Source organism: Sorex araneus, chromosome 1 (genome assembly GCF_027595985.1).
Source record: "Sorex araneus isolate mSorAra2 chromosome 1, mSorAra2.pri, whole genome shotgun sequence".
NCBI lineage: Eukaryota > Metazoa > Chordata > Mammalia > Eulipotyphla > Soricidae > Sorex > Sorex araneus.
This window is the reverse complement of record NC_073302.1, coordinates 447,359,490-447,431,578: the sequence shown is the minus strand read 5'-3', so window position 1 is coordinate 447,431,578 and position 72,089 is coordinate 447,359,490. Positions and strand designations below refer to the sequence as shown.

Below are 72,089 nucleotides of genomic sequence, written 5' to 3'. Positions count from 1 at the left end.
ACCGTCTCCCTTATTGTAGAACAGAACGGTCCTACTGGTTTTTTACTGGGACAGAAACTTGCATTCATACAGTAGTGTGTGAAGAGCCGAGCCAGTGTATTAACGCATACTGGCTGCAGATTCCTCAGGTGTTCGGGTCTGACCTTGTCTAGACCAGGTGTTTTACGCATGTTTGCTGATGAAATGACCTGTTGGACTTCAGAAGGGAGGACGTTGGGAATGGCATATCCATCCTACGAAATTTGGTATGTGGGCAGATGGACATGGCTGTCAAAGAGATCTGAGTAGGAGTCGTGAACAATCCTCTCTATTGCCCTTCTGGAAGATGTGATAAATCAATCAGGATGTCAGAGGGCAGTCTTATATTTGGTGAAGGACAGGTGAGCGTTGCGAATACTTTTCCTGGCTCCTGTCACATCGGCCAACAGAAGCTGCCCTTCTCTCTTTGAAGCGTTCCTTTATCACTTCCCTGCACAGCTTTGAGAGCTCGAACATTAGCTTTTGTTGGCCTGATACTCATGCCGAACCATGCTGGCGAATGAGCTCGAGAGTTTCCAAAGACAGTCGTCTATTTGTGGCTTTTTCACTCTCGTTATTCTTCACACAGTCATGGAGGTGCTGAACCAGTTGATCATGTTCATCGTCGATGTTGTCAATGTTGGCATCTTCCCACGTTGCCACAATAGTGCCAAAGAGCTCCCAGTGGGTGGTCATTCTGGGATTTCCTTCTTAAATTTAAACTTTACAGACCATTCTCCCCACTCTATGAAGTAGAATTTTGCACGAAGGAGATGGTGTCTGATCCTGTTTGGAATTTTGGGACAATAGCGACATTGGTCAGGCAAAACCTTCAATTGAATATGATGTAGTCAATTTGGTTGTGGAACTGTCTACCGGGAGATTCCCATGTCCAATGTTTAGATTTGGCCCTCTGGAACTGTGAGTTACCATAGTTGTGTTGCGTGAATTTTCATGCAATCAGAGGCACTGAGACAATGAACACGGAAAAAATGTATGTCATGGAAGGTCTAGGTTCTCTCTGACTCTTAGACAGAGGTAGAGAGCCCTATAGTCTCCTTTTATTTATCATGGTACCTCAAAGGGTGCGATACAGTGATATCATCAAAGATATGAAATGAAATTACAGAAAGAACATTGAGACAGCAAAACATATTGTTTCCTTGTACCTGCAGGCTTGTAGTCTCAGGGAGAAAAGATACAAAGCCAAACCTGAAACCTTTCTTGGGCTATAGGCACTTGGATTTACATCCCAAAGACAAGGATGGGCTGCCACCTAAAATCTACATTCCAAATACAAAATGGGCCACACCTGAAATATACATCCCAAAGACTAGGCTGGGACAGAGCCAGCAATATACAGTGTCAAAGATCAGGCCTGAGTAACACCTGAGGTCTGCATGTCAAAGACTATCCAGGCTTCTGTGAGAAAAGGAAAACTGCCCCTTTCTATAGACTAAAATTATTTTCTGAAGGCATCTTGAAGGGGGAAAATGTTCCTGTCTGTTGTAAGGTACAGTCTACATGGACTCGCCCTGATAACTCAGTCCATCCCCAACATGGGAGGTCTTGGTTGATACGATGAACTCAGACAGTCTCTCACCCTATTTGTTCCATTCCAGGCCATTGGTCCCAATGTGGATTTCTTTGAGTGACCTTCTCGGTCCTATCTTGGCATTAAAATCACCGACAATTATTTTGTTGAAGGTGTGAACTTCTTTATTGAACTTCTCCAGCTCCATGTAGAACTTCTCAATTTCTTCTTCATCATAGTTGGATGTTGGTGCATAGATGAAAATAGAAACTGCTGTCAGTGAGCCACATCTATTCAAGCAGAAACGTCTGATTCGGGTTGTTAGGCATTCGAATAAATCAATGCTCATGGCCAAGTTCATGTTGACTAGAACACTGACGCCACCAATGCCTCTGTTGTCACATATCCCGGGGAACAGTTCTTCTACAGTGTCGAAAATGGCGTGATGTGATCAATGCCTTTTTGTTTCGGTAAGACCAATGATGTCGTGTGTAAACACAAAAAAGGGACACAGCAAGGGCAGCATCTCAGTGGGCTCTATCTCTCTCCTGTGCCCGTGTTTGGCAATCTGGAGCTGCTTCCCCCATCCTGGGGAGGCTGATAATGATGGGCAGGCGAAGGAAGAAGTAGGAGCCAGGCTAGTTGGTCTCAGTTGCCATTTATTCCATTCCCATCTCCTTTCTCCTCTGATTCTCCTCCTGTTTCTTTCTCCCCCATGCTACTTCATTCTCCTTCTCGCTCTGGATATGGATCTGAATCTGGCTTCTCCATATCTGTCTTATTCAGCTCACATTTACAGCTTAGTTAAATCCCCCAGCATAAGAGGTTGAGGCTTACACAAAGGTGTGGGCACAAAAAATAGGGTAAAGTTCTTTCCTTAGGGCATGCTGCTTCTATGACAGATTCTAATTCTGCAGCATGACCCACCCAAGGACGGAATCCCATGGGTGTGTTTCTCCACTCCTTGTCCAACTAATGTATAAGCATCCATAATATTATCATTTTGTGTGGACACAGTAAAAGATACATTAAGTTTATAGAATTGCTCTCCTGGTGCCATCTGATATCAGACTACAGTGCTAAGACAAAATTAGTCTTTCCTATCCCTAGCAAGGTCCTAATCTTCTCGTTGCTTTTGAATCATGACAGCATTTGTTCATGATCAAACTCACAATTTATAGTTAAGAATCGTGGCCTTTTGACCTGGTCCATATCGATGCCAGGGTAGTTCACAGCTTGCCTTGGGTCCATTCAGTCCCTCGCTGGGACCCTGCTTTTGGGGTGCAAGGAACTAAGGGCAACTGAGGCTTAAGCTGAGAAAGCAGATGCCCGGGAGTGAATAATATTCGAAACCAATTAAATCCCAAGTTACAAAGGCATATTAACAGCTGTCTTCCTTTATCCATACAAAAAGGATATTGCTTTAAAGTAAACTATTCAAAAGATGGAAGGAGAGTAGAAAGGATCTGACCTTACAAATTAACAGAATCTGATTAGGGGGGAAAGCTGATTAACTGGTTGGGGAAGAAAGCATAGAGAAGTGGTTACAGATAAACAAAGGAATGGGAGTGACTTGGGAGCACTGTGATGGGTGTAACCCAATAAATCTAAGCTCTTTGTGGCAAGGGGGAAAGGACAACCCAATGATATCCTACAATGTCGTACTTGATCTTCTGCACTTGCACCATCAGGTTTTCGATGGATGATTCTGATGCAAGCGTATGTGCATTGAAAATACTGGAATTACGTGTCTTCCTATTGATCTTCAATTTGCTTGAGCGGGCGTTAGTAATGTCTTCATATGTCCCTGTCACATGCTAGTGTAGCCCAATGATATCTGCTCACTCCAGGGACAGGAAGTGCCTCAAATTGTGCATTCAGGGTTTTTACAAAGAAGACTGACCATTTTCTTTGTGGGTGACCATACGGTCTTTTGACGTCCTGTAGAATCCAATTGGTAACAACTCTAGTCCAGTGGTCATCTCTAAACAGCATTACATGTCCGACCCATCTGATTTTTTATGCCTTTGCAAATGAGACAGCATCCGTGATTCTTGAACATCTATGGAGGCCAGAACACCGAACTCCTTCTCTCACTTGAGTGATACATGATACTCCTAGCATATCTCTTTCTATTCCTCTTTGGGATACCCTAATAGAGTTCTCGTTCTGTTTTCGTAGGGCTCAGGTATCTGAGTCGTATGTTAGTGCAGGAAGAATGGTGGAATCGAAAAGATGTGCCCGGAGCTGGAGGTTCTTCGTCCTCTTAACCACTTCTTGATGGTCTTAAAGGCTTTCCACGCTGCTCTCTTCATCCTGCGCAGTTCTGATGATAAGTCATTCCTCATGTTGAGTTCTCGACACAGGAACACATAGCTGCTGCATTCAGAGATTTTGTTCCATTGAGATATAATGAAGCATCAGGGACTAGTTCGTTTTTCATGAGCATCGTCTTGTTGAGGTTCAGCTGCAGTCCGACCATTCCACACTCGAGGTCGATGTCAGCCAGCATTTGTGCAACTTGGCTAATGTTTGGTGTTATGAGAACAATATCATCAGCAAAGGAAAGGTAGTGTAGTTGCCGACCATCTATCTTCTCTCCCATTCTTTCCCATTCAAGTGATCACATGATATTGTCGAGAGTGGCACTGAAGAGTTTTGGTGAAAGGGTATAGCCCTGCTGAACCCCTCTCTTTACATCATTGTTCACTTCCTTGTAGAATGGTGAAATCCTGGTGGTGAATCCACAATAGAGCTCATGGAGTATCTTGATGTACTGAGTTTGAATGCCCTGTTTGGCTAGGGCTTCGATGACTGCTTCAGTCTCAACAGAATCAAAGGTCTTTAAGTTGATTAATGTTAGACAGAGCGGCATCTTGAACTCTCATAGAACTTCAGTGAGTTTTGTCACTGTGTGGATATGGTCGACTGTGCTGAATTCTTTTCGAAACTCAGCTTGCTCGCATGGTTGTTCTTGATCTAGTTTTCTGCCAGTCTTATTCAGGATGACACGAGTGACCAGTGATCAACTTGTAGAGGACAAACAGCAGGCATATTGGGTGATAGTTGCCAATGTCATGATTGTCTTCCTTTTTGTAGAACAGAATGGTCCTGCTGGTTTTCCACTGGGACGGAACCTTGCATTCAGACAGGTAGCGTGTGAAGAGTCGGGCCAGTGTGTTGATGAGTAAGGGCAGCAGATTTTTCAGGTGTTGGGGTCTGATCTTGTCTGGACCGGGTGTTGTATGCATCTTTACCATGAAATGATGTTTTAGATTTTGGAAGAGAGGACATTAGGAATGATATATCCATCCTGTGGAATTTGGTATGTGGGCAGGTGAACGTGGCTGTCAAGGAGATCAGAGTGGAAGTCGTGAATAATCCTCCCCATTGCCCTTCTGGAAGATATGATAGATGCATTAGGATGTCGGAGGGCAGTCATCTTGGTCTTGTAGTTGGCGAAGTTTAGGCGACCATTGTGGATACTTTTCCCAGCTTCTGCCTCATTGGCCAACACTGCTGCTCTTCTCTCTTTGAAGTCTTCCTTTATAGCTTCTCTGCACATCTTTGCAAGCTCGGAGGTTAGCTTGTGTTTCCTGAGCCTCGCACCAAACCATGTTGATGAATGTGCTTGAGAGTTTCCAAAGACAGGCGTCTGGTTGTGACTTTCTCATTCTCTGTAGTCTTCACACAGTCATTGAGGTGCTGAACCAGTTGATCATATTCTTCGTCGATGTTGTCAACGATGGCATCTTCCCACATTGCCGTAATAGTGCTAAAGAGCTCCTAGTTGGTAGTCATTCTTGGAGTTCTCATCTGTGAAATAGAATTTTGTATGATGGAGGTGGTGGTCTGATCCCGTTTGGAATTTTGAGAGAACAGCAACATTGGTCAGGCAAAACCTTTAATTGAATATGATGTCGTCAATTTCTTTGTGGAACTGTCTTCTAGGAGATTCCCATGTCCAGAGTTTAGATTCGGCCTTCTGGAACTGTGAGTCACCATGGATGGTTTTGGTCGACATGATGAACTCAGCCAGTCACTCACCCTGTTTTTTCCATTCTAGACCATGGGTCTCAATGTGGAGTTTTTCCAGAGACTTTCTCTGTCCTATCTTAGCATTAAAATCACCTGCAGTGATCTTATAGAAGGTGTGTTCTTCTTTATAGAACTTTTACAGCTCCATGTACAACTTCTCAATTTCTTCTTCATCGTAGTTGAATGTTGCTGTGTAGACGACAAAGATAGAAACTGCTAGCAGTCAGCCACATCTATTCAAGTTTATTCATCCGATTTGGGTGTTAAGCATTTTAATTAATCAATGCTCATTGTGAGTGCGTGTTGACAATGGCACCGATGCCACCGATGCCTCTGTTGTTGCATGTTCAGAGGAGCAGTTCTTCTCCATTGTCGAAAATGATGTGATGTGATCGATGCATTCTCGAGGATATTTTCTTAAGTAAAACAATTTATATGGATTACAAATAGATGATTGTCACACTTAGTTGTAGTAAATAGAGAAACAAAACTAGAGAATAAACAACATAAAGTGATAAAAAAACTCAGGGTATTTGACTGAAAAAGTGTGAAAAAGTGATATTACTAAGATGTTGGGAAGGATGAACTTAAGGGGAGGGTAGAGATGGACTCTACGTGACACAAGGCAATGATGGATGCTTTTGAGCACTTTCTGGAATGAAAGTCCTGGAGATATATATATAAAAACCATAAAAAATAATACTCTTGTAAGCTTGCCACCTAAATTATAATTTAAAATGTTGAACTTTCAGACAAATTATCAGCTGAACTTTAACTCAAATATTCTCTACAAATTAGTAGGGAACCTAATTCAACAGTATAAGAAAAGAAATATACACCATGATCAAGTGGAATTATTCTTATGGATACAATGATGCTCCAGTATACACTGATAAATTATTGTAATATTACATACAAACAAAATGGAAAGAAAAAATTACATAACATCATTGTATAATAATATCAACCTATACAGAGAATTCCTTAGATAATATTCCGTCTCCATTAGTGATAAAAATAAAACAGTGATAGGACTATTTTTCAACATAGCATTGGCAATCTGCAATAAACCCAAAGCCAACATTATATTTGAAGGTGCAAAAACGTAGAAACATTCCCTCTGGCATAAGGCAAGCATTGACTACATTTTCCACTATTATCCCAATGCAATCTTGGAAATTATAACGATAGCATAAAGGCAAGAGATTATTTAAATGAAGAGTATCCAAAAAGGAATAAAAGGAATATTCAAAAAGGAAGAGCAGTAAGATGACCCATGGCATAATTGCATACATAGAGTATTAAATGACTCACTAGAATTACTCTTACAAACAAGAAACTAATAAAAGCTACACATTGTACAAAAATGTGTTACATTTCTATATGCAAGTAATGAGATAGACGAGAATGAATAAAATAGCACCATTTTAGATAATACCTCAAAATATTCTGCTTAGTAATCATCACAACAAAGAACACAAAAGACTGATACATAGAAAACTATATCATTATTGAAATGAATAGAAAAGAACACCAGAAAATGCAAAGATCTTCAATAATCATGAAGTGGAACAATCAATGTTTTCAAATAACCAAAAGTCCTAGCACATTGAATATTCAGTGAAATCCCCATTAAAACGTTGATGAAATTTTTCAAATAATTAGACAAATATATGGCAACTTTTTCTTGAATAGTAAAGCTTCTTTAAAAGTCAGAAAAAATATGGTAAAAGGAAAATGAGATGTAGTATTTTCCTGACTTCAAATTATATGATAAATGTATCACTCGTATTACTCATCATCCCGTTGATCTTTGATTTCCTCGAGCGGGTGCCAGTAACGTTGCCATTTGTCCCTGTCTCATGCTAGTGCAGCCCAGTGATATCTGCTTGCTCCAGGAACAGAAAAAGCCTCAAATTCTTCATTCAGGGATTTGACGAAGAAATCTGACCATCTGGTTGGTGGGCAGCCATGCAGTCTTCTGATGTCCCATGGAATCCAGTTGGTAACAGCTCTAGTCCAGCAGTCATCTCTGAACCGCATTACATGACCGGCCCATCTGATTTTTGATGCCTTGGCAAACGACACAGCATCCGTGATTCTTGAGCATTGACGAAGCTCAGAACTCCGAATTCCTTCTCTCACTTGAGTGAGAGGTTATACTCCTAGCATAGCTCTTTCAATTCCTCTTTGGGATACCTGAATAGCATTCTCATCTTATTTGTGTAGGGCCCAGATCTCTGAGGCATATGTTAGTGCAGGAAGAATGGAGGAATCAAAAAGGTGTGCCCGATCAGGGTGAGAGACTGTATGAATTCATCATGTCGACCAAGACCATCCATGGTAACTCACAGTTGCAGGAGGCAAAATCTAAATGCTGGACATGGGAGTCTCCCGATTGACAGTTCCACAATGAAATTGACCATATCATATTCAATTGAAGGTTATGTCTGACCGATGTCGCTGTTGTCTCAAAATTCCAAATGGGATCGGACCACCATCTTCTTCATGCAAAATTCTGCTTCACAGAGTAGGGAGAAAGGTCTTCAAAATTTAAGTCTAAGAAGGCAACTCCCAGAATGATCACCAACTGGGAGCCCCTTGGCACTATTGCAGCAACGTGGGAAGATGCTGTCCTTTACAACATCGATGAGGAACACGATCAACTGGTTGAGTACCTCCATGAGTGTGCGAAGAAGGCTGAGAGTGAGAAAGTCACAAACAGATGCCTGTCTTCAGAAACTCTTGAGCTCATTTGTCAACGTGGGTTGGAGCTGGCCTCAGGCAACTACAAGCTAATGTCTGAGCTTGCAAAGCTGTGCAGAGATGTACTAAAAGAAGACCTCAAAGAGAGAAGAGCAGCAGTGTCGCCTGATGCAGCAGAAGCTGGAAAAAGTATCCGCAACACTCCCCTATCCTTCGCCAACTACAGGACCAAGATGATTGCCCTCTGACGTCCTGATGGATCTACCACATCTTCCAGAAAGGCAATGGAGAGAATTATTCATGACTTCTACTTGGATCTCTTTGACAACCATGTCCACCTTCCCTCATACCAAATTCCGCAGGATGGATATGTTCCAGTTCCCTTCCGAAATCCAACATGCCATTTTGTTGGTAAAGACGCGTATAGCACCTGGTTCGGTGAAGTTCAAACCCGAACCCCTGAAGAATCTGCCACCAGTACTCATCAATACACTGGCCCAACTCTTCACACGCTATCTGTCTGAATGCAAAGTTCCATCTCAGTGGAAAACCAGTAGGACAGTTCTTTTGTACAAGAAGGGAGACATCCACGATATCGGCAACTATCGCCCAATCTGCCTGCTGTCTATCGTCTACAAGTTACTCACTCGTGTCATCCTGAATAGAATAGGCAGAACACTAGATAAAGGACAACCATGCGAGCAAGCCGGGTTCCTCAGGGCATTCAGCACGATCAACCATATCCACACAGTGACCAAACTCATTGAAGTTTCATAAGAGTTCAAGATGCCGCTCTGTCTAACGTTCATTGACTTAAAGAAGGCCTTCAATTCTGTTGAGATTTAAGCAGCCATCAATTTCCTAGTCAAACAGGGTGTTCAAACTCAGTATATCAAGATCCTCCACAAGCTGTATTCTGTATTCACCACCAGGATCTCACCAGTCTACAAGGAATTGATCATTGATGTAAAGAGAGGGGTTCGGCAGGGTGATACCATTTCACCAAAATTCTTCAGTGCCACCCTCGAGAACATTAAGCGACGACTGGAATGGGAAGGAATGGGAGTGAAGATAGACGGTTGGCAACTACACCACCTCTGCTTTGCAGATGACATTGTTCTCATAACGCCAAATATTAGCCAAGCGGCACAAATACTAGCTGACTTCGACCACGCGTGTGGAAAGGTGGGATTGCAGTTGAACCTCAACAAGATGATGCTCATAAAAAATGAACTAGTCTTGATGCTCAATTTTCTCTCAATGGAACAAATATCTCCGAATGCAGCAGCTATGTGTACCTGGGTCAAGAAATCAATATGAGGAGCGACTTGTTGCCAGAACTGTGCAGGAGGAACAGAGCAGCTTGGAATGCCTTCAAGAGCATCGAAAAAGTGGTTAAGAGGACGAAAAACCTCCAATAAGTCTATAGTGATAAGCATATTGTGGTTCTGGAATAAAGCCAACCTAGCAGACAATGGGAAGTAAATTCAGAGTTCAGACACAAACTCTAAGCTATATTGACAGTTAATATATGGCAAAGAAATTTTCAACAACTGGTCCTGAGAAAACTATATTGTCACGTGTTAAAAAATGAAACTTAGACCAAAGAGTTAGCACAGAAGATAAAGCTGTTTCCTTGCATGTGGTCAACCTATGGTCTCTCACAGCATTTTATAGGATCTCCCAAGTCCCACCTAGAAAAATCTTTGTATAGAGTCAGTAATAAGCCTTGGATACTGCTATTGTGCCCCCAAAACCAAATCAAAAGAATCTCAATTATATTCCACCCAATTCACAAAGGTTAAATCAAATTAGATTATAGAACTCAAGACTAGACCCGAATATATAGAATACCTTGAGGAAAACATAAGCAAAACTGCAATATATGGACCTTAAAGATATCTTCAATTATTTGTTTCCATTGGCAAAGAAAACTGGAACTGAAGTAAATACATGGACTACATAAAACTAAAATGTTTTTCCATGGGAAAAAAAAAACTTGGGCTTCAATAAAAAGATACTGCACTGAATGGAAGAAAATAGTTGGATCCAATTATTCAGATAAAGGGCTAATATCCAAAACATATAAAGCACACACAATACTCAAAGTATTAAAAAAAGTCCCTTCAGAAAATGAGATAAAATGAAAAGTTACCTACCCAAAAAGACATATGGATTGCCAGTGAGCATAAGGAAAAATTTCCACTGTCACTTATATTTTATAAATGCACTGCACTGTCAAAATCAAAATAGGAGTAAGATATCTCACACCAGTGAGAATGACCTTTATCAAATTTCTGGGAACAACTGGTGTTGGGAAGAATATGATGAGAGTGAAAACCTCATTCAGTGTTAATGACAATATTGTCTGGTTCAGTATCTATGGAAAGCAGTATGAAGATTTCTTTAAAAATTTAAAATAGGGGGCAGGAGCTAAAATGATAATACCTTGAGTGTGGTGCTTGCTAGCCCGGCTGGCCTAGTTAAATCTCCAGCATTCCCTATGGACCCCCAACCCACCAGAAATAATTCCTGCATGGAGAATTATGGTCATGTCACAGTGCTAGAACAGGCAGAATGAGAATATATGAGGATATAGGGTGCCTTTCCCTCAAGGTTTTCTTTTCCATGCAAAAGGAGGTATTTATTAAGATTGCATATTTGAACTTAGAAAATAATTTGAGAATGAATGTAAAAACTGTTAAAAATAGGAATTGAATAGTTTGGTTCCATGGCATTCCTTATTTTTAGATACATTAGTATTATATTACATTTTACATCACAGGTTTTACTTATAAATATTTTACTCGTAACAAGTCTAGATTCAGGCATACAAGAGATTTTGAACAGTTGCCTTGTCTTTCTTAATTGCTTTGCTTCCACTATTATCCACTTCTTAGCTATACTTCCTTTGGATGCTGAAGTAAGTATGAAAACTCGTCATGGTTCTTTAGCTTAACCCTTGGGGGGCTACGGGGAAATGTTTTTGCGCAACCAGTCTGGAATTCCAGTTTACTATTAAAACATGCAGAATCAATGTTTTCTTCTTTTGTTTCTTAGATGGAAATGAAGAACTCTAAACATGGGTTTTACATACTGACAGATCTGTGCATAGAAAATAGTCTACTGGGTCTGTAAATCTCCTCCTGGCTGTTGCTGTGGCTCTGTAGTCATGATGTAGTCTTCCAAGAAGTTCTAGATACACAGAGGGCAAAGGGCTTGCCTGAATGAAGCTGTTCTGGGAGATATTTCCTGCACACATGAATTCTCAAATGGTATGACTCAAAACCTAACAAAAAAAGTTAAAACAGAATTCTCTCAAGGTCGAGTAATTCCACTTCTTCCATATACTAAACAAATATATATTAATTCTAAAAGATGTATTCATATTTGTATGGTCATTTCAGTTAGTATGATCATCAGGATATGGAAAAAGTCCAAATTTCTGATAGAAGATCAGTGGATAAAGAAGCTATGGAATACTACTAAACTGTAAGAAAGAGGAAACTCTGCTATTTGTTGCAGCATAAATGGATTGGGGTATATCATTTTAAATTAAATAAGTCAAGTGGAGAAGGACACATATCAGACTTGTATCACTCATTTACATAACTGACAAAGTAATTGAATGGAAAGTATGGAACAATTACAAAACCTCAAGTGTAGAATGCAAAACTAATTTCTAAGCAGTGGTTGGTTGGAGGTAACTTGGGGAAAAAATAGTGAAATGAGGATGACAGCAGTTTATAGTCTTGGGAGCTATCGTTGTGGTGGGATACAATAACTTTGTACTAAATACTAGAAACCCTAGCACTGTTGTAACTACCTAAAGTGTAATAAATATACCTCTCAAAAATAGTTAATTCATTACTGAAAATATAAGAATCAGACACTTGCTATTGATGATCATAGTATTTAACAAATTAACATATTATTAACAATTATAAGAAGTAGTAATAATGCATGATTGTATGTATAAATCAAGAAGGTGATATAGGCTCACCCCCTACAGTCACCACCATGTTCACTGGACCATCAGGTCTACTCTAACAATTCCTGAAAAAAAAATCTACCAGGAGATGACTGCAAAGCAGCTTAAATACATGGAAACTAAAACACCTGTACTCACTTGGGAGGTGCACAGGCCAAGTACCCACAAACCAAAATCCCAGTGGCCACACTTACACCCTACCACTTCAGCCATGCCACTGATTCACCTCCATAGCTCATAGATTATTCTCTGCAGGGATGCCAAACTGCAAATAATTTCAGCTACCCAGTGTTTAGGTGGAGAACTTTGGTGTTTTTTAAAGTCGGAGTGGATAGCCGCCCCCCCCAAGTCCCTATATCTCTAGAACCCCCTGTCACCACACCCAAAGTTACTGCCATGTGAACTTATTGGCCCAGACCATAGATCCTGAAATCTCTGGACACTTCTTAATTCCTCAATACTGAAATCCCAATAGGAGCACACAAATTAGATGGGAAAGTAACACAGAATCAGACTAAACTCAGTAAACAAAATAGTAACACAGATCTCTCAAGTAACAACAAGTAGCTGAATACACTATTTGACTCAGACTTAATCCCTTAATCAGATATAACAATTTTCACATGAATTGATTTTTTTTACTTATTGATTTTAATCAATAGCAGAGAGTCTCTTGCCCCCATGTCTGGCTGTCTTTCCTGGGGCCCCTCAGAGGGGATGGGCTCCAGCTTCCCTCCCCACCCTGAGCAGAACCCCCAGCAACAAAAGACCTCCAAAGTCTAGCCACAGCCATACTCAAGGCCCCTCTCCACACATTAGGATGAGCCTCCTAACCAGTAGAAATACCATCAGAGGAACCCAGGTATGTGGGACCCATGGCTGAGACCTCCAAGCCTGCTTGGATTGGGACTGGGCCTCTTCTGCCCAGATTTCCCACTTTCCAGTAGCTAGGCAGTCACACCCGGGACTGCCCCTGGCGTGGTGTAATCCCATCAATGGTCAAAACATCCAGAGACTTAAAAGCAAGCTCCCAGATATCTTATAGCCTCTCCCTCTGGGTGAAACTGGCAATCTAGGAGAGTTTCCTTCCCATATGGGAGAGTCTCACAAACTCCCCGTGGTGTATTTATATGCCAAAACTAGATCTCAAGCTGGATCTCAAGCTGGATCCCAAGCTGGATCTCATTCCTCTGACCCTGAAAGAGCCTCCAATGCAGAATCATTGGAAAGGACGAGTAGAGAGAGGCTTCTAAAATCTCAGGGCTAGGACTAATGGAGATGTTACTGAGACCGCTCGAGAAATTCAATGATCAACGGGATGATGATGATGATGATGATGATGATGATGATGATGATGATGATTGATAGATTTTAATGTTGGAGCTTTGTTTTATAGTCAGTTTTAATTCTAGAATTGTATCAACAGTTGTATATTTTTCTACATTATATAAATTAGATTTTAAAATTTGATATATAATGTAATAAGACTGAGACTTAAATGATGGAAATTTTTACACAAATTATAAGATGATAAATCTTGAAATATGTCAAGAGGAAGAAATTAAAAATGAAAATATCATTTACAAGAGGACACATCTACAAAGCAAATGATCAATTGTAGAAGCAAAAACCCAACACAATAAAATGGCAACAAGTCATTTATATCAATAATATTCCTGAATGTCAATAGACTAATATCTCCCACTAAGAGGCATAGATGGTGGCAAGGATCAAGAAATAAAATTCATCCATTTGCTGCCTATAGGAAACACATAAAATCATAGTATCAACACAAGCTCAGAGTGAAAGAACAGAAAGTGAACGGTAAACACAAAAAGCTGGAACAGACATACTTTATCAGACCAGTCTAATGAATGTAATTAAAGATAGGGATAGACACAGCTTATTGGATAAAGGAAAAACAAATCAAGAATTGATAACTCTAAAACTGTAATCAACATATACACACCAATTGAAGGGGCAGAACAGTTTCTAAGGCATTTTCTCACAAACCAAAGAAACACATGGATGGAAACACAATAGTAGTGGGAAACTTCAGCACTCCACTGTAACTCACTGCTTATATCAACTAAATGGAAAATCAGTAAAGACACAGAGTCTTAAATGAGAAACTAGAAGATCTGAGACAAATTAACACATACAAAACCTTCCATACTCAAAAAGCTGAATACTCAATGTTGTTTCGATTTGCATCTCCCTGATGACCAGCGATGTGGAGCATTTTTTCATGTGCCTTTTGGCCATTTGTATTTATTTTATGAGGGAACATCTGTTCATTTCTTCTGCCCATTTTTTGATGGGGTTGGAGGTTTTTTCTTGTACAATTCGACTAGTGTCTTGTATATCCTGGATATTAATTCCTTATCAGATGGGTATTGGGTAAATATTATTTCCCATTCTGTGATCTCTTTCTGTATTTTGGTCACTGTTTCTTTTGATGTTCAGAAGCTTCTTAGTTTGCTGTAGTCTCATTTGTTTATGTTTGCTTCCACTTGCATGGTCAGTGCTGTTTCATCCTTAAAGAGGCTTTTAGCTTCAATGTCACGGAGATTTCTGCCTACATTTTCTTTCATGTACCGTATAGACTCATTTCTGATATTGAGGTCTTTAATCCACTTTGATCTGACTTTTTTGCCTGGCATTAGACAGAGGTCAGAGTTTATTTTTTTGCAGGTAGCTATCCGGTTTTTCCAGCACCACTTGTTAAAAAAGAATTCCTTGCTCCACTTCACATTTCTTGCTCCTTTTTTTGGCATGCATTCAAATTTCTGGCACACATTCAAAAATTCAGATTTCTGGCCCACATTCCAAAGAACAAAAGCAACAAATGCTGCTGTGGTTGTTGGGGAAAATAGACGCTTTCTCACTGTTGGTGGGAATGCCGACTGGTCCAGCCTTTCTGGGAAACAATATGGACATTCTTTCAAATACTAGAAATTGAGTTTCCATATGACCCCACAATACCATTTCTGGGAATATATCCCAAGGATGAAAAAAATAACGGTAGAAATGGCATCTGTACCTATATGTTCATTGCAGCACTGTTCACAATAGCCAAAATCTGGAAACAACCCAAGTGCCCTAGAGCAGATGACTTCTTTTTTTTTTCTTTTTTTTTATTTATTTATTTTTAATTAGAGAATCACCGTGAGGGTACAGTTACAGATTTATACACTTTTGTGCTTATACTTCCCTCATACAAAGTTTGGGAACCCATCCCTTCACCAGTGCCCATTCTCCACCACCCGTAAACCCAGTGTCCCTCCCACCCTCCCCAATCCCATCTCCCCCCCACCCCACCCTGCCACTGTGGCAAGGCATTCCCTTCTGTTTTCTCTCTCTAATTAGCTGTTGTGGTTTGCAATAAAGGTGTTGAGTGGCCGCTGTGCTCAGTCTCTAGCCCTCATTCAGCCCGCAACTCCCTTCCCCCACATGGCCTTCGACTACAATGTAGTTGGTGATCGCTTCTCTGAGTTGACCTTTCCCCGGAACGTGAGGCCAGCCTCGAAGCCATGGAGTCAACCTCCTGGTACTTATTTCTACAGTTCTTGGGTGTTAGTCTCCCACTCTGTTATTCTATATACCATAGATGAGTGCAATCTTTCTATGTCTGTCTCTCTCTTTCTGACTCATTTCACTCAGCATGAAACTTTTCATGCCCATCCACTTAACTACAAAATTCTTGACCTCCTTTTTTCTAACAGCTGCATAGTATTCCATTGTATAGATGTACCAAAGTTTCCTCAACCAGTCAAGAGCAGATGACTTCTTAAAGAAATTTTGGTTCCTCTACACAATGCAGTACTATGCAGGAGTTAGGAGAGATGACACCATGAAATTTGATTATAAATGGATAGACATGGAGAGTATCATGCTAAGTGAAATGAGTCAGAAAGAGAGGGACAGACATAGAAGGACTGCACTTATTTGTGAAGTATAGAATAACATCACATGAGGCTGACACCCAAGGGCAGTAGATACAAGGGCCAGGATAATTGTTCCATAACTGGAAGCCTGCTATATGAGCTATGGGAGAAGGCAGATGGAATAAAGAAGAGATCACTAAGAAAATGATGGCTGGATGAATTGGTCAAGATGAGAGATATGTGGTGAAATTAGATAATGGAGCAAACATGATGACCTCCAAGTGTCTGTATTGCAAACCATAATGCCCAAAAGGAGAGAGAGAGTATAGGGAATATTGTCTGCCATGGAGGCAGGGGGAGGCTGGGTAAGTGGGGATATACTGGGGAGATTTGTGGTGGGGAACATGCACTGGCAGAGGGATGGGTGTTTGATAATTATGTGTAAACCAAGCATGAAGGCTTGTAACTAACTCACAGTGATTCAATAAAATTAAGAAAAAAACTGCATACACATTCTTTTAAATGGTTACTAAACGTCTTTCAGGATAGACACATATTAGAATATAAGACAAACTTACATAAATTCATGAACATATAAATCAGACCAAGCATCCTATCAGACGACAATGACAAGAGATAGAAAAAAAAATTGTGAAAAAACTGAGACTGAGACAGAAAAACATTCTGCTAAATAACAGCTTATAAAGGAGGAAAAAGGAAAAACTATGAATATTAACTGAGACTAATTATAATAAACTAATTATAATTATAGTTATCATAATCTATGGGACACAGCAAAAACTATAGCTCATAGCACAAAACAGATAAAAAAGATAAAATCAACAACCTAAGTGCACATCTTAAATGTTGGAAGAATCAACCACAGTAATCAAAAGAGTAGCAGCATGAATAAAATGTTGAAAACAAGAAAATAAATTAGCAATATAGAAACCAAGAAAACAGTGTGAAGAATCAGTCAGCAAAACCAGGAGCCAGGAGCTGGTGCTTCAAAAGAATAAACAAGATAGACAAGCTTTAGGCTAGCCATGTCAGAAAAACAGAAAGCACTCAAGTAAATTGGATCATAAACATATACAACAGCGCAACATATCACTAAGAAATAGTACAACATATTTCTCAGAATTCCAATATATCATGAGAGCTTATTATGAACAATTTTAGTCTGTTAAACTGGAAAGCCTAGAAGAAACAGTCAGATTCTTAGAAATATGTGATCTCCTAATAAAGAAGGAGTGAGTTAAAATCCTAGTCAAGATATAAGCACAAGCAAGGAAATTAAAAATGGTAATTTGAAAATGTCCCCAAGAGCAAAAGTCCATGTTCAAATGGGTTTCCTGGTAAGTTCTATCAAATCTTTAAAGAAAACTTGTTGATGAGAGAGTTTTTCTGTCCTGTGGATAGACAAACAAAAGTTAAATTGCTGGGTCAGTTCTATTTTATGTTTTATGAGAACTCTCCATACTGTTTCACATGGGATTAATTTTTTTTAACTTTTTAATTGAATCATCATGTGAAAAGTTACAAAGCGTTCAGGCTTAAGTCTCAGTCATACAATGATCAAACACCCATCCCTTCACCTTTGAACATGTTCCACCACCAAGAACCCCAGTATACCCCCACATCCCACCCCCACCCTACCCCCCCTGTGTGGCTGACGATTTTCACTTTACTTTCTATTTACTTTGATTACATTCAATATTTCAACAGAAAATTCACTATTATTATTTGAAATTTTCCCCCAAGTATTAGACCTGCTGAAAAGGCAGCATTTGATAATTTGTTTTTCATTGCTGATATTGAAGGGCATATGTGGCCACAATAGATGCTGCGTGGTTTTGGATTTCTGTATTTTAGTATTTTAGTAGCTAAGTTGAGAGAAATTTATGTCAGAAATTGCATCATTGCAAACTCGTACCACTGTTTAGTGGGCTTTATAAGATGGCAGTCGCTGAGCCACCACCAGGGAAAGGAAAATCTGAGACAGAAAAACCTTTCCCCTCCTGGGTCAGCATGGGGCTTTAGCTTAGTTCACAGTCTATAGGCATTTCTGCAAGAATCTGCTGGTACCTAAGAGTCCGTTGGCCTCTGGGATCATGAGCGTTCAACAACGGATGGGCTGCACATGTGCAGCTGCTCTGGTCACATTTGGGCAGAGACCGGCCTGTTCCCACATGGGTTTATGAGACAACATTCCTACCAGCAATGAATAAGAGATCCTTTTTCACAAAAGCCACACCAACACAAATTCTTCCTAGTACTTTGAATATGTGTTTGTTGTTTTCACTGAGGCTAGATGGTATCTTATTGTTTTCTTGATTTGGATTTCATAAGTGATTGTGAACATTTTCTCATGTGCCTGTTGGCAATCTGTTGGTCTTCCTCAGATGTGCACTGTTCATTCACTGTTCACTCGTTTGATTGGGTTTCTTGGTTTTTTTGTTTGAGACCTTTGTGAGTACAATATATACCCTAGATATAAACACTTTTTGCTGATGTATTGATTGTAAGTATTTCTCCCATTCAAGTTATCTGTCTTTTATTTTTACCCCATGTTTCTTCTACCATGTAGAAGGTCTTTAATTTTATGTAATCCCATTTGTTTATTTTGTTGCTTTGCCAATAGTGTCAGATTATTGAAGACACCTTTGAGGTCCAAGTAATCAATGTCTTGCTTATATTTTCATCAATGCACTTTAGTTTCTGATTGGCTCTTTGAATTGACTTTTGTGTAAATTTTAAAATATGGATTCAGATTTAATTTCTTAAATGCAGTTATCCAGTTTTCCCAGCACCATTTGTTAAATGGTTATATTTACTCAATTATTTTCTCTCAGGTCCCTTATCAAAAGTTAACTGTCCATATATATGGGGTTTGTCTTTGAATATTTCATTTTGTCAAAAATTAATTGCACATATATATCATATTAAGGCAGAGTCTACTGCCCCTGCACCTGGCTATCTTCACCGGGGCCCCTCAGAGTGGGGCACATTGAGTATCCCTTCCCGCCCCGAGCAGAGCCCTGGACCCTATGGGGTAAAGGCTTACATCTTCTTTGACGTTTTGATAGAACTGAACAGTGAATCCATCTGAACAGAAAATATTGTTTTTGGGGAGAATCTTAATTACTGTTTCAATTTCCTTATTTGTGATTGCCTTGTTTAGGCTTTCTACTATCCTCATTCAGCTTAAAGAGAATACATTACTCTAACAAGAAATATATTTCTTCTAGGTTAACCAGCTTCAAGGAATAAAGTGGTTCATAGTAGCCTGTTATTATATATTGCATTTATGGAGTAACTGTTGTAATTTATTCTCTTTCATCTCTAGTCAAATTTATTTGAACATTATTTCTTTGATCCTCCATGAGCCTAGCAAAAGGTTTATCTATCTCTCTATAGATAAATTCATATATACACATTCATATATAGATAAATTCATATATGTACACATATATGCATATCTATCTATCAATCACTTTGGGGTTACAACTGGGGATGCTCAGGTTTTTTTTCATAACTCTGCACTCAGGAGTTAGTCTTGCGATGCTCAAGGTCCATATGGGATACCAGGGATCAAATCATGGTTAACTCCATGTGAGACGTGAGCCTTAACCACTGTACTATATCTCTGGTGCCTATTTTATTTTTTCAAAGAAGCAGCTTCTGCTTTCATTGATTCTTTGAATTGTTCTTTTGGTTCCTACATTGCCGAATTCTACTCTAGATTTTAATATTTCCATCCTACTATTTTTTAGATTTGTTAATTATTCCCCTTATTTTTGAGATATATGTTTGGTTGTTGATTTGGGATTTTTATCCTTTCTTAATTTAGGCCTACATTGCTATGAATTTTCTCTCTAAGTATAGCCTTTTCTCTGTCCCATAGTTCTTGGTATTTGTGTCTTTATTCTCATTAGTTTCAAGGAACCTGTTTTTCTCTTCCATGATTTCTTCTTTAATCCAGTAGTTATTTTACTCTCTGATTCAGCTTTCAAATCCTGGAAGGTCTCCCCATCTTTTTTCTGTGATTAATTTCTACTTTCCTGGTATTATGGTCTGAGAGGTAGCTTATACAATTTCTGTATTTTTAAATATGTGTATGTTTGAATTATCATAGAATATGTGATCTATCCTGGAGTGTGTAAACACAAAAAAGGAGGGCACAGGGCACAGGACAGCAGCACTCTATCTCTCCCATCACCCGCGTGCAGTAGTCTCAAGCCACCCCAGGGAGGTTGATGGCGATGATGAGGCAGTCAAAGGAAGAAACGAGGGCCAGGCTGGTTGTCTCCGTTACAGTTTATTCCATTCCCATCTCCATTCTCCTCTGATTCTCCTCCTGTTTCTTCCTCCCCCATGCTATATCATTCTCCTTCTCCTCTGGATCTGGATCTCGACCTGGCTTTTCCAGATCTGGCACTGGTGACTGGCCCCCAGCCCACACTTACAGCCTAGTTAAATCCCCCAGCAGGAGGGGTTGGGGTTTACACATAGGTGTGGTCACAATCAATAGAGATAAAGTTCTTTCCCTCTGGGGATGCTGCTTCTAGGACAGATTCTCTTTCAGCAGGACAATCTGCCCAAGAGCAGAAACCCATGGGTGTGTTCTCCTCTCCTTGTCCAAACTAACATATAAGCATTCATAATATTAATCATTTTGTATGGACATAGTGAGAGATACATTAAGCTTATAGAAATTCTCACCAGGTCCATCCATTTATAATAATTTTTTTTTTTTTTGCTTTTTGGGTCACACCCAGCGATGCTCAGGGGTTACTCCTGGCTTTGCACTCAGGAATTGCTCCTGGCAGTGCTTGGGGGACCATATGGGATGCCGGGGATAGAACCCAGGTCGGCCGCGTGCAAGGCAAACGCCCTACCCGCTGTGCTATCGCTCCGGCCCCTATAATAAAATTTAATGACTTAATTTTCCTGGAGACTGCATACTATTCTATCATGCAGATGTACCACAGTTTCTCTAACCATTCATCTGTTATTGGATACACAATTTGTTTTATAGATTCTGTCTATTGTGGATAATGCTGCAATGAACATAGAAGTGCAGATGGCATTTATTCTGTGCATTTTGGCACCCCAGGGTATATTCCCAGTAGTGGTATTGCTGGGTTTTACAGAAGATCAATTTCTAGTTTTGTGAGGAATACCCATACTTCTTTCCAAAAAAGTTGGATCAGTGAGCACACTATTATGACTTTTCATCCTGTTGATCTTCGATTTGCTCGAGCAGGCACCAGTAATGTCTCCATGTGTTCCTGTTGCGTGCTAGGGATCAGTGAGCACACTTACCAAAAATGAATGAGAGTCCCGTTCTCCCTGCATCCATGCCAGCACTAGTTATTCTTTTTTTTTTTTTTTTTTTTTTTTTTTTATGAATCAATCTCTGTGGTGTGATGTTGTGTGAACGTTCGTGCAGTCAGAGGCACTGAGATAAGGAACACTGAAGAAATGTCTCATGGAGGTCCAAGGCTCGCTCTGGCTCTTGGCAAAGGCAGAGGGCCTCATGGATCTCCTTTTATTGATCATGGTACCTCTAAAGGGCGCAATACAGTGATGTCACCAAGGCATCAAAAGATGTTACAGGAAGAACATTGAGGCAGCATTATTTCCTTGTATCTGCAGGCCAGTAATCTAGGCCTCCAGAAAGAAGATACAAAACCAAAACCTAAACCAAAACCTTCCTTGGGCTAAAAGCACTTGGATTTACATCCCAAAGACAAGGCTGGACTGCCACAGGAAATCTACATGTCAATTACAAACTAGGCAGCACCTGAAATCTACATCCCAAAGACTAGACTGGGTCAGAGCCTGGAATCTACAAGGTCAAAAATCAGGCCTGTCTAGCACCTGAGATCTGCATGTCAAAGACCAGCCAGGCTTCTGTGAGAGAAGGAAAATCTGCCTCTTTCAATATACTGAAACTATTTTCTGAAGGCAGCTTGAAGGGGGGAAATTTTCCTGTCTGTAGTACAGTCTACGTGGGCTCGCCCTGGTAGCTCAGTCCATGCCCAACAGTGTGAGATGATATTTCCTTGTTGTTTGGAATTGCATCTCCCTGATGATTAGCAATGTAGAGCATTTTTTCATGTGTCTTTTGTACATTTGGATTTTTCTTGGAAGAAGTTTCTGTTCATTTCTTCTCCCCATTTTTCGATAGGGTTAATGTTTCTTCCTTGTTAAGTTCTACTGGCACCATATATATCTTGGACATTAACCCCTTAGCAGAAGGGTATTGGGAAACTAATTTTTTGTGTTAGGGTCGGCAGATCTCTGCCCGGGGGAGGCTCGGAGAGACAAAAGAACAAAACCAAGACAACTCTTTCTGCAAATGCATGGGGTTTATTTAAGCCAATATAGCTATATTGGGACCTTCAATTGTGCCTCAATAGCGTGGCATAACTGAAGGCCCCGACCTCCAAAAAGCAGGCTGTATTTATACCCTTTTGGGGGAGAAATGAAAATCTCACATATCAAAGGGACTCACATAGGTCACTTAATTTGCATATCTAAACATTTGTTGACAAATGAAAATCTCACATATCAAAGGGAATCACATCTATATATCAAAGGGGATCACACATATTGGGGGAAAATTACATGTATTGAATCAAAGGAGAATCATACATATCAAAGAAAATCACAGGTATTGGATCAATAGGAAAACCATACAAAAGGGAAAACCACACCTATTTCACTTAATATGCTAATTTCAACATTTGTTGACCATTCTGAGCAGATGTTTGTTTACAGTTCCTAGGGGCAGTTTGTTGGCCCATTTGGTGACAGAGTCCTGCCCAGCGGTAGGTCCTGAAAACATCTTTCAAAGCAGTCAAGTAGTTACAAAGGGCAACTTCAGCGGTTAACCCTTAACCTGCCCTTCAGTTCTTGACTCTTAACCTGCCCTCCTCTTCATTTCCATTCCATGGGCATGTGAGTTGGTCACTGTTTCTTTTGAGGCACAGGAGCTTCTTAGTTTAATGTAGTTATATTTGTTTATCTTTGCTTATGCTAGCTTGAACAGTGTGTTTCATCTTTGAAGATGCCTTTAGATTAAATATCATGGAGGGTTCTGCCTATGTTTTCCTCCATGTACCTTAAGGATTCAGGCTTGATATTGAGGACTTTAATTCAATTATATCTGAATTTTGTGTGTGTTGTTAAAGGTCTGAGTTCCTTTTTTTCCCATTGTTTGGCATGTAGTTTTCCAGTTTTCACAGCACTACATGCTGAAAAGGCTTTCTTTGATCCACCTCACATTTCTTCCTACTATGTGAAAGAATAAGTGATTGTAAACTTTAGGGACAGTGTCAGTATATTCAACTCTATTTTATTTGTCTGTGTGTCTGTTCTTACTCCAATACCATGCTTTTCTAATTACAACTACTTTGTAGTACAGCTTGAATTTGGGGAAATTGATATCTCCCATCTTCTGTTTTCTAAGGATTTCTTTAGTTGTTCAGGGAGAGGTTAATAAATTTCAGGAGAGTTTTATCTATTTTTTTGAAAAATGTCATGGGTATCTGTAGGATAACATAGTCACAGGTAGCTTAATTTTTTTTGGTTACTCCCATCACAGTGCTCACATTCCTTTCTTTGTGTTCTGTTGACTTGTAAATATTGTTTTTATCTTCTCCTTAAGTCCTTTGCATAGTTTATTCAGAGGAATGTCCTTTTGTATAGGCACAGGAAGACAGTAATAAATGCTATGCTTTTGTAACCTGGGAGTCATTTGACTCTACATGATATTTTCCTCCTGGGCATCCCTTCTCTCAATCTAAGCCTCAGCTGCCCTTACTTTCTGGCACTCCAAAAGGCAGGGTCCCGCTGAGGGATGGGATGGACCCAGGTCAAGTGATGAGATATGTGCTAGCCTGGCATCGAGATGGGCCTGGTCAAATTGCCTAATGCTTAACTATCAATTAAGAGGTTGGTCGTGGCAAATGCTGTCATGACCTAAAAAGTAATAGCTAGATTCAGACCCTGCTAGTGTTAAGAATGATTAATCTGGCCTGAGCGCTGTAGTCTGAATCTATGTCAAGATGTTCCCAGGAGAGCTGCCCTACAAGACTCAATGTATCTCTTACTGTGTTCATATAAAAATAACTAGTATTAAGATGTTGATGGAATTCTTGGACTGAGGGAAGGAGAAAAAAACACCTTAAGAGGTACTTTGCCTGCAGGCAGACAGGAAGGGCTTTGGAATACCTCTAGCTGGTGTTTCCTTTGAACCTGGAGGGCCCTCAGGAAGGGCTTTCTTATGTTGATTTTGCTGGATATAGCTTGAGCCCAGAGAGACAAATCAGGGTGGAGAGACTAGTGAGAGAAGGAGAATCCAAAGATCTGGGATTGAGGAATGAGGAAGTTGTTGAGAGAAGTGGTCAGAGGCAGAATCCAGAGAGCTGGGATCAAGGAATGAGGGGCAGGGAGAGTCTAGATTGAGGAGCTAAGAGAGGCTGGAACAGGCACATGGAGAGAGTGGAAAGTACAGCTGCTGATCAATCAAACAGCTTGACCCTCATTTCCTCTTCCATCTGCTCCATGGCCTGGGCCGCCCTATCTGGGCGAATGGCCTGGGACCACCCCCCAAATACAGGCGCTCATGGGGAGAGCTGCCAGGGCTCTCCACCAGCTGCCCCTGGCAAAGTTTTGTTACAGGTGTCCTTATAGGGATTGCAATGAATCTTTATAATGTTTTGAGGAGTACTGCCATTTTGACAATGTTAATTCACTGATACATGAGCAAGGTATATAACTCGATTTTATTGTGTCATCTTTAATTTCTTGAACTAGTGATTTGTAGTTTTCTTTGTACAGGTCCTTTACATTTTTAGTTACGCTAATTCGGAGATACTTTCTTTTCTGTAGCACAATCGTGAATGGGATGGTTTTTCAAATGTCACTTTCTCTCTTTTATTATTTACATATAGGAAAGACATGGATGATTGGGTTTGAAATCAGTGCTCCCATCCAGGGACACCAGATGGAAATTTAAGTGTGTGACACTTTGGGTGGCTCAGAAGTGCCTCCCCAGTATTGGAACAAAGAGACGTGGGACTCACAGATAGATGCTCAAAATGCCCTCTTTATTTACAGAGCTGAATACCTATATAGACAATCTTGGGGGGGGGTGAGCTATAGGAATTCACATAGCTGTAATTGATCACTTACAGAAATAAAGCAGTTTTTTTTTCTTTTTTTTTCTTTTTCGGTCACACCCAGCGATGCTCAGGGGTTACTCCTGGATTTACACTCAGGAATTACTCCTGGCAGTGCTTGGGGACCATATGGGATGCCAGGGATTGAACCCAGGTTGGCCATGTGCAAGGCAAATGCCCTACCCGCTGTGCTATTACTCCAACCCCACAGAAGTAAAGCGTTTTGATGGAGACAATTCTCTTGCCTTAAACTGTGAAATTAAATTATTTGTGTTGCCCTGTTGGTATGCAACATCCTATAATCTCAAATATAGCTAGGCTTGGATGTAAACATATTTTTTCTGTTACTGTTACTTTAACGGACTATGCTTTCTGCTATGTAACTGACTTTGATACTGTTTCCGTTGACTAAGTTAATTTGCATATTCTGACTATGTGGCTGAATATCATTGGTTAGAACATCAAGTTAGTTAATAAAAGGGGCTGCCGGAAGTCACGCCCTCAACCCGCCCTCGGCTCCATCTTGTCATAACCAGCAATGAAGAACTGGGGCCCCTCCAGCAGCACCGCAGGCTGGAGATTGCTTTGGACCCCAGACCAGGCCAGCAACACCAGGGTGCCAGATAGAGAAGGTACAGCCAGCATGCCTTCTCCAGATGGAGCGCTGGTGACACTGAGCTTCTATTAACACGGATCTGGTATGCGGGACTGGGACATCTCCAAACCATAATTTCCTGATATGCAAAAAATATGCTTAGGAATGGCTCTGCCACCCCTGAGCGTCCATTATCCCCGAGGCACAAAAACCAATGTCAAAAATGCAGCGGCTGCTGGCAGATATACTCTTGGACTCTGAACTAAGCTATGGCCATGTGCAGCCCCAGGAGGGGAAGGGTCTCTGTCCCTTGGCCTTTTCCCCCCTTGGACAGCATGGTGACCATCACCATTCAGAACCAATTGGACAGAGATAGGAGTTTGCAGTGATGGGACAGGATGCATGGGGAATCTTGTGATGGGGGAGTTTGAACCAGCCCTGCCTTCTACCCAAATAAGACCCTGAATGGTCGCCCATGTACAGCTCCTCTGCTCCTGAACAGCCATGATCCCAGCACCACAGAAACCAATATCGGAATGCAGCGGCTGCTGGAAAAAAATACCTCTGGTCTTAAAACCAGAATTCCAAATCTGGGCGGCCACTTTCTCAACCATGCATAATCATATGATCTTTGTTACCAACAATAGAAAACATACAATCTAATGATGCCATTCCAACAGGTCTGAGTGTTTCAGAAAAACTCCAAATAATGATAGTGAGTTTCCTGTAGAAAAGTGAACGTAATCAAAGTAAGGAAAGAGTAAAGTGAAAATCATCTGCCACACAGGCAGAGGGGGGGTGGGAGGGGGTATGCTGGGGTTATTGGTGATGAAACATGTGCACTGGTGAAGGGATGCATATTTGAGCATAGTATGTCTGAGACTCAATCATAAAAGCCCTATAACTGTTCTCACGGTGACTCGCTTGAAAAACAAATAAATAAATAAATAAAAAATTAAAAAACGGCTGAACAGGCTACTCTCCATCAGGCCACAACACAAAAAACTCCGGAGACAGTTATGTGATCCCCCCAGAAAACGTGTATTTCTTTTGTGTGCATATCGTAAATACCTCAGACTGTCTAACCAAACCTTACTGCAACATTGTTGCAACATTTGATACCCAATGCGAGGCTCGAAGATAAAGGCCCAGTACTGAAGAAATAGAGAAAGGGGAGATAAAAAAAACTGGAATAAATATAGATAGGAAGAAAGATGAAGAAAAAGAGAAAAAAGGGAATAAGGAAATATAGACAGAAAGAGAGGAAGGAAGGTAGAAGAAAAAGAGAAAGAAAGGGGATAAAGAAATAGAGATAAAAAGAAAGGAAGGAAAGAAGAAAAAGAGAAAGGGAATAAAAAATATAGATAGAAAGAAGAAAAACAAAGGGAGAAAGAAAAAATATAGATAGAAAGAAAGGAAGTAAAGAAATAGAAAGAAAGGCAGAAGAAAAAGAAAGGAAATAAAGGAAGAGAGTAAGAAAAAAACAAGGGAAAAGAGAGAATTTAAGGGAATAAAGAAATATAGATATAAGAAAAAGAAAGAAAGGGAAAAAGATGAAATGTAAATATAAATAAAGAAAGTAAAGAAAAAGGAAGGAAGAAAAAGAAAAAGAGAAATAAAGGAAATAAAGAAATATAGATATAAAGAAGAAAGGGAGAAAGAAAGGGGGAGAGAAGAAATATAGATAGAAAGAAAAGAAATAGAAACAGAGAAAGAAAGAAAGAAAGGTAGAAAGAAAAAATATAAATAAAAAGAGAGGAAAAATAAAGAATAAATAAAGGAAGAAAAGAAAAAAAAAGAGTAATGAGTAATTCTGTAATACCACAGCAGGATGCCTATGTTGACACCCTGAACTCTCTTAAAAAAGCAGCTGGTTTGGCATTAAAGGAACAGATAAAGGTACATCTCCTTGAGAGGGTAAAGGGTATTGTCATTGGTTTAAGCAAAAAAAAAAAAAAAAAAAAAGAGCAATTGTTAGGGTGCGGATCGAGATCTCCCTATAACGACAAAGAGACTCCAGAGACTGCAAACAGCAAGCAGGGTTTATTGTGAGACTGGCTAGCCAGGGTCCAGCCACCTACACAGACACACAGGTCCAGCAGGTTGGGCAAAAGACCCCGAGCTTCTCCAAAGGAGATCTTATATAGGCCTTCCCCAGCCGTTACAGCAGAGCCCGCGCATTTCATAGCCAATAGATTTGTAATATTGCAAACTTTCTTAACCAATCCATTTAAAAGGACATCACTCCTTAGCCTATGGTTTTAGAGATCAGTATTCGCGCCAATATTCAGGAATGTCCCGGTTCTGGGGGCAGTCCTGGGTCTTGTGATACGGGTCATGTGATATGGGTCTGATTATCTGGTCTGACCACCACCGTTCTTGCGAACCAGGGTGCCTGTATCTGAATTCCTTGCTCAGGGGAAGAAAATCAAGTTATTCTAGAATGCGGGCTCCTGTAAAAAGAGTCTTAAGAAAGCTAAATAGATTCTTGTGTTCTGTCCTGGGCCCGATCCTCACACACTTTAATTTAAAACTATGGAACAAAGTAGGGGAAATTTGCATCATGCACAAGTTTTCAAAGCAACTTATAGAGAAACTCCTGTGTTAGAGGAGAAGAGTGGGGAAGAAACTTTGATATTGCCAAAATTTTGTGCTAAGCCAACAGCATCTGTATTGTCTGATGATTCATATCAAATTGATGATTCAACTGCCAGGTCTGAGTCTGACAGCGTCAAGTCAGACACAGAGAATTCAGTTTCAAAGGAGGTTGTAAGCGCCCAAGAATTAGAAAAGTTAATACAAAATTAGATAAATTAATTCGACAAATGAAGTACCTTGAGATGCACCACTCTTCTGAAAGAAAGATAATGCCTGCTGTACAGGGTATCACTGATCCTGACCCTTTGGCAGTTCCTTCCCCTCATCTATATAAGAATAGGGAAGAGGAATCTTTTTGTTGCTGTTTTAAGATTACTCCTGAGTTGCATTCTCTGATGCAAAAATATGAAGCTCCTTTATACAAAGCAAAATTGAGTCAACAGCCTGCTCAGTTTATGGCTTTTCCAGTTGTTTGTAATCCTGATATACAAAGAAAAAGACAGGCAGGGGAATATGAGCCTGTTCCTTTTAAGTTTCTTTCCTTGATTAAGCAAGCTGTGACCACCTATGGTGTCACTTCTAACTATGTGCTAGCCCTTCTAGATAATTTTGCAGAAGCTAATGCTGTAATTCCTCTTGATTGGCAAACTCTTGCAAAGGCAGTGTTAGAAAATTTTCAATATGTACAATTTAAGAGAAGAGGCTGAGAAATTTGCTAGAATTAAAACACCAAAGCAAGATGATATCACTGTGAACCAGATTTTAGGCACTGGCAAGTGGGCTTTAGCAGAAGAACAAGTCCGTTTAGAGGCAAACATTTTAGAAGCTGTTAATAAGACCTGTCTAAAGGTGTGGCATTATCCTGAGACCTCTGCAAAACTTACTATGTTATTCACAAAAATCTTTCAGGAAGTAAATGAACTTTATACAGATTTTATTGCCAGACTCCAAGACTCTCTTGAAAAGGCTATACCTGATGAATGCCTTCATGAAATGCTTATGCAAACTTTAGCGATGGAAAATGCTACAGCAGATTTCCAAAAGGCAATTAAAAATGCTAAGCTAATGGGAAAAAAACTCTCTGGATAAATATATTAAAGGATGTAGGGAAATGGGAACACCAAACCATCAGGAGCAAATAATAGTCTCTGATATTTCAGTATCACAGGATTTGTTTCTGACTCCTAATAACATTTATAAAATTTCAACCAATGTTTATGGCCCCTTTCCAAAAGGAACAGCAGGATTGATCTTAGGGAGAAGTAGTATGACTCTGTGAGTGGTTAACATAAAAGTGGGACTCATTGATTTTGTGAATGAAATCTTAATTATAGTCACTGTTTAAGCAGATATTAGAATATTTAAAGGAGAACGTATTGCTCAACGGCTTTTGTTTCCGTGTATACTAGGGAAAAATACAGACATAAAAAGCAAAGGTGATTTTGGAAGCACTAATGCAGAAATATTTGGGGCAAAAAAGATTACTGATTATAAGCCAACTTTGGTTATGACCTTTGAGAATGGAACAAAACTGGAGGATATATTAGATTCAGGTGCTGATGTTACTGTTGTCACCTCCTATCATTGACCTAAAGTTTGGCAAAAGTGTTGTGTGGACGTTACTTTTTCTGGTATGGGTGTGGTCATTGATGTTCAACAGAGTGTGCAACCTCTTCATTGTAGTGATCCTGATGGATACACGGCAGTCATCCAGCCATATATTGCTCCAATAGCTATCACCCTATGGGGACGGGATTTGTTGAAAAAACTTGGTGTGAAATATATTAAAGAAAAAGAGGTGTCTCAGCAATCGCCTTTTTAATTTGGGCTGCTGTTCGAAGAACAGCTCTCCCAATAGTCTGGAAAAAGGTTCAGTCTGTTTGGGTTGAGCAGTGGCCCTTAACAAAAGAAAAACTTAAGGCTTTAAATTGATTAGTTACAAAACAGTTTGAATTGGGACATATTGTTTTCAGCTCTAGTCCCTGGAATTCACCAGTATTTGTTATCAAGAAAAAGACTCGTAAATGGCAAATGTTAAGTGATCTAAAAAAGTTAATGACTGCATGGAACCAATGGCCCCTTTGCAAATGGGCCTACCTAATTTAGCCATTATTCCAAAACAATGGAATATTATTATAATTGATCTAAAGGATTGTTTCTATATTATCCCTTTGAGAGAAGAGGATAGAGAAAAAATTGCCTTTAGTGTGCCTTCCTTGAATAGTGAAACTCCTGCTAAAAGATATCACTGGACTGTTTTGCCTCAAGGGATGATGAATAGTTCCACAATGTGTCAATATTTTGTTAATCAACCATTGGATATAATTAGGGCACAGTATCCTGAAGTCATATTCACTACATGGATGATATTCTTATCACTGATCTACCTCATATAAATTTTCAAAAGGTCTATGAAGCTGTAATTTGTGAACTAGAGTCATGGGGTTTAAAAACTGCACAGGAGAAAATTCAACGTCAGGTTCCTTGGGAATTTTTGGGACAAATAATATGGGAGAGTAAAATTACACCTCAGAAGGTCCAAATTCGGGGAGATAAATTAAGAACTTTAAATGACTTTCAAAAACTATTAGGAAATATAAATTGACTATGGCCTTCTTTGGGTATTCCATCATATGCCCTACAAAATTTGTTTCATACATTGGAGGGTAATCCCTCTTTAAATAGTCCAAGGCAACTTAGCCCAGCAGCTGAAAAAGAATTAGAAATAATTGTGGAAATTGTTAATAAGGCTCAGCTGGATGGAGTTTACTCTTCAGAAAGTTTAAATCTGATAGTGTTGCGTACTTCACATTATTCTACTGGGATTTTGGTACAAGGAACTAATATAGTGGATTGGAGTTTTTAACGTAACAAGTCTTGTAAAACATTGGGTACTTATGTAAATAAAATATCTCAAATAATTTTCAAAGGAAGAAGAAGAACTAGACAATTAGTAGGGAGTGATCCTACTGAAATTATTGTGCCATTGACTGATGAGCAAATTCAAGCACTAAGGGAAACTGATGAGGATTGGCAAATTGCTTGCACTGATTATCTGGGCAAAATTCATAGCAGCTTTCCCAAACAAAAGATGTTTAAATTTCTTGGATTTACTAGTTGGATTTGGCCTAATATTGTAAAGTCTGAACCTATTAGTCTGCTGTTACATTCTTCATAGATGCTAGTAAAGAAGGAAAGGCTGCTTATACTGATATGCAAAATAACAAGGTTTTACATACATATAAATCAGTTCAAAAGAATTAATTGTTTGCAATTATTTCTCTTTCACAAAATTATTTTGAACCAATAAATATTGTAGTGGACTCTCAGTATGCAGCTTGGACTGTTCACCTTGAATTTTTTTTTAATTGCTCTGATGAAATGACATTAGCAGAAAAACGTTGGGAAATTTGGGATAGTTCAGAATAAATAAGTTCTAATAGAATTAAAAATGATTTAGATAAATTTAATCAGAGTCGTAAGGTCATTTACAGAGACCCAGTCTCTGGGAGTTGGATGCCAGCCAGGTGGATAGGTGGGGATGAGGTTTTGCTTTTATTTCAGCAAACAGAAACCACTTTTGGTGTCCTACAAAAGACTAAAGCTTCTCAGTGAATAAGGGATAGCAAAAGAAAAGACTGCAGTATGGATTCCTTTTTCATAATTTTTTTGCCGGCTTTGTAATAACAGAAGCCCTTATTTTCTTTTTGGATCCAATTCTATAAGCAGAAGACAGGCTAGTTGGACTGAGAAACGGGGGATACTCCCAATAGGCCAACAAGGAAACTTTTACCCTGGGGACTGCCCTTCCTTTCTCTGCCCATCAGTTTTTCTTCCCTGTTTCTTGGAGGGTCAGATAGATCAATCAGGTATGTGTGAATGCACATGCATGTGATTTTGTTGTCTTTCTGTATGTCTGTCTGTGTTAAGTGTTTAAATGTTGCAGTCAGAGTGAAATCAGAAGTGGAAATCCTTGTGACTGGGCAAGCAGTCCCACGTTGGGCTCCATAAGTTGCAACATTGTTGCAACAAATTAAACTGAAATTCTACAGTGCACCCTCGAGAATGTCATGCGACAATTGGAATGAGAATGTCATGCGACAATTTGAATGGGGAGAAATGGGAGTGAAGATAGATGGTCGACAATTACATTACCTCCCGTTTTTCTGATGACATTGTTCTCATAACAACAAACATTAGCCAAGCGGCACAAATGCTGGCCAACTCCGACCTCAACTGTGGAAAGGTCGGACTGCAGTTGAATCTAAACAAGACGATACTCATGAAAAACGAACTATTCCCTGACACTTCATTTGCTCTCAATGAAACAAACATCTGAATGCAGCAGCTATGTGTACCTGGATTGAGAACTCAACATGAAGAACGACATGGCGCCAAAACTGTGCAGGAGGAAGAAAGCAGCGTGGAACACCTTCAAGAGCGTTGAAGAAGTGATTACGAGAATGAAAAACCACCTATTCTGGACACATTTTTTTTGATTCCACCGTTCTTCCTGCACTAACATACGCCTCATGACCTGGGCCCTATGCAAACAGGATGAGAATGCTATTCGGGTATCCCAAAGAGCTATGCTAGGAGTATCACGTCTCACTCAAGTGAGAGAAGGAATCCAGAGTTCCAACTTCAATTGACGGTCAAGAATCAGGGACGCTGTCTCGTTTGTCAAGGCATCAAAAATCAGATGGGCCGGATATGTAATGCAAGTCAGAGATGACCGCTAGACTAGAGCTGTTACCAACTGGATTCCACGGGATGTCAAAAGACCGTGTGGCCTCCCACCAATGAGATGGTCAGATTTCTTTGTCAAAACGCTGAATGAACGGTTTGAGGCTCTTCCTGTTCATGGAGCAAGCAGATATCATTGGGCTACACTAGCACACAACAGGAACAAATGAATACGTTACTGGCACCTGCTCAAGCAAATCGAAAATCTATGGTCGACAAGTGATACAAGTGATCTTTTTTTCATCTTGAGTATAGTTAAAAAATTTTTCATCTTGTTTTTTCTTTTGAAAAACCAGCTTCTGGTTTCATTGATTGTTTGAATTGCTTTTTTTGTTTCTATCACCGTATCATTGTCACCCCTTTGCTCATTGATTTGCTTGAGCAGGCACCAGTAACATCTCCATTGTGAAACTTGTTGTTACTGTTTTTGACATATCAAATACACCATGAGTAGTTTGCCAGGCTCTCCGAGAGGAGTGGAGGAATCAAACCCGGGTTGGCTCTGTGCAAGGCCTACCCGCTGTGCTATAGCTCCAGCTCTTTTGTTTCTATGTTCTTGATTTCTGCTCACATTTTCACTCTTTCCCTCCTTCTCATACTTTTTGGGTTTGTTTGCTTCTTCACATTTTTGAAATAAGTGTTTAGTTTATTGATTTAGGCTTTTCTTTCTTAATGTTTGGAAAGCTATGAATCTCACACTTAGTGCAGTTTTTGTTGTATCCTATAGATTCTTATTGCTAATTTCATTCTTAATAGTTTCAAGGAATTTTAAAATTTCTTCCTTAATTTCCTCTTTGATGTAATTGTTATTTAGCAGTGTCACCCACCCCCAACTTCCAGGTATTCCTCAGATTCTTTCTGTGATTAATTTCTACCTTCATAGCATTATGGTATGATAAGGTACTTGCACAACTTCTGTATTTGAATATGTAAGTTTGCATTATGCCACAATTTATGATACAACTGGAGAATGATTAATGTGCAGTAGAAAAGCATGTATTTTGGTGGGATGAAGAGCCTGGTATAATTCCAACAATCCATGTTCTTTTACCTCCTTATACAGGGCTATTGTCTCTTTTTCTATATTGTCAGGTTGATGTGTCTAATGGTGAAAGTAGAGTCTCACTACTATTGTGTTTCCATCAATGTCTTTAGGTTTGTAAGCAGAATCTTTATGAAATCTGCTGAGTCTTCATTGGGTGCAAACATGTTGCTGAAGTATTTCATTATTTATGGTTCCCTGAACCAATAAGTATTGTCCATCATTGTTTCTACTTTTTTTTCCCTTTTTATTTCTATTTGGTCTGATATAAATATAGCTGTCCTAGATTCTTTTTTCTTCCATTAGTTTGTATGATTGCTTTCCATCCTTTCATTCTGAATCTATATTTATCCCTTGAATTTAAATACGTCTCCTGTAGGTAGCAGATTTATTGGATTTCATTCCTGATCTATCCTGCTACTGCTTGCTTTTTATTTTATTTTATTTTATTTTTTTGTTTTTTGGGTCACACCCAGCGATGCATAGGGGTTACTCCTGGTTCACTCAGGAATTACTCCCTGGCAGTGCTCAGGGGGCCATATGGGATGCTGGGAATTCAACCTGGGTCGGCCACGTGCAAGGCAAAAGCCCTATCCACTGTGCTTTTGCTCCAGTCCCCTGTTTGCTTTTTTAATAGCAGAATTTATTCCATTGATATTGAAATAAATTATTGATAATATGACCTTTGTTGCCACCTTTATGTATGTGTTTATAGGGTCATCACTTTTTTAAAAGGGTCTATTTGATTTTTATATTTGTTATTTCAATTATTCTTGCAGGATTGGTTTAGTAGTTTCAAATGCTGACAGGTGAGAAGATTATTATCCTTCCTTTGATTCTCAATGATCACCTTGAAGATTAGTGGACTCTAGACTGGACATTATTTTCATTCAGTGCTTTCAATATGTAATCCCACTCTTCCCTGACTTGTAAGATATTATGTGAAAGTTCTGTTTTGATTAACATATTGTCTCCTTTTAATACTAGGGTTTTCTACTTTATTGCTTTAAATAATATGTTTTTGTCCCTTTATTATAGCATTTTGTTACTGTGTGTTTTGACCTTGCTTTATAAGATTGTCCATTTACTTATTTTATTTTTTAGTTTTCTTGAATATTTGTAGGTGTCTCTTTCCAGAGATTAACAAGTTCTTGGTTATTATTTCTTCTACTTGCCACTATTCCTCTTTAACATTTACTCTCCTAACAGTCCAATGATTTGAAAATTATTATTCTTGCTATTCTCTATCACAAATATTATATTGTCTTCTATTTGTTTACTTCTTTTTTGTTATTTTATTGTTTTTGTTTACTTCTTTTTTCTTTTGTTATTTTATTGTCAGTCATGGCTAGTATTTGGTCTTCAATATCACTGCTAAAGGCCTCTGCATATTGAGATATGTTCTGTGGTTGTTATTGCATTTTTCACTATTTCAATTATTACATTTGTTTGGAATCCTTGATAGCCTGGATCATTTCATCTTTGAATTGGTTGAGTTTTCTTCCAGCTCTACTTCCATGTCTATTGCAATGAGCATCAAGTTAAGTTTCTCACCAACGCTGCTTGAGGCTTTATCTGAACTGGAAGCTTTGTCAGGACTTGTATCCCTGTCTGCAGAGCAGGTGAATTTCTTTGTTTCCCCTTTGGTCTTAAAGATTTGTGGAGCTTCAGATTTCCAATTTTCTGAGATTCGATTTTATTTATTTTCCAGCAAGCTGTTATTCCTTACAATCTATCAATTTAACAATTACTGTGCCCTTAAGATGCTATTTGGGTGGTCATACAGTGAATATCTAATAGATTCATTTGCATAGCAGGTTTATTATGAAGGTATCGAGGAAAGATACCAAAACCAAAAACCCTCTGAAGATGATAGGTTTGTATGGGTTGAATTGCTATGCAAAAATTAATTTTATTCTAGTTTGTATTGAAGACCTGACAGCATCATTGTCTTTGGTTCAGGGGACCCAGGAAGAGGATATGGTGCAGAAAGTATGGGGCAGGAAGAGTTTTGGAGCCCTTGACATAACTAAATAATAAAAACCAGCGTTGGCATTAGGAGTGCTTATGGGTGTGTCCTGGGTTAGGGGAATGGGGTGGAGGCTTTGTAGGTTCTGGGGACCCAGACAGAGGCTGTGGCACAGTGGCAATGGGTAGAAGGAGTCAAATGTATTTTATCCTTCTGGTAACAAAGTCATTTTTTCAGTGTAGATGTAATAAACTATAAGAAAAAGAATTTGTCTGTGAGCACCATCACTGGAGATAATTGCATCCCAGTTCTATGTGCCTGGTTGCCCTTCCCACTTTTTTGTTTCTGTTGTTTGGGGCCACATTCAGCTGTGCTAAAGGCTAAAACATTGCATAAATCCATTGAAGGATAATAAAGGGGAAATACACATTTTACCATGAAACAGAAAATTTGTGAGACATGTGGTAGAGAGAACACATTAAAAGTTTCCAAACACATTTTGAAGAGAGAGATGAATGGTGATGAGCCATTTTTTTTATCAGTAACAGGAAGCCAAGAAATAAAACAGGCATATGCTGGAAAAAAAAGAAAAGAACTAGTCAAGTGAAGAACTACACTCAGGAAAACAAAATATCCAACATTAAGAAAAAAATATATTTCAGGAAAAGAAATGTAGATATTTACATTCAGTATAAACTCATTAAATAAATAAATAAAGCAGGTATTTGATACAAGAAGAAAGTACTCTGAGGGGTCAGAGAGATAATAGAATGGATGAGGCCTTGCCTTGGACACAGCTGACTGGGTTTGACCCCAACACTCCATATGGTCCCCACACACCATAAGGAGTGATCCCTGTGTAGAGAACCAGGAGTAAGCTCAGAGCACCAAAGCACCTCCCAAACAACTTGTGGCCAGCAGAGCTTAGCTTGAGTAAGTCTGAATAAATCTTTTAGGTCCACAGCTTTTTATTTGTTATTATTATCATTATTACTTTTTTTTTTTGCTTTTTGGATCACACCCAGCAATGCACAGGAGTTACTAATGGCTCATGCACTCAGGAATTACTCCTGGTAGTGCTCGGTGGCCCATATGGAATGCTGGGAATCGAACACAGGTTAGTCGTGTGCAAGGCAAAGGCCATACCCACTGTGCTAGAGTTCCAGCCTCCAGGTCCACAGTTTTTAAGGGACAATGCCTTAATTAATGTTGTCCTCATCTGATTACTTAAAAGTGCTCAAATATTTTTTTTTTAGGTTTGAGAGAAAATTTATAAACCACAGTGTAACTATGTGCTTGACAATAGATACAATGCCTTCATATAGGACCCATGGCTCCTTTTGGATCTCTTGTCCCTCTGAAACATCGACATAAGTACCCTAATGATAGTATTGTGACACATTTCAATTTCTATCAGAAATCAACATGAGCAAAGTACTTTAGTCGCCTACTCCCATGCTCCACTGAAACATATACAACTTCAGTTTGAGGAAGAAGATGTGACCAGATGTTGAGGTTCTTTTCTACAGTAATACCCTTCACGGAAAAGATGTTCAATACATAAGTATGGGATTAAATAAAAGGATAGCACTGTAGCACTGCCGTTCCATTGTTCATCAATTTGCTCGAGTGAGCACCGGAAACGTCTCCATTGTGAGACTTCTCGTTACTCTTTTTGGCATATGGTACACACCATGGGTAGCTTGCCAGTGTCTGCTATGTGGGTGAGAGACTCTCGGTATCTTGCCAGACTCTCTGAGAGGGACAGAGGAATTGAATCTGGGTCAGCCGCATGCAACGCAAACCTACCCACTGTGCTATCACTCCAGCCCATGTATCTTAAAACTAAATAAAACAATGTGTGTTACTTTTGGTACATCAGTGGGTTAGCGTGTTGGAGGTTATTCCAGGACATTCCATGTCACAATCCTCCTGGAGCTTTATTTCGTAGTCTCTGGATCTTGGCCGTTGATGAGATTTTATGGCGCCAGGGGCAGTTTGTGGATGTAACTGCCATGCTACTTGAAAACTGGGGAGCTGCGGGGAGGAGGCCCAGTCCCAATCCACGTAGGCTTGGAGGTCTCAGCCACGGGCCCCGCATATTGGGTTCCTCTGCCGGTTCCTATGTACAGTTATTATTGACCGAGAAAATTATAAAATATAACAAAAGCATTTATTTAGTGGCTTTGTTTTGAAAATCACTTACAGTCAATGAATAACTGAAATCACCAGTCAAATTGTATCTCCTTGAGTTTTAGTTGAGGAGGTTTGATTATTTATTTATTTTTTATTTTTTATTGTGGGGCCTCCCAAGAGGCACTCAGGAAGCACAGAATCCCCACTGAGGATAGGATGAAATGTTACGTTGATTAAAAATTTTCAGCTAATATGAAATATTAATATGGGTTCTTTATGCACCAGGCAATATTCTTTGGAATTAAGTGTATCAGAAAATAGCAGGCAAAGATGGAAACCATTCAGATCTCTCGTTCCTTGCTTAAAGAGAGAGAGGGAACACATTTGTAAATTATAAGATATTCTGAGCTTTTCATTGAAATGAGAAAGAAAGCCATAGAGTGTACACACGAGGCTCAAGATTGGAGAAAGAAAGAGGCAACAGTGTAGTAGGGCATGCTGCCTACCAAGTCCTGTTCATCAAACCTTTTAAAACTGGTCTTAAACAACTGTGTGGTATGGAGAGGGACACTTATTGAAGTAGTGTTTTCAGTGTCAGTAACCAAATAAGAAACCAAAGAAACCCTCATCTAAATTGACAGAGTTAATGGCAATCTCTGTCGTTGCTGGAATGAGTAACCAAAGTAAATTAAGAGCAGTGCTGGGTCAAGGGCACTTTGGTGTTGGTGGTGTGTAGAAACTGTTTATTTATCATACCACAAATTTTAACACTACTGTAACCATAATAACTAAATTATAAACTTTTCAATTAAACATTTAATCCAAAGATCTCACAAATATGTTTGACAAACTTAAGCTTATGTACATATATAGATTGTGTCATAACTTGTAGTCACCTGTTTTCAGTAACACAGAAACATTTATTAATGTTGTCCTCATCTGATTACTTAAAAGTGCTCGAATATTTTTGTAGGTTTGAGAGAACATTTACAAACTACAGTGTAACTATGTGCTTGACAATAGATGAAATAATTTTTTCCTAAGGTGAAAGTCTTATACTGTCTGGAAAGAAACCAGAGTATGCTGAAAACATTTTAACTGCCTCTTGCTTCATATAAGACATAATGAAGCTTTAGAACTATAGATACTAATAATTTCAAAATTTATGTGAAGCAGCTAAAGCAGGTATTACAATTTAAACTGTTGTGAACATTGGCGTATAATCAAGGAATAAAAACATGAGAAGTATGTCTTCAGTGACAGGGAAAGGAACTAATGTTATGAGTAATATGTTAATATCTAAAGCAATAAGGAAATAAATAAAAATGGTCTGCAATATCCATATCTTAAGCAATAATGAAATAATTAAACAAAGGGCAAGGTGCAATGTGATAGAAAATGCTGATAACTCATACAAAGATAACTAACTTGCAAAAACATTTGCTAAGGAATGCCAAAGTAACGTATGTTAAATTTTCTTAGAGGGAAAAAAAAACTCTTAGAGGAAAACGTGACTCAATTTAAAAAGGCCACAACTACTGTTGTCTGGTGATGAACTTCAGTAGTAGAGCTCTTGACTTCTATGTAGTAAACACCAACTTTAATTTTCATCACCCCCAAGTATGAGTAAACACTGATGCCATAAAATAAGCTGCACAAAATTAGAATATATTTGTAAATATAATTTTATGTATGCTTACAGCAGTGAAAACATTCCCATTAACAATGAAATGCATCCATCATTCATTCCTCTCTCTACTCCTCATTCCATACCTCATCCACTAGGTAGCCACTCATGTTTGGTTCTGGATATGCGGGGAAAACAACGTGTCCTTGTTTGATCATTTTCGTCACTGAGAGCCGGAGTCAAAGTGTAAATCTCAAGATTATTCTAGAGGAGATGACAGTGATGATGGTAATGATGAGGAGAAAGGGGAGGACTATGTTGATGACAAAGATGATGATTTCATTATTATCATTACTGCCTTCTACAACATGTTTATTCCGTGATTCCAAATCACAGAGAATCCAATACAGTTTTATAGTTAATATAATCAAGATGCATGTCTCTTGTTACTGTGTTTGGCTTATCGAGTATATCAAAGGGAGCTATCTAGGTTCTGCTCTGGAGCCGGGATACTCTCTGAGAGGGATGGAGGAATCAATCTTGGGTATAAGAGTTTAATCACAGAGAGAATGATGTAAGAGATTTACACTTTCCATCTGTGACCCAGTAGGTAGGTTTTATTAGGAACTCATTCATGATGGATACATCTTAAGAAATATCCTTTGCAATCACTTTTGTCACATTTGTGCAGTGAAGGAACTGAATTCAATATCAAACTCTATGTTCAATTGAAGACAAAGCTTCTCCTGTTCTGAATGTACACCTTCTATGTGTAGGACCTGCAGTTGGACAATTCTACACTTCCTTTTACTTTCTCCTGAGGTCTATTAAAAGAGAATGAGAACACTATTCTAGTATCCCAAAGAAGAATCAAAAGACCTATTCTTGGAGTATCACACTTCACTCAAATGAGAGAAGTAATCTGGAGTTCTGACCTCCATCGATGATCAAGAATCAGGGATGCTGTTTCATTTGCCAAAACGTTGAAAATCAGATGGGCCGGACACATTATGCGATTTAGGGATGGCTGCTGGACTAGAGCTGTTACCAACTAGATTCCAAGGGACGTCAAAAGACCTAGTGGCCGCCCACCTATGAGATGATCAGCTTTCTTCGTCAAAACCATGAATGAACAGTTTGAGGCTCTTCCTTTTCCTGGAGTGAGCACACAACATTGGGATACACTAGCATGCGACAAGGAAAAGATGGAGGTGTTACTGGAGCCCACTTGAGCTAATAGAAGATCAACAGGAACACAAGTGATACAAGTGATACAGATATTAATACACAGAATTTGTGTTATGTAGCTAAAGCAGATTTTACAATTTAAACTTTATATAATGTGTTGGAATATAATAAGGAAACAAAAACATGAGTAATGTCTTCAGTGACAAGGAAAGAAATAAAAGTTATCAGCAATATATTAATCTAAAGTAATAAGGAAATAAATAAAAATTATCAGTAACATTCATATCTCATGAAATAAGTAAATGATCAAAAGAAGAACAAGGTAAATTATGATGGAAAATACTTGTAAATCATAGAAAGATAATCAATTTGCACAAGTATTTGATATGGAGTGCCAACATAGTACATGTTAAAAAACTCTTCGAAGATAAAGTGGCTCAATTCATAAAATCCACAACTACTGATGGCTGATGATTAACCTCAGTAGTAGAGTGCTTGACTTTCATATAGTGAACACCGAGATTAATTTTTATTAACCCCCAAATATGACTAAACATTGCTGCCATAAATTAAACCGCCCACAATTGGAATTTGGTTGACCAAAGTTCCAGCTTTCTGGGTCCTTAAGGGCTTGAGTCAGGTTCAAGAAGGATGACAAAAGAGGTCAATGTCAGCTTTCCGACTCCTTGAGGTTGTGCCTTGGGTTCTTTAGAGAGATCTGAAGGAGCTTCCATGGTCCAGGGGACTCCCAAAGAAGTTGAAGATGGTGCAGCAGCCACAGGCCATGATTTGGGTTGGAGTCTTGGATTCACCTGGATGCCAAAAGAATCTAGTGTCAGCTACATGGGTTCTTGGGAATGTGCCTTGGGTTTGTGTGTAGTTTTCGAGGGGATTTCTCGGTCTCCGAGACCCAAGAAGAATTCGTAGATGGTGTAGTATCCACAGGGTATGATGAGGGCTGAGTTCTTGATGTATTTGGATGACAAAAGAGATCAGTGTCAATTTTCTGGGCACAGGGGGGCATGTCTTGTGTTGGACAGGGGCTTGAAAAGGGCTTTCTGGGTCTGGGGGACCCAGGAAGAAGCCTCTGTTGGCACAAAATCCCTGGAGCATATTAGGAGCTTAGTTCTTGAGGCTTCTAGATGACAAAAGGCTAGACTCAGCTTTCTTAGTCCTTTTCCTCATGACGTGTTTGAGAGAGGTTTGAGAGAGGCTTCCTCTGTCCAGGGATCCCAGAAGAGGTCACAAATGACACAGGAACATTGGGGCCAGACGAGAGCTGCAGTCCTTAAGGCACTTGGATGAACAAAGAGTATTCTTCAGTTTTGATTCAATAGTTTAGACCAGAATTCCACATCCTGACCCATATTACATTCCTCTGTTTGGGACTTTGCATTGTTGAATATGATAATTACTAAGCAGAAGAAGCTATTTCACTTTGTCTTAAAGTTATTAAAATAAAATGAAAAATTATTCTTTAGGCTCATTTTCATATTTCATGTGAGTAACAGCTTAAACAAATAATGATTGCCACACTGACCATAAAGCAATTCAATTCTTTCACTGTTGTTCAATTCTTTCACTTTCACTGTTATGTGATAAGGTAGGTGAGTCTTTTCATTTGCAAGATTGGATAGCTCTTCCCCTTCACTTCTCTCTTCCCTCTTCTTAATATCCTGACTTTAAACTCAAGAAGGTTGCAAACTCCAGTTTTTCCAGGTAAGGGATTAGGGGTATTTCTTGGAGGTGTTAAAGGATAAAATGCATGATTGGTAGAGAAAGGATTGCTCCTGTGGGCTTATATTTCTGGAAAACTTGTGTTTAGAATATGTTTTATCATTATTTTCTGCTTCCCATTTTTGCTGATTTCAGTTTGTAATCTTTTATGCAAGTTGGTCATTACAAACTAATGCATCTTTTAGGTATTATTTCTCAGAAAATGTTTATTCACATGGATATTTTTTCACAATTCATAAAATGTATGAATAAATTTGAACCTTTGAGGTATAGAGTTGAGTGAGCTGGAAAGGTGAACTATTGGGTGCTGGTAGGAAGTTTATACTAAAGGGCAGTAAAAGCACAGCTGGGCATACCCACAACCCACACCAAAACTCAGGCCTAGAAAATTGAACCTTTAGAGTCACAAAGAGAGAGAAATAATCTTATGTGCCTATGCAGTTCAAAAGGTGCTACAATATTCTTATGTTTGCAGAGGGAAGCTCAGAGGTTGAAGGGCCTCACTGACAGTAGTGTAGTTCCTTGATTTTCCCATGAGTTAGGATAAATAGGATCATAACTAAATAATGCTGATGCAATAACTCACATGCTGGATGGAGGAGAGGGTGCTAATTTGAGTATGGAGATTAATAAAGAACTATGACGGTGGATGCAGTGAGTTAGATACACTTAAGATGTGAAGCTACTTCTGAAACTTAAATAGTATTATAAACTGATAGTAGCTAAATTTTATTTAAAAATGGACAATTTAATAATCTAAATGATATACAGAATAAGAATAGTTTAAACAAGAAAGAAAACACCCAAAGATATTTTGTACTCTATTTTGTACTGCCAGTATTCAAGAACATCAATAACTAATATTAGAACTGCCCAAATTGATCTACAAAACAGCTGTGAATTTTCCCTTTCCAGTTTACTAGGGCTGTTTCCTACAACCTATCCTAACAGGATTATCAAATAGTCCTTTTAGAGAAGTGTCCCTCTTTCTGATAATGCCACAAATTTGTATTTAATGCTTTCTATTGAGCTTGTGCCCTATAACTAGCATCTTAATCTGTTCTGAGTATACATCTGTGGTAAGAGTTTTTCAAACAGTCAAAAGAAAAGAAAAGAAACATTAAAATATGACACCAAGTTTCTGTGACATTATTATTGTATGAGGAAATAAAAATTATTTTCACATATTGGACAAGGACTGGGTAGAATCAGTAATAGAGGAGGCAAGAGCAGTGGGCTATTTTAGCCGGCTCGTTTGTTTAGAAAATACTTATTTTCATAACATTTGTCACCTAATTGTGCTTTTATCGGAACATTCATAGAAAAAACAAGGATTTGTAGAATAGTTCAAAGGGTTGAGGACATGATTTTCCTGTTTGGCTCTGGAGCTCAGACTGAAACAACTAGGAAGCACTGAGCTAAAGGTATTCCTCAAATAGCGCCCCAAATCTTCCTTCACCGTAAAAGGAAATATTAGATACAGGTGGTCCTATTATCCCAAATATTGTATTATTAGAGGAAAGATGAGTAAAATAGCAGGCAATACTTTATAGTAATATGTTTTGCATGAGAATCCCTTGGAGAGCTATTGGAAGAAACAAAAAGTGGAGATTATAGTTAATGTTCTTGGAGGTGGTGATGAAGGGAGCAGAGGTGTTGGAGAAGCCCTTTCCAGAACAGTGAGAATCAAAGAATTGAGACTTGGAAGCTGAGAAATAACTGACTGGACAATAAAAATGACATTATTTGGAAAAGACAAAATAGTTCCCCAAAGAACAAAGAGAGTGGAAGGAACTTAGAGGATTTTGGAAACATTGAGACCAATTATAACATTTTAGAAAGCAAAATGAATTTTCCATGTAGCACCATATAATTCTATTACTTTTGACGATTCAGGGAAAAGCCATTAGAAGTCATCTGGGAAATTTCAACTTCAAACAAATCAATGTTCAGTTTTAAAAAGGCATCCAGCTTCAAAGCCATGGAGTCAACCACCTGGTACTTATTTCTACTATTCTTGGGTGTTAGTCTCCTACTCTGTTATTCTATATTCCACAGATGAGTGCAATCTTTCTATGTCTGTCTCTCTCTTTCTGACTCATTTCACTAAGCATGATACTTTCCATGTTGATCCACTTATATTCAAAGTTCATGACCTCGTTTTTTTCTAACAACTGCTCGAACTTTGTATGAGGGAACCATGAGCACAAAAATGTATAAATCTGTAACTGTACTCTCATGGTGGTTCACTAATTAAAAATAAATTTAAAAAAGACATACAATTCTATGAAATTGAAAATAATATGAATTTTAGAAACCTGTTCTATTGAAAACAAAAAAGAGTGGACTAAAGTAACATGAAAATGGAAAGAGACTTTCGTCTTTCTGCATGGTTTGTCTGTAGAATATATAGGATTTGGTGAGTGAGGAAAAAGAGTTAAGCATGACCCTAAGTTATGTAGTTGTTACAGACTAAATTGTGATGCTATTCACTGAAATGGGAATCATGGAGCAGAACCGACAGGGGTGTAGGTCATGTAGTTTGGTGGCTTTGTATTAGTGATGATTACTATATTTGAAAATAAAAAAAATGAAATGAGTAGCAACATTTCTGAATCTCAGAAGGGTGGAGGTTACTTATGGATGCCAATTACAATGACAATTCACTGAATAGAGAGGGAAAAGGAACCATAACTAAAGCAAAAAAATCACTTAGAACAGTTTGTGAGAAGAAAAAGAAATAATATTTAAAATAAAACTTAAATAGGAAGTGTAGAAGTGTTGGGAATAGAATGAGAGAATTAAAATATCAGGTGTCTATAATAAAGAAATCATTGGATACATGAGAAGGGTGTGTTGCTAGTGATCTGTATTTTCCTAAATTGACATAGTTATGATTTCTTTTGGTTTTGGGGACACACTGGGTGATGCTCAGGGTTACTCTTGGTTATGCACTCGGCAATTACTCCTGGTAGAGCTCGAGGATCATATGATATGTTGGGGATTGAAGGTGGGTTGGCCAGCATGCAAGCTGGGTGCTCTGGGGAAGAGTCAAAATGTGGTATTAGAACTGCAGGTGCCAAGTTGGCAGAGATACGGCAGCTCTCAGTGCTCTGAACAGTGGGTAGCTGCAGTCACAAAATGTCTACATGAGTAACTGTAAGTATCTTTTAAATATTCTTTCTCAAACAGAGTGCTAATCGAAACCATCCTGGTGCCCGCCTTGGACCGCCAGCTCCGGGGTGGAACTCCTGAAAGTAGTAGCGTGGTTGTGGGCACTGAAGCTGGTGGAACTGTGAAAGCTTTTAGCACTCTGGCAGTCAGGCAGCTGTGGTCACAGAATCTCTGTGTGAATGAATGGTGCTCTTCCGGTCTAACCTTGTACCACCGCGGAGCGCGCCCCAGAGATAATGGGGTGTCCCGGGTTCCCGCCATCAAGGGCAAGCTTAGGTGGTCTGGACAGTTCACTGCCAGCCAGTCGTCTCTGCTGCCATCGCTCCCCTAGATCTGCCCTCTCCGCTCTTGCCATCCATAGCATATCTCAGAGGAAAATCTCCTGAGGTCCAACTACCTAGAGACCAGACCCCGAGGACAGGGATGAGTGCCTCCTGGTCAGGCTCTGCTGGACTGGCGCCGTGGCCAGCCCAGAGTGCCTGAAGTTCACAATAGCCAGCCTAGCCCTAGTTCCTGTCCCTGTTGTGGCCAGTGCTGCCACAGCTACTGGGGCCCAGGGGGTGCTTGCTGCCCAGTGGGTCAACCTGGACTCACTGGGGGAGGGCATCAGCAGCCTGATCATGCCCTCAAGTTTACTGACACCCCAAAAGTCACCACTATACCTCTGTGCAGACTTCATCAATTCAGAACGTAGGTTTTTGAATAATTAAACTGCCAAAATGTTGGGAGACATACCAGCAACTCTCCAGTGCTTCTGTACAGACTCATTTATCAGCCTCGCTCCAAAAGACTCACAAATAAATCTCGAAAGAGGTTTTATAAAGCCACAGAAATTCATTTTTGTACACTTACTTTTGGATGAATTATTTGGGGTATCCCAGAGGGAGATGGTGGGTTTATCCAGTGCCTGCCCAAACAGAACTCCTGGCATCTACTTGTTCCCACAATCCAAAATTGTTGTAACAACCCTGTCGGATCCCACCATCTAGGTACAGATCTTACTGAGATATAAATGTGCTGAAAATTTGACTATGCATATATTGTAACTAAAATATCCAGGCTTTTTCAAAGTTGGGATGGGCTACCTCCTCCCACTTCCCTGTACTTCCAGAAACCCTGTCAGTCATGGTTACACCCCAAAGCTTCCACCCAGTAAAAACAATCTACTCAAGCTTTACCTTCTTGATAAATTTACTGAACTTCCTGTCATCTCAAACGTTGCAACAATGATAAACCAGGAGTAGCACATCAAATTGAAGAAGGCAAACATAACATACACACAGAGGCTTAACCTTTAACAACATCTTAGTAATCTCTCATACAGGACTTAATGTCTCCATGATGAGAAACAAAATTTATTGGTTCACTTGAAACCTGCCTCAAGTGCTAGGGTAGAAGGCATTTGGGACAGAGAAGGAACCACTAGGGCAATGCTAGAAATAATCATTCTGGATAAGATCTGTGTGCTGAAACCAGGTAAAGGAATAAACCCGATGACCTCTCAGTACTGTTTTGAAAAGCAGAATGCTCCAAAGGAGAGAAAGAAATAAAGAGAAGAAAAGTGCCTGCCATAGAGGCAGACTGTTGGGGTGGCATCAGGGAAACTGGAACGTTGGTAGTGGGAAATGTACACTGGTGGAGAGATGGATATTGGACGATTGCAGGATTGAAACCCGATCACGACCGGCTTTATAATGGTTATCTCACAGTGATTCAATACATTCTTAAAAAAAAAAAAAAACAGAAAGAAACTGGTAGAAAAAAGTTGAGTGCTCTACCTTCTGTACTATGCAACAGCCTAATTTATTATTATTTTATCTACAGGAATTCAAAATACAATGGAAGCCAAACACCACGGAGATTTCTTAACCACTTATGGTAAGAGGGTACTGGAGGATCCTGAAACACGGCTTGTAGGTAAAGAGTTGGCAGGGAATTCTATTTTACCAGATGGTCACCACAAAAATAGGAGCCAGTATTTCCAACCCATTTCTTTTTCTCTTCATTGGTCCTACCACAGCATTTTTACAAAATCTCTGTGCCTTATGCTCCTGATAAAGCATAAATAATAATAATAAGAGCGATTATAATATCCTGATTGATTCTGGGTTGATGTGGTTTCATCCAGTTTTCATGATGTGGAAAGAGCAGAAGAGCTGGGTTGGCATCTTTTAAATTAGTTTACTACTCTGCCATTTTCTCTGTGGATGCTTGAAGAAGATCCTGGGAGAAATGGCTGCCTTATGAAGGTTATTCATTTCCTGTTATGCAAGTCCTCACTATAGTCAACAATTTTAATAGACTGACACTCCACACCCATATCCATAGACATTCTATCAGTTGATATGTTTCTTGTTTAGCAAACTACCCCAAAATTTAGAGCATACTCTAAGACATAAAACATTTCAATAAGTTCTCAGAGTTAACTAGTACCAGGGCTTGGAGGACTGTAGGCACTGTTGGAACTTGAATCAGGGTCAACTCTATGGAAGACAAGCATATTAACCTCTGTACTGTTTCTCTGGATCCTAAAATAATCAAGCATTTAATTCATCCTAAAATTTGTAGGTATGCTAAGACTATTCAAGATTTTGGATCAATTGGGTTAAGCTGAGGCTCACTCGTGCATTTGTAGTTAACTCATGCTTTAGCATGAATGGATGAATTTCTATACACTCGTGGTGTGAAAGTGGTTTTCAGGCTCTTAAGCGGTTCAATAAGAGCAGGCTTAGTTGATTGTGTGTTTCATCATCTAGTAGGCTTGTACAGGGTCATTGTGGGGTGCTTTAAGGATTCTGAAGTTCATAAAGTGAAGGCAAAGTATGAGACATAGACACTTTTGATATATCTGTCTCTCTGATTTCATTATTCTATTGTAACCTTCCACCCAGATTCAAAGTTTGAGCAGTAGGATCAGAACCCTGATTGTAGGAGATAAAAATACACATCTTGAAGAAACTGATGTACAGACTTGAATAAATTGAGGTTATATGTGAAAATGATAACGTGGAATTTTTTATTTTTAATTAAATCACCATGAAATATGCAGTTACTAAGTAATTTGGGTTTCAGTCGCATGATGTCCTAACATCTATCCCTTCACCATTGTATATTTCCCCAACACTAATGTCCTCAGTTTCTCTCCTGCCACACCCCATTTGGTCATTATGGTTTGCAATACAGGTACTGAAAGGTTATCCTGCTTTTTGCTTTACCCACTTTTAGCACTCAGTTATTGAGCGCTGATTTCCAACTATCATTGTCATAGTGGTCCATTCTCTATTCTAGCTGCCCTCTCCTCACCCCTACTGAGGCAAGCTTCCAACCATGGAACAGTCTGCTTGATTCTTGTTTCTGCTTTCCCTGGGTATTGGTATCATTCTATGTTTTGTTATATTCCACAAATAGGTTCAATTATTCTATGTCTGTTCTCGCTTCTGACTCATTTCACTCTGCATGATATTCTCCATGTCATCAATTTATAAGTGAATTTCATGACTTCATTTTTACTGGTAGCTGTGTAGTTGTATGTCATTGTGTAGATGTACCGTAGTTTCTTTTTCTAGTCATCTACTCTCGGGCACTCAGGGTGTTTCTAGATTCTGGCTACTGTGAAGAGTGCTGCAATGAACATCGAAATGCAAATAGTTTTTCTGCTGTGTGTTTTTGGGACTCCAGGATATATTCCCAAAAGTAGTATTGCTGGGTCAAATGGGAGCTTAATTTCTAGTTATTTGAGGAGTGCCCATATTATTTTCTTAAAAGGCTGGACCAGTTGGATTTCCCACCAACATGAGAGCCCCTTTTTTCCCTGAATCTGTGGCAGGATTCTTTTGATGTCACCCAGAATTATTTAAAGTGCTTTTCATATTGGCAAATTTTTGCAGTTGGTATCTGACCATTGATATATTTTATCTCTCTTCCATGATGTTGAATCTTCCCATTTCTATAGAACCACTACCCTTAGGGCAGTCTCTGGAGGTGTCTTCTATGGTGATACATCCAAAACAATATTCTAAACGTCTACTAACATGTACTTATTAACCTGAGCTATACTGCCTGAAGCTGCTTAACTCTTGAAAATTTAGTTATCTCCTCCCAAGACTTTAGTTTTCAAATGAGAGTAACTTTGTCTTTAGCGTCTTATCTTTACCAGGATTCTTCTCATTCAATTAGCAAGCACTAATCAAATATAAAGTGTATATGAAATAAGAGTTAACTATGGATTTTTGAGACTAAATAAGCTTTCCCAAAATGTATCTCTTTGTTTTATTTACATTTTCAATATAATTAATATTTACAGGGTATACTGAAGGTGCAAAATAAAAAGTACAGAGGCCAGTTTGGAGAGACTGGTTGGTGGCATGGATGGTGATGGAATATGGACTATAGTTATGGTCTTCAAGATGAGACAAATAGGATAGTAGAAAGAGCAGTAAATTTGCTGTAATGTTGTGTATGTAAAGAAAGTGTAAGATAGGAATCAAGGTAAATTATAAGTTTTGTCTGAGAGCTCCTGAGAGTGGTGAGATTTCTGAAAAATAAAACAAATTTAATAATAGTGTCCCATGAGAAGGTATGTATACATGATCTCAAAAAATATTTACTGGGTTGTTACATGCAGAAAACAGAGATTCAGAATCGGTACTTAATGTGGTTCTCTGTGCGTTCCCCCGGAGATCTCTCCGGCCCGCGGAGAGACAACAGTGGAAAGCGCTCCTAATTGGGTGGATTCTAAGAGCGGTCCCGATCTGAAATAAGACTAGTGAGGTTAGTAAACAGGGGGCCCAAAACGACACATGCCGATCAAGGGCAACTTTATTAACAGCCATGCTGGTTTTATACTTTTCTTAGCAGGGGGTTGGTACATAAGTTGTCAATTATCAGGGAAGTGTCTTCTCAGACCAAATAAGGAAAGGTTCGGGGTGTACTTTGGTGGGCTTACAACATTCTCCAAGAGTAGGTTGAGAAATAGTGGGGAGGGGAAGGCAAGGGTTTATCTGGCAGGAGCATCTGTCAGGAGGAATGCACAAGGCTTTTAGTGTAGAGGAAGGCACTCTACTTTACGGGCTTTTTGGGGTCTCTCAGTTAACTGCCCTGGGCTACTTTTACCTCTTGAGTTTGGCTATTTCCTTTGTCACAAGGGCACCTGTGCCTCAGGTTATGCAAAGCTGGTAATGGAATTTTCCGGTTTGTCCAGGGTAAAGGTTTTGGGGTCCTCTTTTGTTCAGGGTCCTGAGCAGTCCCCAACAGTTCTCAATCCTTTTCTTCCTGGTATCTAATTTGTTTCATTTCTAAAATATGCTGAAACCTTCAACTTTATAGATATATAAAGAGATAGAGTGTAGCTTAATGCAAAACAGAATGTATAACATGTTTATTCACCTAAGGATCAATTTCTTTGTAAATACAGATTCTGTTGATGTTCTATGCTGCCAAGACATTCGTTTTCAGTCTTTCTAGGAAGTACAGCATCTTTTTCAAGTGAGCATGAGAAACTAAGGTTTCTGATATAACCTGTATGAAAGGGGACTCAGAGCCTCATCAAAACTTAGAGCTAACTAATGTAGCTCTAAAAATTATGAAGAGTGGTTGGAGGGATAGTACAACAGGTAGGGCATTTGCCTTGCAAACAGCCAATCCAGGTTCAATCCCAGCATCCCATGTGGTCCCCTGAGCACGGCCAGGAGTAATTCCTAAGTGCAAAGCCAGGAGTAACCCCTGTGCATTGCCAGGTGTGACCCAAAAAGCAAAAAAAAATAAAATATTAAAATTATGAATAAAAAGTTTTAGAGATATCAATTTATTTCCACAAAGGTTTCATACTTTAAACTAATATGTTGAACAATAATAGTCAAAAATGCTAACAGTTTTCCATATATGTAATAAGATGCTTTGATACAGTAAATGGAGAAAATCTTTCATATCTACTCTCTTCAAATGTTAGCCTCATGTTATGTTGTTTAATACTCCACAAATGAATGCAGTTCTTCTATGTCTGTCCCTCTCTTTCTGACTCATTTCACATAGCATGATACTCTCCATGTCTATCCATTAAAAAGAAAATTTCATGGCTTCATCTCTCCTGACAGCTGCATAGTATTCCATTGTGTAGATGTACCAAAGTTTCTTTAAATGAGTAGTATTCTTAAGGAAAGAATGGTTCCATTTTGAATGTAAGTTTTGGGGAAAGGTCTTCCTTTGGGATTTCCTAAGGTCAGAGTTTGCGTTATTTCCTCTACTATATATTAAATACAGCTTCCAAACATATTTCTTTCTAAACCATATGTTCCCTGAATGATTGGCACTTAGCTACAAAAGGTCAAAACAAGAAGTTAAAAGAAATCCTAAAAGTACTATGTATCCCTAAATATTGCGAGAAGAATATCAGATACTGAAGATTTACTGTTGATTCCTACTAGAATAAGGTGATTTCAGGGGAATGAAGCCTAGTGGACAAGAGAAGGGCATCAGTAGGTAGAATCTCTTCAGCGAAACAGTTTTAGGCCATCCTAACAGTGTGGTTATTGTTTTTAATGTCCCAGGTTTTGGAAACAATGATCAAGGAGATTCACAACTGAGACTTGTCTTACTGGGCAAGACTGGAGCAGGAAAAAGTGCAACTGGGAACAGCATCCTGGGAAAGACTGAGTTTTATTCTAGCCTTTCAGCTAAGTCCGTCACCAAGACCTGTGAGAAAAGAAGTCTCATGTGGAATGAGAGAGAGGTAGTTGTCGTGGACACTCCAGGCATCTTTGACACCGAGGTACCCGACGAGTACACCAAGAAGGAGATTGCCCGTTGCCTCCTCTTGACCTCCCCAGGCCCTCACGCTCTGCTTCTGGTGGTCCCACTGGGACGTTACACCGAGGAAGAGCACATGGCCACAGAGAAGATGCTGGAAATGTTTGGAGAGAGTTCTAGAAAGTACATGATTCTCCTATTCAGTCGGAAGGATGACTTGGATGGCCAAGAGTTCCAGGAGTACTTGAAGGAAGCTCCTGCGGTCCTTCAAGACCTGGTGAGCCAGTTTGGTAATCGTTACTGTCTGTTCAATAACAGGGCAAAGGGAGCTGAGCAAGAAGACCAGAGGGCACAACTGGTGGCCCTGGTCAATCAGGTGGTGATGAAGAATGGGGGAACGTGCTACACTAATGAGATGTACCGAAGGGCTGAGCAGGAGATTCAGAAACAAGTCCGGCTGAAGCAGCAATATTACAGAGCAGAATTTGAGCGTGAGAAAGCTAAGATAATCGAGAGTTATGAAGAGAGAATCAGAAAATTGGAGAATAAATTAGAGCAGCAAAAGAGTAAGGAACAAATGGAGAGGAAATTGGAAGAAAGGAAGCTTTTTTATGATTTGATGCAAAAAAATGCCAGAAATGAAGTTGAAAGTCAGAATATAATCACTCAAATTATCCTAGAGGTAGTGAAAATTGCAAGTGGATTTTTTGAAACTTTATTTAAATAAGAGTTAAAAAAATAAAATTTATTTCCTGTTTTCCAAATACCTTCTTATCTCCCTGCTTCATATAAAAAAATTAATCAAAAACAAAGAGCTCTACTTTCTCTCTGGCTTTCCTGTCTAAGAAGTGAATCATGTTCACTGCTGACAACTATAAAGTGTTAGCATATTAATATGAATTTTTGGAAACTTTGAAGAACCTTAACATAACCAATGTGTTGAACAACCAGCTCTCTACTTTTCCTTGTCAGCTCATTGCCATTATCCCACAACTTGATTATGTAATGTTTGTGAAGACATCTGGCCACTGCTGCTCAATCCAGTTCAATGATTTGATTAATTTTAATAGATTAAATCATTCAGATATAATACTTCCAAAATAAAGTTGTGCATCCCATTATCTGCTAAAATGTCAAGATGATTTTGTAGTTAGACTCTATTCATCCTCAGTGAACTTATTCTTTTCTATGTTTCTTTGCAACATTGACATCCACTGTGACAATAAAAGGCCTCATTCTCCTTGAACTTATGAATGAATCAATAGATAAAATATGAATGAAAGCATGTGAAAATCAACTATGAATAAATGTAAACTATGGTGCTTTAATAAAACAAAATTAAACATAAAGGAAATAACATGCAAAAAAGATTTGTGAAATCATTGTGTGTGTGTAAAAAATTGCTTTAAACACTGGAGCTGGGAGGCTCCATTCCAGCTTCCAGCCCACCCCTGCCCTGGAAGTCACCCCCTCAACCCACCCCTGGCACCATCTCGCTGCACCCAGCAATAAAGAATCCAGGCCAGTGGGCACCACAAGCTGGAGAATGCTCCAGACCCCAGACCGGGCTGACAACACCAGGGTGCCCCATATGGAGAAGGTGCAGCCTCCCTGCCTTCTCCAGATGGAGTCCCAGCAACACTGAGTTTCTACTAACATGTCTCCAATATGTGAGATTGGGACTATTTCTTCAAACCACGCAGCCGCATAAGCGGCCTTGAGACCTTTCCTGATATACAAAAAGCCACTCAGGAACGTCTCCCCTACCCCTGAGCAGCCATTATCGCAGAGGCACAGAAACCAATCTCAGAATGCAGTGGCTGCTGGCAGATATACACCTGAATTGTGAACTAAGCTATGGCCCCGTGCAGCCCCGGGAGGGGAAGGGTTTTTGTCCCTTGACTTTTTCACTTTGCGGCAGCATAGCGACTGCCACCTTTCAGAGCCAATTGGACAGAGAGATAGGGCCTTGCAGTGATGGGATGCATACGGAATATTGCGATGGGGGGCAGAACTGGCCCTGCCCCACGCCCAAATGAGACCCTGAGCGGCAGCCCATGAATAGTACCTCTGCTCCTGAACAGCCATGATCCTAGAGGAACACAAATCAATCTCGGAACGCAGCGGCTACTGGTAGAAATACCTCTGGACTTAATTACTAAAATACCAGAATCCCAAAACTGGGCAGCCACTTTTGTGACCATGCAACATTATATGCTCTTTGTTATCAAAAATAGTAAGCACATGATCTAATGATGCCATTTCAACAGGTCTGATTGTTGCGGGAAAATCTTCAAATAATAATAGTGGGTTTTTCATCGAAAATTGAATGTAATCAAAGTACAGAGAGAGTAAATTGAAAATCATCTGCCATACAGGCGGGGTGGGGGGAGTGTGAGGGGGTGTATGCTGGGATTCTTAGTGGTGGAACATGTGCACTGATGAAGGGATGGTTTTTTGATCATTGTATGACTGAGACTTGATCCTGAAAGCTTTGTAACTTCTCACGGTGATTCAATTAATAAATAAATTTAATATATGGATAAAATATGCCTTAGTCCATTTCCTTTCTGTATTTTCCCCAGATATTTCCCACCTGTATTCTCAAAATCATACTTCAATGTTCTGCTACAATTTCAAATCGTTAAATGTGATTTGGGTCAACTGTCCTTACTCTTCTATCTTGAGTTTTTCTTCTACATGCACATAAATATTTTGTTCAAGATAGAATATATACCTCTCCCTTATTTCCTAAGCACACGTAAGTCCAAACTGTACACTTAAAGAAAGTTATCAAAGGAGCAAGGATAAGAGAAGCGCCATACAAAAAAGCACATCGTTTTGTAGGTCTAGAGACACAGACTAAGACAGAGAATTTTAATCTGAAGAATGTCCACTTTGTGGGTTTTTTTTTAGTTTGGGGTTCAAAAAATATTCGAAATAAGAACTTATAATTCTATTATATAAAATTATTCTTCAAAAAAACTGACCAGTCATGTATGCCTTCTAGAAAAAAGTAAATACATGGCCAACCCGGGTTTGATTCTTCCATTCTTCTCGGAGAGCCTGGCAAGCTACCAAGATTACCCCGCACCCACAGCAGAGCCTGGCAAGCTCCCTGTGGCATATTCGATATGCCAAAAACAGTAACAAGTCTCACAATGGAGGCATTATTGGTGCTCGCTCGAGCAAATTGATGAGCAATGGGAGGAGTGTGCTACAGTGCTATGCTTAACAGAAAAATATCTGTAATGCAGCGGTTATTTTCTGTGGAAATACCTTCTACTACTAATCCTATCCTTGCTTTTAGGTCAATGTTACAGATAAAGCAGATGAAGTATTCTACTTTGTAGAAATAGGAAGTGATGATTAGCCCAAATGAATGAGTCTGTGAGCAGTGCCGCAATTTTTCTCTCACAGAAGAAAGCAGACACCGTTTCTTGATAAATAGTATATACATTTGGTAGTGCAGTGCAATATAATTATGAAGCATGTTTCCTTTTGCTTGGGGAGATTACACTCATTCATTTCTTAACACTCATCTTTTCCACTGATAGTTCCTAATAGACCATGTATTTCTAGAGAGAAAGAAACAAAGTTTTTTTCTAAAATATCTTTTGTCTGTAAGCGCATTTTAAGAATCATCCAAAGTTTTTGTTATCATTATTTTATTCCTGTTGGTTGTCCCGTGGTGTTACATCTAATAGAGTATGTTTTGTAACTTCTCCTTGATTATTGGTATATTCCTAATTTAGTTCTCAGTAAAATTTCATTGAAGTTCTGTTACAATGTAAAATAGTGTGTGGGTATGATTGTTTTGTTCACAGGCATACTTCTAGCATTTTCAATTAATTAAGATTCTATACCACAGTAGTATGTAATATATATGTGTAGTATATTTAACAACTATGCCTCAATCAAATATTTTAATGTCTGTTGTCGTAAATGGCTGTAAAATTCACTGATCTTCTAGCATCATCTATAGGAATAATAATTGATTCTCCTTAAATTGAGAAATGACTGAATACTAATAGATTTGTTACTATTGAATATCCCTCTCGGAGAGCGCAGCAGACAACCGAGAGTATCTCATCCACACGGCAGAGTCTGGTAAGCTTCCTGTGGCATATTCAATATGCCAAGATCAGTAACAACAAGTGTCACAATGGAGACGTTACTGGTGCCCGCTCGAGCAAATTGATAAGCAATGGGATGACAATGATGATGATGATGGCTACTGAGCAAATATATTGCTTCTCCTTTAAATCTCATTTGGTCAGTATGGCTCTCACTCCTAATGTGGTAGAGATTATTTGCTAATACTTTATTCAGTATTTTATATTGATAGTTATGAGTTATTTGTCTACAGCACTATGTTCTAGTACTATCATTATTGAGTTCTAGTGTCAATGTTACATTTCTTTTGAAAAAGTTAAGAATTCACCTTCACTTCCTTTTCCCACCTTCTATTTCATGAGTTGTTGCTATTCTGATGACTGGGGGGACCCACATATCTGCTTGTGTTGTACACACACTCGTTGTGTTGCTTGCTAGTGTTTGTACACTCTGGATGTGGTGCTCACACACACTTGGATGGAATGCACTGGATATTACATGCTCTGTCATGCATCCCATTAAGCACGTGGAGCTGTAAGGGATTATAATTATTCCCTCATGCCTTTTATGCAGGAGTTCTGCCTCTGTGGTCCTAGACATCTCCCTTTTAAAAAAAAATGCATTGTAACAATTCAAAGAACACCCCAATAATATGGATTCTTGAGAAAACAGAAGAATTCCCAGGGTGAAAAAAAAAATCTGGTCCTAGTGTTAATTTGGAGGTTGCTTCCTTAATATCTTTCTTTGTATCTCCTAAGTAAATTTGTCTGTTTAGAAAGGCTCTCCCTAAGGGAAATTTTCCTGGTAAACTGAACTAATGGATGTTAAATAATTAAGCCAAGTCTGCAAAATTATTTTGTAAGAGCTTTAATTTTTAAAACTCTTTAAAAAGAGGTTTTTTACTTCTCTTTGAAAGCTCATTTGTTATCTGAGTTTTTTCCTTTCCACATTTTAAAATTAAAGCACTGTGATTTACAAAGCTGAGTTTTAGACATACAATATTACAGTACCAATCCCGCTGTCAGTGTCAACCTCCCTGCATCAGTATCCCCAGGTTTCTTCCCATATCCCTCACATCTAGTATGCTTTCTTGACGTGTGCCTTTCTTAGCTTGGTTGTTAAAGTTTGGGCCTCTTGATTTCAGTTTCATTAACTCTGGTTTGGATATTTGGCTCTATTGTTACTTAACACCATCTATGTACCTGACTTCCCTGTTCTGACTCTGTTGTTTCTCATCTATCTCTCTTCCTTTTTCCTGCCCTTTGTCTTTTCTTCTCCTTATATGCTGAGCCCAAGTTGATCTAGGCATCATTCACCTTTAAAAGATTGCATCCCTTCATCCTGTAGCACTGTCCTGTAGCACTGTCCTTCCATTGTTCATCGATTTACTAGAGCAGGCACCAGTAACATCTCCATTGTAAGACATGTTACTGTTTTTGGCATATTGAATACACCACAGAAGCTTGCGAGGCTCTGTCGTGCGGGTGGGATACTCTTGGTAGCTTGACAGTCTCTCTGAGAGGGGCAGAAGAATCAAACTGAGATTGGCCTCATGCAAGGCAAATGCCCTACCCACTGTGCTATTGCTCTGTCCCTCTCTCATCCAGTTTTTCTAAATATCATATAGGAGTGATATCATCCTGTTTTATCCTTATTCTTCTGACTTACTTTAACATGATCCTTTCCAATTCCATGCATGTTGCTTTTAATTGCATGATTTCATTATTCCTAATAGCTGTGTAATATTTCATTGTGTATATATATCACATCATGATGTTCCACTATCTATCACTGGACATCTAGGTTAATTCCAAATATTAGCTATTGCACTGGGTGCTGAAATAAATAATGATGTGCATATGTTCTTCTGAATGTTTCTGTATTCTGGCAATAGATACCCAAGTGAAATTTCTGGGTCATGAGGGAGTTCAATTCTGAGTTTGGTGATACCCTCCATACAGTTTCCATAGGGTTAGACCAGACAATATTCCCAACAGCAGTGGGTAAGCATTCCTTTTTCTCCACATCCTTGCCAGCAGAGATTGGTCCCAGAATTTTGGATAAGTGCCATCCTCACTGGTGTAAGATAGTATCTCATCGTTGCCTTCTTTTAAAAGTTTTTTTTTAATTGAATCACTGTGAGATAAACCCTTACTAAGCTGTTTAAGATTAGGGTTCAGTCATAGAGTGTTCCAACACCCATCCATCTACCAGTGAATATTTCTCAGCATTAGTGTTCCCAGTTTCTCTCCCATAACCTCCCTCTATGACAGGCCCTCTTCTCTCTCTCTCTCTCTTTCTCTCTCTTTCTCTTTCTATTTCTCTTTCTCTTTCTCTCTATCTATTCAATTGTGGGCATTGTGGTTTGTAGTACAGATACCTAAAGGTTATCAGGTATATCCCATTACCTACTTTTAACACTCAGTTTTTGTCTAGCATGATCATTTCCAGCTATTATTGTCATGCTTGTTCCTTTTTTAATTACATATCCTCTGCCCCACATACACTTGTGGTAGATTCCAACCATTTACCAGTCCTCCAAGTTCCTATTTTCCCTGGCTGTGGATATTACTCTTCTACTATATATTTTATATACCGCAAATAAATTCAGTTATTATATCTGTCCCTTTCCTTCTGACTCTTTCAGCATGACATTCTCCACATCCATTCATTTATAAGAAAATTTTATGACTTCATTTTCCCTAACAGTTGCATAGTATTCCATTGTGTAGATGAGCCATAGTTTCTGTATCCCTTTATTTGTTCTTGAGCACTCAGGTTGTTTCCATATTCTGGCTATTGTGTATAAGTGTTTCAACAAAAATAGGAGATAGGAGTACTGATGGTGTTTCTGCTGTGTGATTTGGGACCCCGAGGGTATATTCCCAGAAAAGGTATTGCCAGGTCAAATGGGAACCTAATTTCTAGCTTGTTGAGGAATGTCCATATTGTTTTCCAAAAAGATTGAACCAGTCAGCATCCCCACCCACAATGTAGGAGAGTCTCTTTCACTCCACATCACTGCCAACACTGGTTGCTCTTGTTCTTTTGGATGTGTGCCAGTCACTGTGGTGTGAGATGATACTCATTGTTGTTTTGATTTGCATCTCCCTCGTGACTAGTGATGAAGTATGTATTCAAAAAATGAATTTAAAGCCTGCATCTCTCTCTTGCCACCTGCATTCGGTGGTCTCTGTCCGCTTCCCTCACCTAGGAGGGAAGTGGCCAGGGCTGACACCAGGACAGCTGATGTCAACGGGTGAATGAAGGAGGAAACTAGGGCCAGGCTAGTCAGTATGATTTGCAGTTTATTCTAATCTCATCTCCATTCTTTCTTGATTCTCCTTCTCCTGATTCCCTTTCATCCCTCCTCTCCTTGGATTCTGCTCTCTCATTCTTCTCTTCCTTTCCCAGCTCTTACCAGCTTAGTTATTTCCCCAATCATGAGGGGGTTGGAGTAGCAATTACACAGAGGTGCCATCATACAATCAATGGATGTAAGATATGTCCCTCAGGGAAAGCTTCTTCTAGGACAAACTTTTAGCAAGAAGACCCGCCAAAGAAATACTATCTATGGAAGTGCTTCTCCTTTCCTTAGTCCAACGACCATTTATACATTCATCTTAATTCTACTTCTTAATAATAATAGTCATTTTGTATAGACACAGTAAGAGATATATTAAGCTTATAGAATAGCTCTCCTGGGGACATCTCGCTATAGATCTCAAACTACAGCGCTCAGGCCAGATTAGTCTTTCCTAACCCTAGCATGGTCCTATTCTTGATGTTACTTTTTGGATCATGGTAGAATTTATCCATGACCATGATCTTAACCTATAATTAAGTATTATGGCACTTGACCTGGCCCATTTTGATGCCAGGGTAGCTCACAGCTTGTCCTGGGTTCAATCAGTCCCTCGTCGGGACCCTGCTTTTGGGGTGCTAGAAACTAAGGGCAACTGAGACTTCAGCTGAGAAAACAGATTCCCAGGAGTGAATATTATTTGGAGTCAGTTAACTCCCAAGTTACAAATGCATAGCATTAACTGTCTTCCTGTGTCTATACAGAAAGGACATTGTTCTGAATTAATTATGTGAAGGACATAGGAGAATAGAAAAGCAGTATTTCACTCATGAATACAAATTCAGTGTCCTTAGAAGAACCTGACCCTACAAGTTAAGAGAGTCTGATTAGGGGCTACAAGGGATTGACTGGTTGGGAAAGCAGAGCACAAAGAAAGAGGTGACAGATAAACAGATAGGAATGGGAGTGCCTCAGGAGCATGGTGATGAGTGTAACCCAATAAATCTAAGCTCCTGTGGCAAGGTTCAAAGGATATACCAATGTTAAACCTAAAATATTTAGAGCTATATTCCAATAAATAGAGGAATGAAAATATCTTGGGAGTCTTGAGATAAACATAAGTTCCCTGCAGCCTTGAAGAAAGGACAAATCAATGTTATCCTACAATGAAGAACATTTTTATGTGCCTTTTGGCCATTCATACATCTTCTTAGAAAAAATTTCTATTAATTTCTTTTCCTCATGTTCTAATTGGGTTGGGTATTTTTCATCCTAAGTTGAATCAGTGCCTTGGATATATTTGATATTAGCCCCTTATTAGAAAAGTATTGGGTAAATAACCTTTCCCATTTTATAGGCTGTCTTTGTATCTTGGTTACTGTTTCTTTTGGGGGTGCAGAAACTTCTCAGTCTAATGTAGTCAACATTTGTTTATCTTTGCTTCCTGTTGCTTGTTCAGTGACATTTCAGCTTTGAAAATACCGTTAGCACCAATATCAAGAACGGTTTTGCCTGCATTTTCTCCCATGTACCATGTAGGTTTGGGTCTGATGTTGAAGTCTTTAATCCATTTTTATCTAACTTTTGTACATGGCATTAGATAGAAGTCTGAGTCCATTGTTTTGCATGTAACTGTCCACATATGCAAGCATGACTTGTTAAAGAGGTTTTCTTTGCTCCACTTCATATTTCTTGCTCCCTTATTATTAAAAATGAAATGTAATACATTTGACGGTGTATGTCAGAATAATTAACCCTATTCTGTTGGTTTGCAGGTCTGTGTTTATTCCTATACCATGTTCTTTTAATTAGTACCACTTTGTAGGACAGTTTGTACTTTTATTCAAGGATCACTTTAGGTATTCATGAGGGTTTATTGTTCCATATAAATTTCAGGACTGTTTGATCTATGTATTTGAAAAATCTCATGGGTCTCTTCATATGGACTGCATTGAATCTGTATATGCTCTGGGGAGAATTGCCATTTTGGCAATGCTAATTCACAATTTATGAGGAGGGATGCATCTCCCCTTATGTCTTCCTTTATTTCTTGAAGTTGTTTTTTGTAGTTTTCTTTATACAGGTCCTTTACCTCCTTAATTTAGCTGACTAAAGGGTACTTGATTTTCTGATGCACGATTAGGAACAGGATTGCTTTTTTAATATTACTTTCTTCCCTTTCATTATATATATATGAAAAACATGGCTTTTTGGATATTGATTTTCTAACATTTCAGTTGACTATTGTTTCTAGGAACTTTTTGGTAGAGACTTTAGGGTTCTCTAAGAACTTCTTCCTTGCCTAATTAGATGTCCCTAATATATATTTCTTCTCTAACTGCTAGATTCCTTTAGGGGAAGCCAGCTTGTTGATTTCTGCTCTAAGTCTTATTTCTTTCCTGCTGCATGGTTTGGGGTCCTTCTGTTGGTCAATTTCTAAGGTCTTAAGCTGTGAAGTCAAGTTACTCATGCGGGTCCTTTCTTCCTGATGAACGTTTGCAGAACTAGAAACTTAAAAACTGCTTTTGCTGTGTCCCATAAGTTTTGGTAGCTTGTGTCCTTAATCTTATTTGTTTCCATGAGTCTTTTGATTTCTTCTTTGATTTCCTATCAACCTGCTTGCTGTTCCACAATGAACTGTTTAATTTCCAGGTGTTTGATTTGGTTCTTTATTTTTGTGATTATCTATTTTCAGTGCATCATGGTCTGAAAAGATAGTTGATACCATTTCTATCTTCCTGACATATGCTATTGAGTTAAGTTTTGGGGCTCAACCCGTTTTCTATCTTTGAACATGTTCCACATGCACTGGAAAAGAGTATATATTCAGTTTTTGGGGAATGAAAAGCACCATGTACATCTATTAGCCCTCTCCCTTCCATTTATATCTTAAAAGCCCATATTTCCTTGCTGAGTTTTAATCTTATTGATCTCTCCAGAGGTAATAAGATTGTGTCAAAGTCTCTAACTACTATTGTGTTGCTACCAGTCTCCTCCTTGAAGTCTATTAGCAGTTGTTTTTCTTTTAAGTTTTAAATATTTAAAGTGTTTAAGTATTTTTCTGCTCCCTCAATGGCAATGTATATGTTTAGAGTCTGATTTCTTCCTGCTGTACATATCCCTTTATTATAAAAAGTGGCCTTCTTTGTCACTTTCAATCTTTTTAACCTGAAATCGATGTTGTCATTACTAGTATGGCCAGCGTGGCTATTTTGAGGGAGTTGTTTGCTTGAAGGATTGTTTTCCATCCTTTGACTTGGAGTCTGTATTTGCTCTGAATGTTCAGATGTGTTTCTTGTAGTCAGCAGAATGTTGGGTTCATTTTTTCAATCCATTTTGCCACTCTGTGTCTCTGCATTGGTACATTTAGACCATTGACACTGAGAGAGATTATTGTCATGGGTTTATTTGTCATCTTTCTGTAGAGGTTTGTCGTACTTGTAGGGGTTTTTCATCTCTTAAAGTAGCCCCTTCAATCCTTCTTTTAAGGTTGGTTTTGAGTCTATGAAGTTCCTGAGCTGTTGTTTTTCCATGAAATAGTGTATCATTCCTTCGAGTTTAAGTGAAAGTTTAACAGTATAAAGTATTCTTGTAGAGGCATTCATTTCATTGAAGTTTTTCATTATATCCCACTATTGTCTTTAGACTCAGATGATTTCCTCTGTAAACCTAAGGGTTGCTCCTTTGTATGTGACTTCCTTCTTTGATCTTGATGCATACAACTGTATCTCTATCTGTGGTATTTGCCAGCCTGATTATGATATGTCTTGGAGTCTTTATTAGGGTCTCTTTCACCTGGCTCTCTTCGGGCTTCTTGGGTTTGGATGCCTGCATTCCTCAGCTCTGGGAACTATTCAGTAATGATATCTTTAACTGTTACTTTTTCATTGGGGTTGCTTCCCTGTCCTTCTGTACTCTGATGATTTTTTATGTTGTCCCACTTGAATTCATCCTCTAGGACTCTGATTCACCATTGCGCTATTTTGAGGTCCTTTTTCATCATATGTTGTTGTTGTATGCTTTCTGAAGTTCATCTTCAAGATCACTCATTCTGTCTTTGGCTGTTGTCATTCTACTGTTGAGAGCATCCACTGAGTTTTTAATTTTATCTACTGAATTTTTTATTAGAGGCGCATCTGTTTGCAGCTTTCTTTTTTCTGCTCTCTTTTCTTCCTGTATTTTATTGGCTTCTTGTATTTTATTGGTTATCTGTTTCTTTCATATCCTCCTTTAATTTACTGAATGCCTGTTCCACCATTTCTTTGTGCTCATTGGACATCATAAGCATTTCATTTCTGAATTCTTTATTGGAGTGATTGTACTTGTGAGTATTCCCTGTTGAGGCTTCTGGGATCTTCTCTTCATCCATTCCTCATGGTGGGGACTTGCGCTGTTTCTTCATGTTGCTGTAGTATTATGGAGCTGTTTCCCTTCAGCTCACTATTTGTGTCCCCCTCTCACTGTGAGAAAGGATTCTGGATGAGCTCGATCACCTTTTTCTCCTTTTAGAGTACTAACACCCTCTTTGGTGCTCTACTGTGACTTATGTGAGGCCTGTAGTGCAGTTTCAGGGGATGTGTTCTTTTATATTAGATTTGTTCAGAATCTTGTGTTCACCATTATTTTGGTGAGTTTTGGGAGTATTCTTATTTATTAATTTTTTTAATGAGTCGCTATGAGGTGCAGTTAGAAACTTAGAAACTTTCTCGCTCACATTTCAGTTATAAAATTATTGAGTACCCATCCCTCCACTAGTGCCCATTCTTCACCACCAACATTCCCAGTAGGGGAGTATATGTTTGGAATAGTCAGGACTAATGTTTGGAATAGTCAGGTTGTCCTCATAAAAATTAGGTAGTGGAGGTTGAGTTATGTGTCCAAAGCTCTGGGAAAGGAGAAAAAAACTGTGGTTGGAGGCCATTCCCCGCCCCCCTACCCACTTCCCCTGACCCCCCCGCCACTGCTGTAACTGCGGAGGAGGGCTGCATTGCTTCCAGTCCTGGATTACAGTTCCACTTCTGGTGCACCTCCAAATCTGCTATGGTCCTCTCTGGCCTAGGTGCTCGTGTGGGCATAGTTTTTAAGGTGGAGAGTTTCCATTTCTAGTGGTGGCAGTGAGGTATGAAGTATCCCACCACTATTGTTTCTTATCCTTGTGTTTCTCTAGGTTTACAGGCAAAATCTTACAACCTTTTATGACCTAATGTTTGGTACAAATATTTGTTTAGGGTTAGTATCTTTTGGCCCATTGTTCCTTTGGTCAATACATAGTGTCCTTCTCTGTCTCTAATTACTTTTGTTAGATCTGGTCTGATCTAACCAGATACTGCTGCCCCGGCTTATTTTCCCCATTGGCTTGTTTAATTCTTTTCTATCCTTTTATCCTAATATGTGTCTATTTTGTGATTTTTAGATGTGCTATACTATACAGAAAATGAGTGGATTTTATTTTCTGACATGTCCACCACTATACTTTGATGGGAGAGTTTAGTTCAATGACATTCAGGTGTATTCTGATAGAAAGGGCTGTACTGTCATTTTACTGGGTAGGGTTGTGGCCTCTGTAATTGGATATTTGACTTACATAAGTACCCTTTCAGTAGTTAATTTAGGTTATTACAAATGTTGGTAGCTCTTGTTTTTCTGAGAATGTTTTTATCCCTTCCTCCTATTTAAATGAGAGCATTGCTGGGTAATAGACTCTAGGTTGAGAGCTTCTTTCAATCATTAATTTGAATATGCCATTCCACTTTATCACCTGTACCATTTTGTATGGAATATCTGCTGTGATTCTTTTTTTGGGCAATTAAATTTTTTATTTAATTTTTTAATTGAAACTGTGAGAGACACAGTTACCAAGTTATTCATGGTTGGGTTTCAGTCATATAATGTTCCAACACCTTCCTTTCACCAGTATGCAATTCCAGTCACCAATGTCACCAGTTTCCCTCCTGTCACTGCCCCTCTACCCCGAGCCTGACTCTGTGGCAGGCGCTTTCCTTCTCTCTCTCTCTTTCCTTTGTGGAACTTTAATTTTGAATAAAGTATGAAAAGGTTACCATATTTGTCACTTTACCTATTCTCAGCACTCAGTTTTTGCCCAGAGTGATTATTTCCAGTGATCATTGCCACAGTGGACTTCTCTATCCTAACTTCCTTCCCTCTGTCCACCAATTGTAGCAAATTTCAAATCATGCACCAGTCTGCTTGGCTATTGTTTCTACTGTCCTTGTATATTATTCTCATACTATGTTTCTGTTTTTATATCCTACAAATTGGAGCAATCATTCTATGTCTGTCCCTCTCCTTTTGAATTAAGTTTCACTCAACATTATACTCTTCAAGTTCATCCATTTTTTAATTCTTTTTCTCTTTGCGTCACACCTGGTGATGCACAGGGGTTACTCCTGGCTCTGCACTCAAGAATTACTCCTGGCGGTGCTCAGGGGACCATATGGGATGCTGGGGATCGAATCCAGGTCAGCCGCGTGCAAGGCAAACACCCTACCCGCTGTGCTATTGCTCCAGCCTGAAGTCCATCCATTCTTTTTTTTTATTTTTTATTTTATTGAATTACCGTGACAAAAGTTACAAAGCTTTCAGTTTTAAGTCTCAATCATATAATGATAAAACCCCTGTCCCTTCACCAGTGCACATGTTCCACCACCAAGAACCCCAATATGCCCCCCTCCCACACTCACCCCCCACCTGAGTGGCTAATGATATTCACTTTATTTTCTCTATATTTTGAATACATTCAATATTTCAACAGATAACTCACTATTATTATTTGAAATTTTCTCCCAATAATCAAACCTGCTGAAAAAGCATCATTTGATAATTTGTTTTCCGTTGCTGAGAATGAAGATTATATGAGCTTGCACGGCCGCAACAGTGGCCGCGTGGCTTTAGATTTCTGTTATTTTAGCTCAGTTCACAGCCTAGATGCATTCCTATCAGAAGCCTCGGGGTGCCAAAATGGGCTAGTAGACCTCCCGGGTCATAGTTTTTAAGAAGCAGAGGGACTCCGCGTGCACGGCTGCTCTGGATCTCATCTGGGCGGAGAGTGTGCCAGTAACACCCCCATCTCAAGATCTCTTGCGTGCCACGTCACTGCAAGCTCATAAATCTGGGTTGTGAGTTCTAGAAAAAGGGGGACGCCACGTGAGCATTGCTGCTGCTGCTTCTGTCACTGCTATCTCCCCCATAGAAAGAAAGCATTGAGGGAGAAAACCCTTCCCCCTCCCCGGCTGGCATGGGGTTGTAGCTCAGTTCACAGTCTAGATGCATTCCTATCAGAAGCTGCGGGGTGCCAAAATGGGTTAGTAGACCTCCCAGATCATAGTCTTTAAGGAGCAGAGGGGTCATGCATGCGCGGCTGCTCCGGAACTCATCTCAAGTCAATCCATTCTTAAGCAAATTTTATGACTTCAATTTTTCTAGTGACTGCATAGCATTCCACTGTGTAAATGTATCATAGTTTCTTTATCCAATCATCTCTTCTCGGGTACTTAGGTTGTTTCCAGATACTCTCTATTGTTAAGAGTGCTGCGAAGAACATGGAATGGCAGATGACTTTTCTGAGGTATGTTTTTGGGCCCTGGGTATATCCTCAGAAGTATTATTGCTGGGTCATGTGGAAGCTCAATTTCTGGTTTTCGGAGTAATGTCCATATTGTTTTCCAAAAAGGCTGGAAGAGTTGGCATTCCTACTGACAATGAATAAGAGTTTCCTTTCTCCCTGTATCCGTGCCAGCACTGATTGTTCTTTTGGATGTGTGCCAGTCTCTCTGGTGAGATGATATCTCATTGTTGTTTAGATTTGCAACTGCCTGATGATTAGGTATATAGAGAATTTTGTCATGTAACATTTTGGCCATTTGTATTTCTTCTTAGAGGAAATTTCTGTTGATTTCTTTTCTCCATTTTTTGAATGAGGTTGGATGTTTCTTTCCTTGTAAAGTTCTACCAGTGCCATATATATATATATATATATATATATATATATATATATCTTTGATACTGTTTATTAGATGGGGTATTGGGTAAATAATTTAAAAAATTCTGTTCACATTTATGCCTCAGAAAATCAAGTATGTCAGAATAAGCTTAACTAAAGAGGTGAAGGATTTATATGAAGAAAACTACAAGCAACTACTTCAAGAAGTTAGAGAGGATATGATGAAATGGAGACACATTCCCTGCTCATGGATCAGGAGGATTACCATTGTCAAAATGGCTATACTCCCTGAAGCATTATGTAGATTCAAGACAAAAGAGTCCATGAAATCTGTTCTATTTTTAATGTTATTTCCCTTGTATTTAAAGTTTACTGCTCTCTTTCTTTTTTTAAGAAGTTCATCTCTGCCTTTGAGTTTTGGTAGATTGATTATTATGTGCCCTGGTGTTCATTTGGGGTCCATTTTGTTGTTACTCTCTTGATCTCTTAAAAACACCTGCTTCCCTAGAGAAAGTGGGGATTTCTCAGCTATTATATTTCCCACTAATCTCTCTTCCCCTTTCTCTTTATCTCACCTTCTGATCTTCCTGTAAATTGGAGATTATTCTTAACTGTCTATGTCCATTAATTATCTTACACTTTCTCCCATTCTTTTGTTTCTCTTCTCCTTTTTGATTAAAAAAAGAATCAACACTACCCTGTTATCTATCTTCAAGTTCATATAAACCTTTCTATCTGTGTGAAATTTTGTTACTATTGCTGCTAGTGTGCTCTTTAGCTCCTTTATTTCCATTTGCATGGAATGTCTTATCTTCTGAATAAAGCCCTTTAAGGTAGTTAAATTTATCATCTAGAAATTGATTAGTTTCATTGGCTGTGCTGGCTCTATCTCTGTTCTCAGTGCAGTGAGCATTGGTTTTATGTTATCACAAACCAGGCTCAAGCATTTTGGTGGGCTTAAGGGCTTGCCTGGGTTTTTATACCTATCTGTGACTGCAGGTGAGTTCCTTTGTTTTCCCTTTGTTTTGAGAGTATTAATGGTGGATATTTCAATTTCCTGTTTCTTGATAATGGGTATTTTAGTTTAATGTCAGACAACTACAATACTACATCTGCTGTTGTGGTTATTTTCTTTACTGTGCAATGTTGTTTGAGCGCTCCCTCCCCCCAAGCCCAGATTGTCAGCTAGTTGAACATTAACTTAAGTTAACTGACATGTAAGAGAGTAAATTTGTGAAATAGGAATACCCCTTTATCTCTCTTTCCCTCCAATATAAGATATGTTTGAAATAATTTCTTAGCATAGATATGCTAGCGGCCATGCAGTTTTGGGGTCAGAGGGATGTAGCAAGGGGTCAGCGCCTTGGAGGTTGACAGGGTCAGGTAGCAGAAGTCTGCAGGATCTGACATCCACAGCAGAGTCTCTCTGCTTCTTTGTATCATTATCTGATGTTGTTTTCTGAAAAGAAGTTCATTTATAGCTTAGCAATTTTATCTTTTCCACGTAAAACAGAAATTTTACATTTTATTTATTTTATTATGATGATTATAAACATTTAAGAAAACTGCTTCTGTTTTTATTTTAATAAAAAATTAACAGATATTACAAATTTCAAATGGAAAGAACCACTCTTCTAAATTTAATATTTAATTAAGGATTTTGATAGAGAAATAGTATATATAGAAGGAAGGATGCATATCTTGCATGCTGGCTGACCCTGCACCCCATATGGTACCCCAAGCACTTCTAAGCATAATTCCTGATAACACAGCCAGGGGTTATCACTGAGTACCACCAGGTGTGACCCAAAAATGAAAAAAAAATTTCAACCAGAAGTTTTTGTTTGTAATAGTTCTACTTTGTGAAACCCACCTTAGAGTAGGAAATAGTAGCACTGGAAACAAGTACTACATGAATAATTTTGCAATGAAATAACAAGGATATTGTTTAACTAAAGATTCTTATTTCCAGTCAACTCTGGCAATGTATATACACGTTTATTAATTTATGGTTTTAAATTTTAAGGTCCAAGGTTTATTTGCCTGGCTGCTGGGTGATTCATATCAAAGGGCATCAACTTCAAATAGCATTAATTAATAATACATGTCTCAAAATATGATTAGGTAATTGCTAGGTTGACTTCATTCCACTAAAATACGTGTTTTAAATAACCTGGTGGTATTACATAACTGGTTAATTGGAAACAATTGTATCTTGATTCCACTGATTTAATTTATTGATGTTTTAGCAGTTACTCAGTAGGGTCATCCCATAGCCTCTGCCACATAAAGAGACCAGCTTCATAGCTTCATGAAGCAATGTTAGGCCAAGCAGATGAAATGGGTACAGGTCTTTAGACTTAATACTCTAGGACCTCATCTGGAGTGGGATGGGCTGAGAATTACCCTGGAGCTCCTGGAGCATGAAACACCCCGAAATTCCACAGTGCCAATAGTCTAGGAAGAGCACAGCAAAATAGATGGAAAAGTAGCATAGAAGCCAACTAAGGTCAAGAAACAACAACAATACAGAAGGATTAAGTAGTAACCAACAACTTAGTAAAGATTCAGACAATGATTTTCATAACTCCTTTGTGAGAAATAATTTTCACAGAATTTATTTTATTACTTTACGACAATTTCATTTGGTATGTTTTTCTAACAGGCAACATAAGATAAATTATTTTGTGCCTGTCAAGTACGCAGGCTTGGAATCAGACGGGAAACTGAGAACAATGGTGGAGGGAAGGGCCCACTGATATTGGGAATGGAATTGGAACAATGAGTGCCTGAAACAACTGTATTATGAACAGCTTTGTAAACCATAGTGTTTAAAAGAAATCCAAAATAAGAGTCAATAAAATAAAAAGTAGCAAACAGGGAGTACATTTTATGAATATTACCCCCCCTTGCCTCAACCCCAATAATTGTAGCATCTCAGGATCATGTGAACTCTCTATTTCTGTCTGTCTCTCTATTTCTTCATCTGTTTCCTTCTCCCTTAACCCAGATTAACCATGCAATTTCTAGGGTTTTTAAGCAATAGTGCTGCTTTTTTCAGCTTAATAAAGGATATTTCTAAAGAGCATATTGAAATAATAGTAAGAATCATAAGGGCAAATATACTCATACAGTTGTTACAAAAAGGGACTGCTTTGGGAGAATATCAATAGAAAATTTAAGGAAACATTTATATGGGTGACCCAGATATTTTTTAATATCACTTGTCCTCCCATTGATCTTCGATTTGCTCAAGTGGGCACCAGTAACGTATCCATTTGTCCCTGTTGTGTGCTAGTGTATCCCAAGGACATCTACTCACTCCAGGAAGAGAAAGCACCTCAAACTGTTCATTCAGGGTTTTGACGAAGAAGTCTGACCATCTCGTTGGTGGGTGGCCATGCGGTCTTTTGACCTCCCCTTGGAATCAAGTCGGTAACAGCTCTAGTCCAGCGGTCATCTCTGAATTGCATTAAATATCCGACCCATCTGATTTTTGACACCTTGGCAAATGAGACAGCATCCTTGATTCTTGACCATCCAAGGAGGTCAGAACTCCGAATTCCTCCTCTCACTTGAGTGAGACGTGATACTCCTTGGATAACTCTTTCGATTCCTATTTGGGATACCTTAAAAGCGTTCTCATCCTGTTTGTGTACGGCCCAGGTCTCTGAGGCATATGTTAGTGCAGGAAGAATGGTGGAATCAAAATGATGTGCCCGGAGTTGGTGGTTCTTCATTCTCTTAACCACTTCTTTGATGCTCTTGAAGGTGTTCCACGCTGC

General features: G+C 39.1%; 1 protein-coding gene across 1 annotated transcript; it reads left to right on the top strand.

Annotated features, from left to right (window-relative positions):
- Positions 1 to 47,610: 47,610 nt before the first annotated feature.
- LOC129403266 (GTPase IMAP family member 4-like) lies at positions 47,611 to 56,297 on the top strand. Its single transcript, XM_055129822.1, has 3 exons — positions 47,611 to 47,656; positions 52,726 to 53,618; positions 56,235 to 56,297. The coding sequence occupies exons 1-3, from the start codon at positions 47,611 to 47,613 to the stop codon at positions 56,295 to 56,297; spliced, it is 1,002 nt and encodes a 333-aa protein (XP_054985797.1).
- The last annotated feature ends 15,792 nt before the right edge of the window (positions 56,298 to 72,089 follow it).

Coding starts and splice junctions, on each gene's coding strand:
- LOC129403266 (XM_055129822.1), top strand. CDS start 47,611: ATGCTAGAAATAATCATTCTGGATAAGATCTGTGTGCTGAAACCAG. Junction 47,657..52,725: donor GATCTGTGTGCTGAAACCAG/GTAAAGGAATAA, acceptor TTAATGTCCCAG/GTTTTGGAAACAATGATCAA. Junction 53,619..56,234: donor TCCTAGAGGTAGTGAAAATT/GCAAGTGGATTT, acceptor CCTTGCTTTTAG/GTCAATGTTACAGATAAAGC.